The 71923-nt window shown below is 47.3% G+C and overlaps 2 protein-coding genes and 1 pseudogene across 2 annotated transcripts; 1 reads left to right on the plus strand and 2 right to left on the minus strand.

Moving 5' to 3' along the window:
- Positions 1-3241: 3241 nt before the first annotated feature.
- On the minus strand, positions 3242-5320 carry LOC149341705 (endothelin-converting enzyme 1-like). Its single transcript, XM_089542013.1, has one exon. The coding sequence runs from the start codon at positions 5318-5320 to the stop codon at positions 3242-3244; it is 2079 nt and encodes a 692-aa protein (XP_089398139.1).
- Positions 5321-10375: 5055 nt separating this feature from the next.
- Positions 10376-58225, plus strand: LOC149341706 (integrin alpha-9-like). The gene is made up of 28 exons (XM_089546691.1): positions 10376-10396; positions 12860-13239; positions 18507-18640; positions 18893-18999; positions 22916-23051; positions 24675-24745; positions 25946-25991; positions 26129-26212; positions 27319-27407; positions 29994-30068; positions 33324-33473; positions 34915-35017; positions 35672-35766; positions 38003-38105; positions 39023-39068; positions 39185-39345; positions 40557-40696; positions 42498-42629; positions 46748-46827; positions 47580-47802; positions 48424-48578; positions 50186-50255; positions 52043-52150; positions 53389-53619; positions 54397-54519; positions 55055-55153; positions 55713-55835; positions 56333-58225. The coding sequence occupies exons 1-28, from the start codon at positions 10376-10378 to the stop codon at positions 56537-56539; spliced, it is 3492 nt and encodes a 1163-aa protein (XP_089402817.1). The 3' UTR covers positions 56540-58225.
- Positions 58226-60993: 2768 nt separating this feature from the next.
- Positions 60994-71923, minus strand: part of LOC149341707 (endothelin-converting enzyme 1-like) — an 11285-nt pseudogene continuing 355 nt past the window's right edge.

The raw sequence follows: 71923 nt of genomic DNA on the forward strand, positions 1-71923 counted from the left end.
AATATAAGCATTTACGCTAAATTCCCGTCAATATTCACCACTCGCCATTCAGTGTCACTGTGCATTTCATATTGCAGTGCTATTACGCTGTTAATTCTCCACATGGACGTCAATGGAGCTACACTGGGTATTTATCACACTAAATTATGTAACAGGACGCCATGCACGGTCTAAGTTCACGAAAGGCAAACCTTCAACATGCTGTACGCGATTAAATTGCTTCCGAATCAAGGTTTTCTGCAGTGTTCAGCTATTGTTTGGATTGTTTCAGCCGCAGTGGCTCAATAGTTAGAACGCTTAATTGGTTACTACCACGGATGACTCGGGTTCAATCCCGGCCGCGCAGCCGCGTTTCGATGAAGACAAAACATAAAAGGCGCTATGGGATACGTAGGCGCACATTAAAGAACTCCACTGGACCAACTCCGAACTGCACACATGGCACCTCGCACCTCCTCTTTTCTCCCGCCCTACACTGTGTCCCCGAAAGAGATCCTGGGCGCCGATCGACATCACGGAGCACAAGTTGCGCATGGCCTTCCAAAACCTCCGTCCAAGTTCCGCACTCCTCACGCGCCCCCGGCCGATTCGCCTTCTTTGGGCTCATAGCGGAGGTGGCGCGGGACGGGCAGCTCTTGGTTTGGTTTGTGGGGTTTAACGTCCCAAAGCGACTAAGGCTATGAGAGACGCCGTAGTGGAGGGCTCCGGAAATTTCGACCACCTGGGGTTCTTTAACGTGCACTGACATCGCACAGTACACGGGCCTCTAGAATTTCTCCTCCAAAGAAATTCTAGCCGCTGCGGCCGGGATCGAACCCGCGTCTTTCGGGTCAGCAGTCGAGCACCATAACCGCTGAGCCACCGCGGCGGCCTGGGCAGCTCTTCCGTCATTGCAGACGCGGGAACGGCGGATCAGACGCAGTCGTCAGCCGAGATCCGCCGTGCTCACCAGCATGAGAAGAGGCGCCGGCAAGGCAAAATTCAGCCTCGCGTGAGGCCAACACTGTGCTGACGGATGAACGGTGTGCTCGCAAAGTCGAACAGCAGCGGGAACGCCGCCGCGGGAACAGCTTTTGGCTGAATTTTTCATGCCAAGCCGTAGCTTTGCATAAGTAGAACGTTTATGTGTGTTAGTTGGTGCTCTATTTCGAAAAATTAATGCGGCGCGAAATAAGTGAACTGATACCGTGAGAGACACACATACGAAATACATAGTTCCATAGCCCATAATATGCATTGCTCTTCGGCCATGGTAGCGAGGTTGGCTGCGGCCGCTTCAAGCTACCAGCTCGAAAAAGAGCGGGCTTTCTGCGCTGCTGTTCAGTCACGTCAGATGCCGATTCCGTTTTAACCAACACGCTTTTAATACACATCACTTGTCTTCCTGCGCGCCTTCGCCTTAATATTGCAGTACGCTTCCCAACGAGGAGGCCGAACAAAATGGCCCAGACTGCTTCTTTACTGATACCTCACAACTGCAAATGGCAAACGTGAATGACCGATCATTATCAGTTCCTCGGATGTTCTTGGCTTCAGAAGCACGCGATAATCTACATAGACACTGGAAAGCCTTCTCCGGCGAGGAAGTCTCATGCCACTCCCAGGAAGTGAATGAGGACATACTGGCGGCGTAAGCAAAGTGCGTGCACGGCGGATGCAAGGGCCCAACGCCTAGAGAGGTGGAAACGCACTGCTCTGACCGGAAGAGGAGCAGCGCCGATGAGGGTGGTAGCTGAGGAAAATACGAGAAAGAACCCAATGCCATCCGTGAGTCAACAAGCATCCGCTTTCAGTGCGGCCACAACGCTTGCTCGCCAACAATATCCGGACACAGCATTTCCGCTCAATGCAACTGCAATCAGACGCCGTCGATTCCGGAACCGTGAGCTGGCAGAAGCGCTGAAACGTTTCAATCGTGCAATAGTGATAGTGTAGTCACGGCCATTCAGTGGTGCGCCTCCATTGAGCGGCCGCGGTATAGTAGTAGCAGCTGCATTAATAGTAATAGTACTAGTATTAGGAGCGCTGCAGTCGTAGTATAAATGGTATATTTGAAAACTAGAGGAGAAAGGGGTAAATAAATTGGTTACGAGAAAAGGTAAAGCGCATGAACTGTCTCCCTTCTCAATGAACGCCTCAACCGGGCTTTGGAGGAGCAGATGGGTGAAGTTCAATGAGGAAGAAAGAAAGAGGCGCCGTAATGGAGGGCACGGAAAATTTTGACCAAATGAGGTTCTTTAATATGCAATGGCATATCACAACACACGGGTCCGACACATACAACAAGGTAGAGCACAGAATTGGTCCTTGTTCTTCGCCATTGGTGCATATTTTTCCGCCCAAAGACATTGTTTTCAGCTGAACTGACGTCGAGGTCTTTGAGCATAGGTGTTCGTTCAACAGATAGTTAACACTATAGTTAACCGATAGTTAACCGTTAGCACTATATATATACCGGCACGAACAGGTATATCCATAAAGCGGGGTGAAAAATTTCATGGTACGGCCTCTGTTCAAGTCTTCTGGGTAGCAAGAAATATGAAAAAAATTAGCGCCTCCTCTTCAATGCCTATTAGGAGGCCCATTGGTAATCTTGCCCCTCTCCCCTGTGCGAACATATGGGGTTTAAACACCCTCGACTAACGATAATGCAGAAATTTGTGGCATCGTATACCTGAGCACGATGGTGCAGCCTCCGACTGTGCGATGAGCTAACACAACACCTCGATTTTATGGATAGCATACTACCGTGCAATTTAACATGTATTAATTTAACTTAAGTATAGGTATTTGGCATGTTGTTCTTCCAGCAACGCTTAGTCGTACAAACCAGCCGGTTCTATCTGCACAAATAGCCGTAGTGATTTCATCTATAATATCAACACTCCCGTGAGCGAAAGAATATGGGACGAAAATGAGAGGGGGGCGATGGGAACAGAACGACTTCCGAAGAGTGTCTGAGCGTGTTTACTGTAACCCAAAGTCATGTGGACGCGCTAACGTAGACGTAACGCTTGTGAAACAGAATGTGGTTCAAAACGCATCAAAAAGTTTTCGAAACCAACAGTTTGCCTAGGCGTCCTTCTTATTATACCGAGCTAATTAGCAAATAACTCAAGAAATTAGAACACAGTTTAGAAACGGGGTGCAGTACCAAGTTATGAAGAACAATGTTCCGTACCGTACACTATCCTTGCCTCGGAAAGTGGTTGGATAGCCGAAACATAGGAGGCTCAGTAAGTTAATCGAAGTAAGTGCACTTTCGCGGCGGGTTCATCTTCGAGTACACCGGGCAGTCGAAGGCCTTCGCGAAAGGCACAGAGTTCATCATGGCCTTGTTGCACGACAAGCGAAAGCGGCTCAGCGTGGTCGGCATGCTGCACATGGTGAAGCAGGCGGAGATGAAGAACACGCGGTCAGGGCTCCATCCCTTGGCGATGGGCAGCGAACGCAGTCCGCCCCTTTCCGAGGCCAGGTACACCGCGTGCGCGATCTCCAGAGCGGGAATCTCCGGGAAGAACGTGTCGAATTCTGGGCGCAGACACGCCGCCTTGTCCTCCGAGGCCTCCTTCCAGGCAGCCGAGGGCCACGTCTTCAGGTGCTTGCCCATCCGGTCGAACGCCAGCGTGAATCCGTCGAAAGAACTGACCATCTTACGAGCGAAGGTAAAACCGAAACCGCCGTAGAACGTGGCTTTGCTTTCCTCAAAGTGGTACCAGGGCAGAAAAAGTGCGGCCGCCGATATTCGAACTGCATTGGAGACGGGATCGTAGTTGAGGAACGGTAACTCGAAGGACGGTGGCGAGTCGGCCGTACTTTTGTACGCAGGACTCATGCGAAAGCGCTGCCAATTTCTTAATGCCAGAATGAAGTGTTGCGTGAATGTAAAGTTTTTGCGGAACCATGAACCGAACGTCTCAAGGAGCCCTGTGTTGGTAAGCAGAGAGTCAGGCGGCCAGATGGCGATCCTCATACTCTGCAGCCTGTCGACAACAGACTCTGCAGAAGCGTTGTCCGCCCATGAAAGGCTGGCCACCTTGGCGATGGCAGTGTTGGTGATGTTCTCCAACTCTTCGTCCATGGCTGCCCTGGCACTGGCATCGAAATGCGGGAGCAGTAACGCCGCACTGACGAGCCAGCGGTACGCCCTGTCGATCTCGGTGGCGCAGAAGTTGCTCACCTGCGTTTTGGCCCGCATCTCGTCGCCGAACTTGGCCACCAGGAAGTCTGAGCTGGCAAGTGGAGCGAGCAGCTGCACAAATTCCCACGAAATGTGGTCCAGCAGCTGTTCTCGGCTGAAGTTGGCGAATAGGTTGTCGACAGCCCGCAGGAGGTCCACGTCCGCGACCGTTACGCCGTCTGATGCGAGAAACTCTCCTTGTCGGACCAAGTAGTAATTCAGAGCGTCCATCCACTGACGAGTGGGTATGTGGGGCGTGTAGTCTCCGATGGCTTCGAGTTGGATGTAGGCTGGATTCTTCAGCGAGCTGTTTTCTGCGCGTATGAAGTCTCTGTAGATGTTCTCTTCCATGGTCGCCATTTTCGAGATTTCCACCTGAGATCGCACTGTCTCTCCGGGAGCGAACATTAGATGAAAACCAGTCCAGTACTTCACGTACGCGTTAATATGAAAGATGTCTTGAGCGAAGGCCCAGCGTGCACTAAATAACGTACCCGGCTCTAAGACGAGGTTTTTGCTGTCGCCTTTGTCGGTGGTTTCTAGGTAGCCCCGGAACCAGATGTTGATGTCCCAGTTGAACACCAAATTGAAGATGACACCGAGTGGTTCGACGCCTGGCAGTGGTGGCTGAGGCCAACGTAACTTCAGTTCCCGCATAAATTCCTTAATCTGCGATATCTCTGTAATGGCGTGTTCCGCAGGCCTACGCTTCACACAGGATTCGAAGAGCATCTCCAGTTGCCTAGCGAGGTAGATGCTACCCGTGGCTTCCTCCAGCCGCGGTCGAAAATCCTCAATCCAAGAATTATCGGCCACTACCATCATGGCAGTGCCGTGCGGTCTGTCTCGAGTCTTGGGCGCCCAACGTGAGCAGGCGTATGCCTCGAAGTCATCGCAGGGGTCCATGCTTGTGTTCACCCAGGCAGCGATGACCTCTGCATGATAACGGCAGCCCGGCGTGGTGCACAGGGAGGTGCGCTTAAACATCTTGGAGATCGCAGAGCGCGGCATCAGGTACAGCAGCAGCGCGCACGTCACTGCCATGATGGCCGCGGCTTGCGCTGCGACGCGCCCGCGTTTCGCCCGCCTCCAGCTCCGAGTCCTTGGCCGCACGTCCGATGGTGACGAACTCTGCGACATAGAGCACATTATCGGAGACGTTATGAAATATGTATTTACGGCTAAACAGCCGCTTTGTCCACTGTTTCGTTTAGGGCGCAGTTGGCTCGCTGCCATAGCACGCCCCATACAGAACTCTGAAAAAACACTGTTGCTTGGCGACTTACAGTGGTGAGGTGATCTTTAGCTACCTAGTTTACAGTTATAGGTATTGTATGAAGACCAGTAGGTCGGTTCATGGCATGCTTCGTAGGTCACATGTCTAATTCTGGTATAACTATAGCTGTTAAGCGGCAGAGTGCATCCTCTACCCTGGCACCAACGTAGGGGGAAAATCTACTAGCCAGCCAGGAATTGAACTAACGACTGCATGCTCTATCAGGATCGGAACACTTTGGTTTCAACGCGATGCATGACGGATGCGGTTGGTTGGTTGGTTTATGGGGTTTAACGTCCCAAAGCGACTCAGGCTATGAGAGACGCCGTAGTGGAGGGCTCCGGAAATTTCGACCACCTGGGGTTCTTTAACGTGCACGGATGCGTTTTGCGCTGAATGCATGCGAAATGAATTGAGACTGCGAGCTCGTGTATGACCAACTGCCGCACGATTTGCTGCAAAACAAGCTCAAGACCCCGCGATTGTGAACGCGCAGAAGCGTCCGGCACAAAGAGTGGTAGCGAAACGTCTTGCGGTAGTCGTACTCGTACGCGAATGAGGGCGCGCCACCCGACTGCTGCACGGGCTGTTAGCAACACCGCGCAACTCGTATAGAACGGCAATCTTCTCGACCTCGCCGCTATATTCAGCGAGGCGACCGAAATTAACAATAACATAATTAGTAATAATTATATTTAAACTGCTTCGATTATATTCTCTTAGCCGTTCGAAGAACCTGGCAATAAGAATGGCAGACATGCCAGGCACTGCTGTTCAGGTAATTTGCAAAGCACGGCGTAGGTTGCATTTTTCTTTTCCTTAGCCGTGTCTTGGCTTTCGGGTTCCTTCAAGAGACAGGACCCCATGCAGAGGTGCGGCTATCCAGCGATGCGGAGGTCCTCACCTTGGAGTCGGGCACCGGTGTCCGGAGATTAGACGACGCGAATGACGAAACGAGGGGTACCGATCCGGCGGGAGACGGCGTTACCGAGCCGCTGCGCTGCGACACCGAACGCGGGCTCAACCTCTTCGACTCCCTTCCCAGAGGAGCGATGCCCTCAGCGGAGGTCGGTCGGCCAGCAGGAGACCGCGGCTTGGTCGGCGGCGGGACACTCGCCGTCGTTCCAGCCTTCGCGTCCACGGCGACGTCCGTGCGATCGCTTGTTGGACTTGCGCCTGCTCCGGCTGCTGCGCCAGAAGCAGGTGGCTGGCCTTTGCTAGAGCCAACAGCTTCCGCTGCTTGCTTTGATCCTGTGCGGACAGGGGCGAAAGGTATGTTTCTGCAGCTAAATATCAACTTAAATTCCCGCACAAGCCTTGTGCGTGTGTGGGCGAAAGGGCTGGTTATTGCTGGGGCGGGTACCGAAGTGGGGATAAGTTAACAGACCTGGCCTAACCACAAACTTGGCAAATGGAATCTTAGACTGATCGTGCCAAAAAAATTCCCGCATAATTGAGACGTACAGTCCTTGCCAAAAGTAACTCAGCACCGGTGGTTTGTTTCTTAGCCGCGTAACGAAGTTCTTATGGCAGCCCTTTAGCTCCGATTCTGTGTAGAGTAAGGTGAGCCCTTGTCCTCACGTTTTGACAACTTTCCGTCTTTAATGGTGCTGTAAAGGCTACGTTATGCACTTTAGAAACAAAAAACTGTTGCTCGGTTACTTTTGGCAAAGGGGGCACATACGTTGCCAGAAGCGGCACTTTCCGTGAAGGAATAAGAAGCATATGTGAAGAGAAGAGAGCGCCATTCGGAAATGATAAAACGATCACACCGTGACGTTGGCGGGATTAAACAGAAAAACGAACTCCGAGTTCTAAACTCAAGACAGGAGCTCCCGCCATAAACGTGAAACCCAGCTCACTTCTTGCAGCGGCCTGGGCACCTACATGCAGAGCCGAGCGGAAAAAAAAAGCTGTTAAAACTTTCGCTCTCCCCGTATTGGAGAAAAGGTGACATGGATACCGCGCTTCCTTCAAGTTTCACACAACCGGGCCACTTGGGTGACGTCATCGCAGGTGGTATATTTTCGAATAAGCCTAATGTGCCGGCAGCCGGAAAAATAGCCTGCAGGGAACTTTGCCGGCAGTGTGACCCCATTGGCTGATACCGGTCACTTAACGGCACACTGCCAATGAAAAGACTGCCGGAATTCTTTTTTCAGCTGTTTTGCAGGCAGAATACCCTGCACAAAAAGCTGCCGGCAGCCGGCAATTGAACCTAACCCAACAATCTCAGAATGCTACCTAAAGGCAACACACTCCCAGGGGAAACACCACTAATTTCTTGTTTTCTTTTTCCATTTATAAGAACAAAAACAAGATTTCTTCTCAAGAGAGGGGTGGAGGGGGGGGGGATGTGCACGTCACGTGACTACTGCGAGCCAATCACCTAACACTACAGGCATGCTAACCTAACAGCTATTCTGCCGTCTATCGGCTGGGTATACCCCCTCCCTATATTTTCCCTGCCCAGCATTTCAAGCCGGAAACACTCCAAAGTGCCGCTCACTCGAACAACCAGAGGCTTTGGTGCGCGCTTTAGTCAGCTTCCTGGGCGATGACTGCTTCTCTCCGTGCGACAGGCGCGACGCCTTTTTCTCGACGCCGGTTCCGGGTTGCGGCGGTCCGGACTCGATTGCCCCACGCCTCCTCTTGCCGGCCCGCGGCGCAGCCGAAGCTCCTCGGGATTTCGGAGGCGAGCGCGACGTCCTCTTCTTGCGCCGCGGCGACGACTTTGGACCAGCGGCCGGCGGCTCCATCGCCCTTCGTCTTCTTGCTCTTCTTCAACAGCGCCACGCCTCAAACGGCGCGTGCCTCCAGAAATGGTGCGTGCCGTCTTCTTCTCTAGGCGCTGTGCGCTACTTTGCATTGTATACACACGGCTCATACCAGGTGTTTCAGGGAAGACTAATTTTTTAGAAGTAAGGTATTTCGGGGAAAAAAAAAATCTCTGCCTCTCCCGTAAACGAGAGTAGAGTAAGCATGAAATGTTTACGGGCCTAATGTCATCTCGGTGGACACCCGAGCCGCACCGTACAGGAAGGGAGGAACGCCACCACCCGTTCAGCGCAATGCCTTGCCATTTGAACGCAAGGTTTTTTGAGGAAAGGAAATGGCGCAGTAATTCTCTGCCATCTCGGTGGACACCCGAACCGCACTGTAAAGGAAGGGAGGAACGCCACCACCCGTTCGGCGCGATGCCTTGCCCTTTGAACGCAGCGCTTCTCCCCCGGATCACGTATGACAACGAAGTGTAACGTGGCATTTATATGCTTTTTGCACGCGTTATTAGAAATCGGAAATTATAATTCCGTGCATTATCAAACCCACAGCTCCACTGATATCTTGATGAACATTGAGAAGGCACTGGCAGCAGTTATTTTTTGTCTCATTTGGAGACCAACCGGCGCTTGCATGCCGGTCGCGTAGGAGGGCTTAGAGAGAGAGTCGTTAAATCTCGTTAAGTCTCGTACGGTGCCCGGATGTTCTCGTTTCAGAGCCCGGATGAGTGGATTTCAGTGCCCGGATGGTGGCTCTCGGTCTCGGCGTGACGTCACCACACTGCCGACAACGGGAGCTAAAAGCAGTTCATGCTTAAAAAAATATGGCTTTCGCGACATAGTATTACCAGTGCTAACCGACATCGGAAAGCCGGTGGTTTGTCTTAAGTAGTAAGCTGGTTAACTACTTTGTGATAATTAACTTTTCCACTATGACAGCTAGGCAACTGGTTGAAATTAGAGATTTGTAGCCTGTCGTTAGTTACAGCCATGTCAGTTTTTAGAATTTCGAAAACGTGATTATTGTCTTAATCGTTTTAAGTAGAAGGCTGGTTAACTAATTTTTAATATTAACTTCCTAACTATTCTTTAGGCTCCTAGTTGCAGTTAGAGATTTGTAGCCGGTCGTTAGTAATAGCCATATCAGTTATTAGAATTTCGAAAACACGATTACCCTCGGTGCTGCGGCTCGCCAAACTTTGGCTTTTATGACTAGTTACGTGCACTGGAAAGGTTGCTTCGCTGGCATGCCTGTCGGAAGCCCATGTATTTTAGCAGAATGTAGCAAAAATTTGTCGCTCATGAGTACCGACGATAATCGCGTTTTCGAAATTCTAAAAACTAATATAGCTATTACTTACGACCGGCTACAAATCTCTATCTGCAACTAGTAGCCTAACTCTAATCATTAAAAAGTTCATTATTAAAAATTAGTTTTCTGCTGTCCGCTAACACTGGTGATACGATGCTGAAAAAGCCGTATTTTTACTTTTACCCAGAAAACCTATTTGAGAATTACTTCGTCTTCCCTGAAACACCTGGTATATTTTTCTTGCACGTGGTTCATATACCGAGTGATAATTTTTAACCTTTTTAACCTAACCATTTTTAACCTTCACAGATTTTTATTTTATGAACTCGGAGGGGTACGCCGATGTGGTCTGTGCACATGGTTTTTACAGCAAGGCAGACCCATACGGCGGACCATATGTATTCAAAGAGGCCTAGTTAGTTAAAATTAAATAATCAACGTTTCAATTTTTTTTCTCTTAGGGCGCAAGGTTATATTGTTAAATTGAAGGCCGTCAACATCGAGGACGAGCGCGGTTCGTAAATTTCATGAAGCGTCATTGTGGCGTGAAAGTCTAAAGCACGCTTTTGAAAGCTGTTTGAGTTCGCTTTCCCACATTGCATATTTCCAAAATGGCGTCGCTACGCGTAGTACTGTCGCCGAAATCACGTTAACCTCTCGTTAACATCATCAAACAACTTAACGAGGCTTCGAAAGCGCGATTTTCACCTTCGGTATCACAAAGCACAATACCGACTCATAAAATTCAAATTCTGGGCTCATGTTCGATGTTGATCGCGCTCAATTTCGCACTTTAATAATGCACCTTAAAAAAAAAAAAAGAGGGTATGTTAATCGAGCTCAATCAGGTATACATACGAGGGGGTACCCAAAAGAAACTGGACTAAATTTTTTGGTCGGCAAAGCTTCTGTGGTACCACGTTTTGCCACTAGGAGCGCATAGAACGAACATTCCAGAGTCAGTAAGCCGAGTGCCGTCGTTGAAGGAGGTCAGACTAGTTTAGGCAGAGCTTTAGAGTGACGACTGTTTTGTGTGAATGTCGTTTTTGCAATGGCTGATTTTCGTGAACAGCGTGCGCCGGTGAAATTCTGATTTTTGCTCGGAAAAAGTTGAATGGAAACTCTTGAAATATTAAGAAAGACGTACAAGGACGATGCTATGGGGACAACTCAAGTGTTCCTGAATCGAATCCTGAATCAAAGCAACAATCATGCCAATGGAAAACTTCAAATTCACCTCGCCTCAAGAAAGCTCGTCAGGTGAAACCAAACCTCAAAACAATGCTGATTTGTTTTTTCGACGTGAGAGGAGTCGTCCATTGAGAATTTGTTCCGCAGGGTCAGACAGTTAGGCGTATTCGCCAACTGCAGCCTGTACAGCCACATGGCTTGAAACCACGGTGAATTGATCACGGTGACTGAAGATTGTCACAACGGCTTACCTAAAAGGTATAATGAATCCTCTTAAACGGCGTTATATGCCACTAAGCATCACGATTTGCGACCTAAAAGGTAAAGAATGGAAAAAAAATGAAATTAAAAAAACATTAAAATTACAGTACAGAGAGCGGAGTCGAACGGCCGACCTTCCATACGAAACACGTGCCTCTAATCCACTGCGCCATAGCGGCGATGTCGAGCCGTCGTTCTGAATGAATATTTATAACCAGCCTTAATGTGGCTGCTACCTGCCGGTGGGCGGCGCTGTCATCGCTGGCTGTACCGGCTGCATTTGGCGAACACGCGACAGTTAGCCAGGTTTTCTACTTGGATGTTTTGAAAAGATTGGGCAACAGTGTGCGGTAGAAGCGGCCAGATTTGTGGCTGTCGGGTGACTGGTTTTTCCATCATGGCAATGCCCCTGCTCACACAGCCCTGCCTCTATGACAATTTTGGACCAAAAATGGCATGACCCCTATTCCTCAAATCTCATACTCTCCCGACCTTGCCCCGTGCTACTTTCTTTGTTTCCTAGAATGAAAAAATAGGTGAATGGAAAGCGTTTCGCTGATGTTGCTGAGGTGAAGAAAAAAACGACGGAGGCACTGTCAAGCATAACAAAAGATGAATTTAAACAATGTTATGAAAAATAGAATGAAAGATTTGACAAGCGTATCATTGCAAGTGGGGAATACTTTGAAGCAGATTGAAGGTCTGTGCTTAAAATGTGAACAAATAAGTTCGAACAAAAATAAGCCCGGTTTCTTTTGGGTACCCCCTCGTAATGTCCGACTTATGCAATCCATACGCACATACTGCAGCAACGACTTTGTCATTCTTTTTATTCTGTACAGCACTAAAGAAAGCCACAGGAAAGCAAAGACCGTGTAACGCGAATTAAGCTGGGGTGCGACAGCGCAGAATTTTTCGCAGGCATGTTTCATTTTTGTTTCTCTCGCAAAGTCACACAGCTGGAGGTGAACCTGGACCAGGACTGCAGTGGTGCAGTGAAGTGAACTGCTTCCCAACCATTTTAAGTTTGGTTTTAAGGGGTTAACGCCCCAAAGAAACTCAGGCTCTTGGAGGGCTCCGGATATTTTCGACCACTTGGGGTTCTTTAACGTGTACTGGCATTCCACAGTACACGGGCCTCTAGCCTTTTTCCTCCATCGAAATGCCACCGCCGCGTCCGGGATCGAACCCACGTCTTCCGGGTCAGCAGCCGCACACCACAACCACTCAACCACCGTGGCGCCTGTGAATCCAATTTTCTCGCTTCGCTCAACTTATCGATAATTTGTAATTGATCGAATTATTCTTGCACAGTGCTGTTGTTACAACTTGTAAAACATGCTCTTAACTTGCGAACGCTTCACTTTATAGTCACCGTGTCTTCAATTTTTGTTTCTTTGTTTGCTTGTCTACAGTTTTATTATTTTAAAACACACTCCTGCTGTAATGCTTCGGCGCTGCGGGATACGCTGTAAATAAAATAAATAGAACATAGCGGGCCCGCGAGTTCTTTCAGCGCATCCGCGGAGTGGCGTGGCGTTCGCCGCGCAGTGAACGGCCGCACTGGACGCAGCGCTTCCCTTCCCTGCACACGGCCGGACTGGAAGCAGCGGCGGTGAGCGCTGCACTCAGTCCGGCCGTGTGCAGTCAAGGGAAGCTCCTCAGCCCCCACGGAGGAGGAATTTCCCGCCGTGGCCTCCGCCGCCACCAACCAACTCGCCGGATGCCGGCGGGCGGCGGATGTGTGCCACGCGAATGCACGCTAAGATAATGCATCGAGCCCTTTGGTTCCTTATTGATGAAAGTGCGATATTGTGCAATAAATCTTTATAAAGTATCATCGTCAACCACGGATCCAGTCACGATCGGGAAGCACAGCGGGGTTGCCACTGCCGTCCCTACACGTCGCTGAGATGGTCCTGCTCCGTGGCAGTCGGAGGGAGAGCTGCGCCATATCTGGCTATGCAGCCATGATTCCACCGCCAGGACTGGCAATTAGGGAACGCCGCAGTCCCCAGAACCACCGCCCGGAGCCAACGCTATGTGGCGCCACCATGGCTGGTCTTTTCGCCGCGGCGCAGGCACTGATCGTCCTCGTGCTGCTCATCTGGACGACAGCAGCACCGGGGGTCTCCGCTTACAATCTGGACACTCAGTTTCCCGTGCTACTGAGAGGCCCCTCTGGAAGCCACTTTGGATACTCCGTTGCGCTGCATACGAGCGGAAGGCATGGCATACAGTGAGTACACGCGCTGACGCGGAGCTGTCAGTTTGCTCCATTGTTCTAAGCCTCATGCTACGCAGCAACACCCCCGCCCGCGCCAGAAATACTTTACTGTCAGGTTTATACAACCGCTAACAGAGGAAAGCCGCCCAACACGTGGGACGAGCTCGTGAAAAAGCTCCCTGAAAATTTATTTTGTGGAACAGTTTAACCTCGTTATAACGAAGTTTAAGGGGCTCGGCGATTTTTTTCGTATAATCGTAGGATTACACTGCAACAATCAATATACCCGCTGTTCTGCCCCTGGAAGGCTTGCATATTTTGGTTTTGAAGTTTTTTATATCGTCGAAAATATTCCCCGTTGGTCTTCCATGGCTGCCTTTAACTACGCAATGAGATCAATGCAGAAACTTTAAAAGAAAGAATTTGCTATACATCGGAATGACGGACCATTACCTTCAACATCTCCTTAACAATACGTTACAATACTACACAGTTGCAACACAGTTAAAGCTGATGTCCAAGACTCCTGTACTTGTGTACCCTCGTTGTGTTTCACAGAAGTGGCCACCACAACCAGCATCATTGATTGGAGAAATACATTTACGCACCCTTCGGGAAAATCTGGATCTCGGCAAAGGTGCCTGATTAAAAGCATAAATGCTTTTTCGAGCTCCAAGGTTATATGAAAGGATTAGTACTAGGATAATGGTTGGTCAAGTCAAGTGACCATCAGATTGTCTGCGGGATCGCTATGGGCCTCCTAATTGTGATAAAAAATTTGCTTCAACTGATTACAAAGAACAACATACTTTTCAACGGTACGAGTTGTTGACGCCAGTTAGTGTTGGTAAGAGGGGAGTGAGCAAACAGATGAGTGCACAAAAACAATACTTTTGTTCGACTAGTCTGCTTGCGTGAAGCTTTCTGCCATAACTACTGCACAAAAAAGAAGGCTCCTTCCGCAGCGTTTAGATAAAACGTTAATCTCGGTAAATGATTAGCGAACTTTGACTCCAGTCGACTGTTATTTAAAACTGGCGTTGTAAAAAATATACAAATGACTCATATTAGAGGCTCAATAGCTTCAGGAAAAACTGACAAAACGCACGCATATTTGGAGACGTTAGAAATGAAAAAAAAAAACTTGCGAATTGAAAACAGGCAACTATTTCTACATAAGAACCTCTCTCAGCAAACTATTGACTCCGCCTCCAACTTAGCCTCTAATTTTGTTTCGTTTATTCTGGCTAACTATAATAGAACTGCAACCATAACTTCTATGAACGCCAGCCTTGGTTTACCATCATTTTAATATCTTCGCCGAAAACTTCGTATTTGCCTTCATCATAAAATATTCACAAACATATACCTGCGTAAAGAATTCATTTCTGTCCACAGTACGCCTAACACCGGTATATAATGCTCACAATGCTGGAAATAATTATCTAATTCCGATTTACCTCTGTCACCCATTAAACGTCAGTTGGAAGTCAGCGCTTGTGTGTCCTTGTTCTTCGTCGTGTGTCCTGCTGTTTTGCGCTGGTATTTATACGAGGGTCATCCCAAAAGTAAGGTCTCCAGTTCTTTTATATATCGAAAGAAATATTTATTTTAAGTAATTTACAAATCACTTAAAAGGCAGCCCACTCTTCTACTTTTGCGCATAATCGCCGTTGCAGTCTATGCATTTTTGTAGACGCTGGGGCAGTTTATGTATGCCCATATCATACCAGCTCGCCGCCATGCCGTTGAGGAAGCGTTTGACCGCATCTTTCACTTCGTCACCATTGGTGAAGCGCCTTCCAGCGAGATGTTCTTTTAGCTTTGGAAACCAGTGGTAGTCACTTGATGCCAAGTCCGGACTGTAGGGTGGGAGGCTGATGACGTCCCATCCAAACTGATGCAGGAGAGCGACGGTTTGGCAGGCAACGTGGTGGCGAGCGTGTTCGTGGAGAAGACTCACGCCCTTGCTCAGCATACCCCTTCTGCGATTTCGAATCGCCCGTCTGACTTTCTTAAGGGCCTCACAATATCTGTCCACGTTTACTGTGGTGCCAGGAGCCATGAAGTCTACCAACAATACCCCATTTTGATCCCAAAACACAGTTGCCATGACATTGCCGGCAGACTGTGTTCGGTTGAATTTTCGCGGCATGGGGGAAGAGAAGTACCGCCACTCACGTGATTCTTGTTAGGTCTAAGGTGTGATGTGGAATGTCCAGGTTTCGTCACCCGTGAAAACGGAATCCAAAAAGGTCGCCTTTTTATCTCCATAACGCCGAAGAAATTCGCGGGAGGAGTCAAGGTGTTCCCGTTTATGGTCGTCTGTGAACATTCGCGGAACCCTTCTTGCGCAGACCTTCCGATATTTCAACTTTGCTGTCAAAATTCCATGAATAGTACTTCTAGAAACGCCAGGGACCAAAATGCAGAGTTCGTCGAGTGTGATCCTCTGATCTTGCCGCATCATTTCTTCGGCCTTCGGGACTGTCTCATCAGAAATTGACGGTCTCCCGCTTCTTCCTTCGTCGTGAATTCCAGTGCGACCAGCTGCGAACTCCCTACACTACTTGCGGACGTTTTTGACATCCATGCACGACCCTCCGTACACTTCCCTCAACTGGTGATGAATTTCGATATGTTGAACGCCTTTTGCGTTCAAAAATTGAATAACTGCGCGAATTTCGCACCTGGCGGTAGCGGCAAACGGGATCTTCATTTAAAATGGCTGCCGTGCCAAGACTGACTGTCTCTTTTGCGGTGAGTCATGGCTTGTTTAGAAGACGGGGAACAATGAACACAGTAGCCTGGCGAGCAGCCGCGCAAATAGTTTCCCTGCGGCCGCAGCCATTTGGAGACCTTACTTTTGGGATTACCCTCGTATGTTATGGATCACTAACTAGCCCGCACCCTTACCCTACTGTATTTACCTCTGACATTCGAAGAGTGGAATCACCTTTTTGCACTTCTGGCGGATCGATGACTACCGCTTATTTAAGAATGCATTACCTAACGTTGTATAAATAGTAAATGTTTTTTCTACCATTACACTTATTTTCGTTAGCTACCTGTCGATTTTTGTGTCGTCACATGCCTTCGGCGGCTGGGTATTTTTCAAATAAATGAATAAAAGTGGTGTTGCGTTTCTATTTTTTTCTCTTCTGCAGTTTTTATTTCAACTACAGGAGCTCTTTTCCTGCGTGCATCACTGCTGTAAACTGTATTTTGCCGTTGTTGTTGTTTTTCATGATGACATGCACCATGAAACATGATATGGACGACGAAACACCGATTAGCGACATCTGGATGTCAGCGACTGTCTTTTGTGAATGTTTCTCTTTCTGCCCCTATTTCATTTGCTGCCATGCTTATAGATTAGAGATCCGATTAGGCTTATGAGGCATGCCGTAGTGGAGGCCTACACGGGTAAATTTCAAACTTCTGGTGTTCTTTTTACTGTATCGAAATGTCCGCGCACGGACGTTTTCGGATTTTAGACGCTCTGGCTGTGAATCTGGGTGGAATCGACCTCGCAGACACCGTATTCATCAGCCCAAAGCTGTATGCACTGAGCCACTGACTTTTTCCCGGATCATTCCACCCACTTCCCTTGAGGCACACAGGTTATAGGCACCCAGTGGCGCCGATCAATGCGTTTTTTTTTCTGCGTTTCATAATACGAGGGGGTACCCAAAAGAAACCGGACTTAATTTTTTGGTCGGCAAAGCTTCTGTGGTACCGCGTTTTGCCACTAGGAGCGCATAGAACGAACATTCCAGAGTCAGTAAGCCGAGTGCCATTGTTGAAGGAGGTCAGACTAGTTTAGGCAGAGTTTTATAGTGACGACTGTTTTGTGTGAATGTCGTTTTTGCAATGGCTGATTTTCGTGAACAGCGTGCGCCGGTGAAATTCTGATTTTTGCTCGGGAAAAGTTGAATGGAAACTCTTGAAATATTAAGAAAGACGTACAAGGACGATGCTATGGGGAAAACTCAAGTGTTCCTGAATCGAATCCTGAATCAAAGCAACAATCATGCCAATGGAAAACTTCAAATTCACCTCGCCTCAAGAAAGCTCGTCAGGTGGAACCAAACCTCAAAACAATGCTGATTTGTTTTTTCGACGTGAGAGGAGTCGTCCATTGAGAATTTGTTCCGCAGGGTCAGACAGCTAGCCAGGCTTTCTACTTGGATGTTTTGAAAAGATTGGGCAACACTGTGCAGTGGAAGCGGCCAGATTTGTGGCGGTCGGGTGACTGGTTTTTCCATCATGGCAATGCCCCTGCTCACACAGCCCTGTCTCTAGGACAATTTTGGACCAAAAATGGCATGACCCCTATTCCTCAACCCTCATACTCTCCCGACCTTGCCCCGTGCTACTTTCTTTGTTTCCTAGAATGAAAAAATAGGTGAATGGAAAGCGTTTCGCTGATGTTGATGAGGTGGAGAAAAAAACGACGGAGGCACTGTGAAGCACCACAAAAGATCAATTTAAACAATGTTTTGAAAAATGGAATGAAAGATTCGACAAGCGTATCATTGCAAGTGGGGAATACTTCGAAGGAGATTGAAGGTCGGTGCTTAAAATGTGAACAAATAAGTTCAAACAAAAATAAGTCCGGTTTCTTTTGGGTACCCCCTCGTATAATAGCTTTCCTTTGTAGCGTATGGCTGCGATCGGGTGGATGTCAGTGAGTAATTAGTCCCTTATTACAAATCTACTCCACCTTGGGGGATTCCCCTAAACATTTGACCTATCAGTGCGTTAGCATCATATGCCCTCAAGATATGCCCTCAAGATCTTGAGCAAAAAAAGCGCACAGTTTATGATGTAAACGCGAATTAAACTTTATTTTTCAGGTCTTGGCGCTGCCCCAAGCGCAGCCAAAAACTTTTACAGCCGCAGTTTCTCATAATATTTTTCACGTTTTTTTCCTCCGATCTGTGATAAAGAACACTATGCTTCCAAAAACATGCGGCCTCGCCTTATGATGCGTATTGAGGTGAATACGAATGCCGAAAGGTATTTATTCAAATCCCTATTACAAAATGATGTCATAGTCAAGCGTACAAAGCTTGAATTTTTGGGCGCCTTGGGCGGAATGCTGATTTCGGCAATGGCTGCTCAGAGCGCTCCTTTTCCTGCTCATTTCTTGAAAAGCTATTTCAGTGGAGCATGTAAGTACTCCACGGGCGGCACGTTTTCAAAACCGCGGGAGATGACATCTGTGCGTTTTAATGTACCATTATTTTGTTTTCCTTTTTCCCGACCGTCGCCAGGGCTCTGGTGGGTGCTATCCGGGCAAACTCGACCCTGGCCAAATGGCGAGGCATCTACGAGCCTGGCGTGCTGTTCAGGTGCCCGCTGCTCAAGGAAAACCGGCCCTGCTCCGAGTTGCTTGTGGACGCCACGGGTGAGTGGGCGGCGCTTGCGTAGCAATGCGAATGACAAGAATTTTTTAGAGGGGGAACACAAGTTATCAGTGCCAGTGAGGTTGTTTTGTGCATGTATTTCGGACGGGTTCCTTTGGATTGCGCGCTTATTTTGTTCATGGTTCCTTATTCTGTAGCGACAAATGTCATTTTTCACCGATTAGAAGCATAGCGGCTGCTTTTCGACAGTCCGATTTAGTGCCTAACAACGGACGCATGGCAACTCATTTCAGGCAATGACTACCACGAGGATCCGGTAGCAGATAGGCGCTACGAAGACCTGAAGGACAACATGACATTGGGCCTGTCTCTTGACGTGTCGTACGACGGCAGTGTTGTGGCAAGTATTTGATAAGCGACGTTTTCACCGCCAACAGCGTTCACGAACTATTATTCGCCTCAGTCCATATGTACATAAACGCGGTGAATTGAAACCGGTAGCCGGTACTGGCCGTTGGAAAGCAACGAAGCACTGAACAATCGCTTAAATTTCGGAGCGAAAATCTGTTACATAAGGAGCTCTTCCAGGCCGAAGCGTCATTGAAAGCCGTCCGCCGCACACATGAAAATGAAATATCTGTTGAAGAAACCTTTTTCCACATGATGTAGTTAGCACCAAAAACGAAGACCAAAGTGGAAGATAGACACAACACGAGCGCTTTTCGCAACTAAAACTTTAATGGAAAAACACATGATATATACCCATCCCATGAAACTAAATCAAGAGAAGCACACATGATAACATCAAGAAAATCTTGGGGCGCAATACTTCCGAAGACTGCTCAGTAACATAATAAATGGAACAAAAGCAGGAAACTTCATAGTCACAATCACGAAGAGGAAAAACAAAAAACACAAAATTAAAAAAAATTGGAGCGAAGGGATGGAAATTAGTTCCACGTCTGGTCCAGGTATGCCAATTCTTTTCCTGTGAAAGAAATAAACGGTGCGCTTACGCGTGTATTTCCCTGTCTCGAAATATAAAAAGCCTCCGTGAAGACTCGTTCTTTATGAATTGATTAAATTTCAGCTTGCGCATAAAGGGGATTACATTTTTTCTTACACTTCTTATGTGGCCTACATTCCGGCACACAATCCGGTTTACATTCTTTACATCCCCGGCAATGGTCCATCAAATACGAGGACTTCGACCCAGAGAGCGATTTCTGGTGTTCTTTTAGCCGTACGTTTACACAACGTCCTGTCTGACCTATGTAGGTCTTGCCGCAGGAAACAAGCTGCTCATACATGTATATCACACCAGTTTTGCACGAGATGAACCCCGAAGTATTCTTATGGTATATATGGCATGTCTTGGACTTTTTCTTATTTTTATTTTGTCCTCTCCGGTTCTCTATTATTCTGCTTACTAGGCCGCACACTTTCTTGAGCTTGTTTGGAGCTGAAAAGGTCACCTGTATGCCATAGCGCCTGGCCACGTTGCCAAGATTGGCCACTCGAATGTTGTAACAAATGGCATTGTATTTTCATGTCTACGTTCAGCCCTGGCGAAGTCCTCCACGCACGACATGGCTAATAGCTCTCATGAACAAGTAAATAGAATAAAATCATCAGGCTATCCGGACAGCGCCATTAGTTTTGCAAGTGAAAAACTTATCCGCTGGGTAAAAGGCATTACACCAAAGAAGGCAATGGACGAGAAGGTAAAGAAAAAAAATTACCGACGATTACGTTACTTCCTAATGCGAAATTTGAGCGCAGCAAATAAGCTGTTTCACCTTTTCGATAGATTGAGGCAAAGAAATCGAGCAACACATGTATGCGCTATCACAGAATTTGTTTTTATTTTTCACACGTATTCCTTTAACAAAGACTCCACTAACAGTTCTTGACAGTCATGAAGGAAGCTTTGTGGTCGGAGAAATAGACTGATATATGTTCGACTTGGTACACCAATGCTTGATTCTGAAAGACGAGATCTATACAAGTGCCTCGCGAGGTTGTCACAGCCGTGGGACGCGTTACGAGCGAGAGGAACGGGATGTTCTCCCGCATAAGTGTTAGGAAATTGCTGTTTGTCTTTATGTCAACATTAAAGTCCCCCACTACTAACATCGGTGTGGATCGATGGACGGTTAATGCGAGTTGCAGGAAGTGCACGACGTCTTTCGTGAGTGCGGTAGGGGCGAAGTAGGCAGCTACTACCAGCAAGCCGTTGGGCAACTTTGCGGCGCACAGTTCGCCAACTTCATGTGACGTGCCAAACATTTCGACTGGTATTGCAGAGAGACCTGTGCGCAAGTAGATAGCGACTCCCGCCGCTCTGTTGTGGTCTCTGCGAGCACCACAGCAGTATAGGAAATCTATGATTTCGAGAGGCTCTTCGGGATCCATCCAGGTTTCAGCAAAGCAAAGCACAGAGGAATGGCGCAGAATGTGATCGTGGTGTACGTCCTTGGCATGTGCGGCAAGGGAACGTACGTTAAGAATGTGGTTGTGAATGATGAATCAAGTGCTGCCAGCGAATGACGCGTCCATTGGCTGTCTGCGTGTGTTACTGATGTGTGGTTAACATGTTAAGCTTCGCCTGTAAGAGTGGAACGCGACAGCGTCTTGCAACGCTGCCAGGGAGTCCACAGAACGCCATCGCCAATTCGGCTGTACGCCTTGCTGGACGGTAAATTTATTTTTTGAGGAAAGGAAATGTATCTCTCTCTCTCGCATATCTGGGTGGACACCTGCACCTCGCCGTAAGGGAAAGGGGGAAGATGGGAGCGAACGAAGACGCCGTATTAGCTAGACGCGCCTTTGTTCATTCCAAACCATTCAGCTGGCATTACGGAGTGGCTAGCGTGCTCGTATCGCACTCCGGAGACCCTGGTTCGATTCCCCAACTCGACCAATTTTGTTCTCGGTTTTATTGATTTATGCGGTCTAACTAGAAAGGTTAATTAGGCTATTTCATATTTATATTATTGTATTTCTATCCATCGTGTTCTGTCATTAACCTGTCAATTGTTGGAACTGTCTAGGATGTTCGACACAACGTATATGAAACGAGCAACGTCTTACTGAGTGGGGGTGGGAGAATCTGTCCTCGCTTCGGCGAGCGCGGCTTCGGCCGCTTCTTTTTGAGCAGCGTCCGCTCCGGCGGACGCAGTTGTTGCTGCGACGCGCGTCTTTTCTTTCCTTTTTCTCTTTCCTCTGATCTTTTAACTCTCCTCTATCTGCACGTGGCAGCGGTGGTGGCTTGGCTCGAGCCAGTAGCAGGCCCGTGCAATTTCCTCTTCATCCTTCTCTCAGTCACAACAACAACAACAACACTTACTGAGTGGGGAAGTGCGTGGTGGTGGAGGGAACGCGGCTTCGTACTTATCTGTTTTTTTCAGCAGCGTCTCCTTCCGCGGACGCTGTTGTCGCTGCGGCGCGCGTCTTTCTTTTCTTTTCTTCTGACCTCTTCATTCTCCTCTATATTAATTAGGCTAATTGATTAATTAAGCAACTAACTAAACTCAGTCCAACTTAGTTGCAGAATCACTATACGATCCCTTTGATTGGTTGCATGGTTACTAGCCAAAGTACAATTGGCCCCATTTGAAATTCGCGCACTGTGACGTCACGAGCATTTCGACCAATTGAAAAGCGTGACATTGGGGGCGGAGCTGGTTACGAGGCCGACGCCGACGCCGACGCCGACGACGACGCGAAACCCAGGAACGGACGCCAAAGAGCTGCGCTCTAAAAAAAGGTGGTAATACCTTACAAGCATCACCTTTCGCACATTCTTGGCAACGTGTTTTTTTTGTTTGTGTTTTTGGTTTTTGCTCTTCGTGATTATGACCATGAATTTTCCTGCTTTTTCTATATTTTTACGTTACTCAGGACTCTGCAGATATATCGTGAACTAATATTTTCTTGATGTTATCATGTATGTTTCTTTTGATTTACTTTTACGAGATAGGTATATATCATGCGTTTTTCCATTAAAGTTTTAGTTGCGAAAAAGCGCTCGTGTTGTGTCTTTCTTCAACCTTAAGCCTCGTTTCTGGCGTTAACTACGTAATGAGTAAGACTCAACTCGCCCAACTTTTCACCTTACTACCTCTTTTTTTCTCCTTCTTGATACATGCATATTAAATGAGCAGCTCGATACTTTTGATCGATCTTACATCAGGCGCAGTTTGTCGTTTGCTTCCGGTTACGCTTGCTGCCATGACACATATCGAAGGTGAGAGAAGCGTTAACGTGGGGCCATGCGCACGAAACACGCCCGTTCTTTTTTTCTTCTTTTGCAGGTCTGTGCACCTTTGTGGAAAAACCAACTATGGTACAACCAGGGAGGGTACCGCGGTTACCTGTCTAACGGTGCTTGCTATGTGCTTGACCAGAGCCTGAAGCGACCCAAGAAGCTCGTTCCTCTAGTCAATGCAGGTGCGTATACATTTTCCGTTGTGCAAACTACAATGATCCCAAATTGTATTTCCTGCTAGAAGGCAGCGCCGTTCGAGCTACCAGGTTCGTAGATGTCCAACGAAGGATCACTTCATAAATTCAAAAAAAAAAAAACCCGAACCAGCCTGCTTGGTGAGAAAGTCGTGCAGATACCTGAAATCATGCGCGAAACGTCGCTTCGTTCTCAATACGGAGCCTTGAGACATTCCCTTCATATAAACTCTGTGTTTAGAAGTTAGAGGTGTTGAAACCGCCGCTTGTCGGCATAGCACTGAATATGAAAAGAAGTAAGAATGAAAAGGGAACTTGTTGAGTGATGATGCTCGCGTGATAATTGGCCCTTCCTACGTTGGCAGATATCTGTACAGATAAGAACAAGTAAACAAAGGTGCAGCCTTAAGTTGCACTTAGCCAGCAGTGCTGCTAAGTATGCTTAGTGCTTCAACGTAGAATTATCCTGTTTAGCTCGCGGGAAAACTATTTTTTTTTTTTTTGGTGCCAGTAACAACCATAGTGTCCATAGCATGGTTGTCATATGGCTGCTTTACTTACTACGAGCCAGCGCCCCTGTTTTTCCATGCTTCTTCGACATCAATACGATGGCTTCTTTGTACAAGTATGCATACTTTCCGCAGCAACATTTGGTGCCTTGGTCTCACTAATGACCGCCGTTTGAATGCCCATGATGGCTTGAATTTTGCGTGAGCAAGTCACGCCGACGCTTCGCGCCTTGTTCCAGTAACCTTGGACCCTTGAACGAGCCCGTCGCCCCTTTGGCGAGGCGTAGCTTCTTTGTAGCCAGGTGACGTCTGGGCGTCCGGTGCCTTATAGCTTTAGTACGCCTGCTTTCTGCGCCGAATGCACATGCCAGCATTCTGTATACACTATGGTGAGTCACGTATTCCTCCATTCTGAGAACTCTCCCGTCCACTGGCTGCACCAGTGCACGATTGCGTGCTGGCTGCGAATGCATATGGCCCAAATCGCGCATATTTGTGTATGTGCGTGCGTGCCAACGACAGTTGTTTTTCGGTTTTAACCTATTCGTCATGCCTTCCGACCTCAATAATGTTAACACCCGTTGCCAGGCGCACTGTACTTGTTGAGTCAGCATGGAGCAATCCTAAAATAACCAATAACAGTTCAAATAATAAAATAATAACTAAAATAATTGCATTTGAAAAGAAAGGCATCTTGATGAAGCACTTTGGGAACATTAGAACAAAATGGAGAGAAAATATCACTTGATTTGAATGGTTCTTTGTCATCTGTTATTCTCTCATATCTTCGCCATTTTCCTGTTTTCGACATGCCATTAGTTTCTTAGTTAACAGACAAAATTGAGGAAGAGCTCAACAGTTTGGTTTGCATATTCTTGAAGAGATGAACTATCGGCTCACTATGCAAGGGCGCAGCAGTGTGAGTGAATAAAGGATAAGGAAATACGCCGTAAGTGCACTCAGCTGTGTACTTGTAATAGTGCACACGGTGCAGCGCATGCGTAAGCGTTCGGATATTACTGCGAACGGAGTGGTGTATAGCGTCGGCGTGACTTGTGTCTCAGACGACCAGGCAAACAAAAACCAAAGTGTACGTCCACAGGCCACCAGATCGCGAACAACAGTTACCACTACGCCACGGCAGAGATGGGGTTCTCGGCAGCCTTCACTGAGGTGAGCGGACGGGGCACGTTCCTCACTCATCCCGCTTCTATTCTGCAATTCACTATACTCCGTTTTCACTACAGAGCTTGTGTGCCTCTGTCTCACCATGTACAACGCACGTCGCTCTCTGTGTCTGTTTAATTTTCGCCAACTCGCTACAGTACCTGACTGCTCAATAGACTATTGCTGTATGTATTCTAATCCGTCAGCTTACCATACATTGGTCGCAGAGCACTTCTTAAAACCCGCTGCGCGTTACATACCTGCTTGTAGAGGAAATGTGGCGAATGTCCCAATCTTCCTGCCTCCTTTGTAAAGCTAGTACACCTCATGTACATTGCTGTTCGTCTTTAAATGGAAATATTTTTTCTGTGTCGCTGTTTCTGCTGCTGCCGTCTTTACTGACAACGTTCTGTCTAAATCTCAGCCATTACAGAGACGCAGATAGAGGTTTATTTGGAAAGAAATTCAGAGAGGTCGTACTGGTACGCACTAGTACAGTTACTAGTGCTTGTTGGTCAGCCGCGTATTTATTTTTCTGAATTTCCCGAGCGCGCTAGCAGCTGGTCCCGTATGTGGTGTTTTCCACGTTTGTAGTTGCTTTTGAATCTTGTTTCTTTATCTCTGGGTACCAAGCATCCGCACCAGCTACCCGTCTTGCGCTTTATATCCGTGCTCTTCTCTTGTGTGGGAAAGCTGACAGCAGTTAATTAATTGTAATAGACTCTTGGTCTGTTACAATTAAAGGGTCAGTTGTAACAACTGACTCTCCAGGCCCAGGTGCCTCGAGAGTCAGTTTAGCGTTGGGAGCCAACACACATGGACTACCTGTGTCCGTCCATGGTGCTCTAGCACTCACGAGCTATACGCTCGTATTACGCACGTAACTTCTTCGAAGTATTTCTTCGGACTGAGTTCAAAATCAGATATCCACATACAGACGTTCGACAGTTAGCACTCATGAGACATTCGCCCAGCTTTATTCATAGTATCCTTTCTTAACACAATGGGGCGCAGTCAGGGAGTGTCGACGTGAAGAAAAATGCAGATGAGACACATTAACAAAAGGATGCTATATGACGTATGAACATTCAGGCTGCTTTGCGAATACACGCGTAACTGTAAGGGGGAAGAGCTATTGAGATTATAAGCCCGTCCTGCAGCATCATTCTATTTTTACAATTTACAACATATATTCTCTTTTCACAGGATGGCAGGCTGGTTCTTGGGGTACCTGGCTTTAACGACTGGGAAGGTGCGTCACTCCGTTGATTCTGGAACTTCTGAAAAAAAAAAAGAAGCAGGAAGAAAAGCGCTACACGACACATTTACTTTCGCCATGAGAATTTGATGTGTGTCTCTCTTGCGGCGGGCTCTTATTTTTTCCGGCAGGTTCCGTAACACGCTACAACCAGAGACAGAAACTTGCGAGCCACCGCATGCTTCTGGGCAGGGAGGAGCAAGATGCGTACAAAGGTATGTCCGGTTAAGAAAAAATCTTGTTTCCGCACAACACAGGCCCCTGATTCCACTGCTGACCAACTGCTCGTGTATCGTACTGGTGGGTCTGCTTCGCGTTAAAAGACAAGCTTTCGAGACATGATTTCGAACAATTCGTATACATATACAGCTACATATACAACTACATATACAACTACAACTACATACAACTACATATACAACAACTACATACAACTACTACAACAACATACAACAACTACATATACATATACATATACATATACATATACATATACATATACATATACATATACATATACAACGAAGCACAGCCCAAGTGAAGAACCGCAACGCCGGAGACCCGTGGCAATGCCATACTTCCACCAGATCTCCCACCGCCTTAAAAAAGTGGCCATGAAATGTGATGTCCCGGTGGTCTTCACGGCGCCCAAAAAGCTTTCGGGCATGTGCAATATGGTACAGGGAAGTGGCAAAAAGAATGAGTGCCGCACTAAGCACGTAGACAGGTTCGTTCCCTGCAAAACTGGGGTGGTGTACAAAATACCCCTCACACGTGGGAATTGTTACATAGGGCAAACAGCACGTTGCCTGAATGTCAGACTTCAAGAGCATCGCGCCGCTGTTCAATCATTGGCGGGGGGCGGGGAACTGGCAAAACATTGTCGCCATTGTAGTAACTGCACGCCTAGGTTCCGCGACACAATTGTCTTGAAAAAATTGACGACCCAGCTTAGCAGGGAAATTTTCGAAGCCTACTGCATAAAAAAAGAAAATGACCGTTGCATCAGGTCCACTTCCGTATCTTTATCCAAGAAAGAATTTAACTATCTAGATGCTAACTTATGCCACGCGCGCCCACGTGCCTGTGTTATTTGATGGTATCGGCTGTTCATCAGGTGTGATTACGATTCCTGTATAAATGTGGTTTTCCTGTAGTAAACTTTAGTTGAAGTTCCGCGTCTTGTCCTGTGCTTTCCTCTCTTCATCCCTCGTCGTTTTGCGCGGTTGCAATATGCACTCCATTGTATACATATACGCCTGCTTTTCGTCAAGTGACACGCGCAGCGTCGCAAATGCAGCTGTTGTCTTTCCTTACACAGGCTACTCAGTCACGACAGGAAGATTATTGCGTGGGCGCGAGCTGATCATCGCTGCTGGTTCGCCGCGAGGAAACGACTACAAGGGTCAGGTGAGCGGAAACGGCACGGGCTGAGAAGGGGCAGCCATGCACGCATGAATGTGTGTTGGTTGTTTACAGTGAGGGAGAAGACTCGTGCCATTTTCGATTGGTTTAGAGACTCTACCCGTCTTCCTTCCCCGGCTTTCGCGTAGACGCCCGTGCCGCGTAAAGCCGTCCGTCTACCTTGGGCCTTGTGCTACCTTCGCCGTCGTCGGGTAGAATGCGCGCTCAATCATGATAACGTTCACACAGCCATTGTCTCGCGCTAATTTTGTCATCATCAAATAGTCCGGCAGTCGTGACAAGAGCAATGCGATGGACGGGAAAGAACAGCGTTTTGCTGAAGCCCACCCTTTTGAAGCGGCGTGTCAGCGCGAAGCCCGGGTGCAGAAACGCCTTGCAGCCGTTTCATACAACCGTTCCAAAGAGAGCAAAACGCGAAGTGAAACACCGGTCTCGTGGCGCAGCGCGAACACGCGAGAGAAGTCAGCACCCCGAGGTGTTGGCTCGGGAAGTGGCTCGGAGACGCGGGACTGGGCAGGACCCGCAGGAACCTCTGCCGAGTGTGCCGCGATTTACAGCCAAAGTGGTTTCCCCGTGACCCCCATTCAAATCTTCTGAATAAAGCATGCAGGACGTGGTAGAGGTTTGAGCAGCCAAACTGGAAAGCCGCTTTGTCTTTGTGGCTATGGACAGTACCAGCCACAATTACACGGAGTACGCTTCGGCGATCAAACTTTTCTCGAGCATTAGGTAGGGAAAAGTGAGAGGTACTTATTCCATATATGTTAACATCAAAATGAAAATTGGAAAGTACTTAGTACATATATGCTAGCATATGCCTCTGGTGCGCTCGTGTACGAACCCATGAAACCAGGACATCTTTTTTACGCAATGAAAAAGAAAATTCGAAACGCCGAAGTGGGCTCCGTAATATTTCGGCCGTACATAAACACATCTACATAAACATAAACACGGGTCACAAAAAAGAAGAATCCCTTCCAGTTTACATACACACTGAACCATGAAAACCTACTGCAAGTTGACAACTACAAGTACCTCGGCGTAACATTAAATAAGCGCCTTAGTTGGACTAGTCACGTCGACAAAATTTGCGCTGCTGCTGCAAGGAAACTTGGCTTTCTCCGCCACAAACTAAAGTCTTCCCCACAGTCCGTGAAGCTATTAGCATACAACACGTACATTCGACCTAAACTTGAATATGCTAGTGTGTCATGGGATCCATTTCTCAAAAAAGATATACATTCACTAGAGATGATACAAAGAAAAGCAATCCGGTTCATTTTCAACAGTTATCATCGGAATGCTTCACCGTCCGCCATCATGTCTGTAAATAATATTCCATCCTTGGAAAAAAGAAGAGCACTCGCTAGGTTAAAATTTCTTTTTTCACTTTATCACCAACAGTTCAATTTCTCTTCCAAGGACTACCTGCGCCCACGCTTAACCCGGCATACTAGGAACGTTCATGACCACAGCCTTACGCCGTTCTTTGCCCGTACAAACCTTTTTAAAAACTCTTTTTTTGTTCGCACTATCGCTCAGTGGAACCGCTTGCCAGCTCTCGTCTTTTCTGCGCGTAATGTTCATGATTTTGAAGAACGCTTGTCCCCTATCATCTGAGTTCTGTTTCTAATCCTACGTCTGGTGTTTTATAATATTTCTTCCTGTTTTTTTTTTCTTTTTGACAATGTTGTTCATACAGCAACCTTTTACTTTTGACTGCCTTTATGTTGATCATTCAGGTGTTTTGTAGTGTTTGTCTGTTTTCTTTCTTTCTTTTTTGTAGTTTGGTGTGATCTTTGGCTGTTGTTAAATTGCCCACTCTGCTTGGCCCTCGGGCTGCAGTATTTTGTAAATAAATAAATAAAAATAAACATCTCATATGCTTCACATGGAAACAATGCGACGTATACATCAAGGCCTCCCTCACAAATCTCGACCTCTGATCATCAGTCGTGTTCGCTGGTGATTTGAACGTCGATGTGAAGAGGCACATTAATTTTTCAGTTACCTCGCTCCAGAATACCAAGTGTTCGAGACAAATCCTGAACACACACGCACACACACAAAAACAAGTTCCCGCAGCTCATGCATCGAGCTTTCTTGTTCATCAGGCGGTGCAATGTCAAGACAGTTGCCAGTATTTCGACGCATTTCTTAGACCATTAAGCAGTATAGATACGCTGACGTGCAAAAGCGAAATGAAACCTGAATAAATTGAAGCACTGCGCGAACCATCTAGCTGGAATCATTTGTCTTCCCATAATCCTTAAACATCGCCTGCTGTGAGCGGTGGCGCACATTTTAGGTCATACAAGCACAGAAGCTATAGTGGTGTGCGTTGTATGGCCGGTGTAGTTCGAGAAAGCTGGATACGGAGGGAAGATGAATAGCAGACCAACTGTAACTGAGGTTAATATTGATTGTTTCCGAACTTGCCAATTGATTGCACTAGAAGACTGAATAACAATGCACATCGTTTAAAGCCGTAGACCTAAGCCGGATTATTTCGCGCGTCCTTTCGATGTGCTGTGCGCGTTCAAAGATGGCGGGATATGTTTGTCTCGACAGGTGTTCCTCTTCAGCATTGAAGGCCCGGAAAATCACAGGAGCGTGATAACCAAAATTCGCCTGTCCGGATCGCAGGTAAGATCCGGCCACGCATCTTCCGCTCACCTGCGCAGCATTTTTCGTTCATTTGCCACCGACATTTTGCGTCACTTTCACTGTGTTCTTCTGATTGCATCCGATCGGACTTGGTTTTTCATTTAAGATATCTCTCCTCGCGTTCGCTGCACTGCTGGAATTGCGGAGCAAACGATCTGCCTGAATTATTGAAATGAACTCGGGACAAAAATTAGCGGTCGCGTTTAGAAGTGGTACTGACGTATAAAAGGCTTAAGCGTGCGCAAGTGGTGATGGGGGTGAAAAACTTCTATATTTAGGAAGGGTGACTAGGGGACTTGTCCTCGTGGGCGAGATCATCAATCCGGGGCTCCGATAGCTTCTGCTATCTTCTGGGGACTCACGCGATAGGTCTTTGCTTATCGCACAGGATAGAGCTGAACAAAGTAGTTTCTCGTAAGGATGTAGTGGTTAGGGTACAGGGACGCATGCAAAGAACAACATTTTCCAAAAAAAATTTGGGGGGCCTTAGCTTTGTTTAAGCCTGGTAGGTTGCGAAAGCAGGTGTTTTATACTGCATATATGCAGTGCCTCTAGTGGGAAGAGGGCGGCGCGCCGTGCCAAGCGGCCGCCGTTACCTGACGAGCCGAGTTGGTAGCCCGTCTCTCGCTCCTCGTATGACTTGGTTTGGTTTGGTTTATTGGGGTCTACGTCCCAAACCAACTCAGGCTATGAGGGACGCCGTAGTGGAGGGCTCCGGAAATTTCTACCACCTGGGGTTCTTTAACGTGCACTGACATCGCACAGTACATGGCTCCTGGTATGACGTCACGCTGTGACGTCACTAGGCATGGTATCGCGTCAGGGGTCATTCTAAAGGTCAAACGGGCCAAGTGGCCGCCGCTACGCGAAAGGCCGTTCTTGGGAGTAGTATTGCTTTCGCAATAAAACCCTTAGTATCAGCCTTCAAAAACTGTCTAGAAGCTTGAGCAGCACACGTAGGGTGATGAACGCTGGCATGCGACCAGCGTTGTCCTGTTTGGTGACACATCGGACCATCGGACCGGCTATCGTGCTGGTCTGTCACACTCTGTGTGAACGCGCCCCACATGTTCTCTCACTCACGCACTTGTTCCCTGTTCTTGAAGGTGGTGGATGTGCAAGTGAGCTGCTATGGATAATCACCCGCCGCGGTGGCTCAGTCGTTAGAGCGCTCAGCTATACTGAGCCGGAGCACCCAGGTTTGAACCTGACCGCGGGGGCCGCGTTTCCATGTAGGCGAAAAGGTAAAGGCGCCCATGGGTTGTGCGATGTCAGTGCACATCAAAGAATACAGCAAACAAAGGAAGGGGATGAGGGGCTCGTTATAAATATGAATGAAGCCAACAGCCACAGAAACCAAGGGGCACAGGGGATTTTTTTTTATGAATTTATTTATTTTGTGGTGTTGATCAATTTAGAATATTACTGAACATGTTATCGCTTAAAGCTAATTGATTAGAAAAGCAGAAGAAAAAACAACCACTGCCACCGGTGGGATCCGAACCCACGACCTCCGAATTACGCGTCCGGTGCTCTACCTCTGAGCTACGGCGACGGCTGTCAAATCTTCTGCTTTCGGGGGTATTTATGCTTACAAGTAACCTAACCTTGAGAGTGTTCATCAGCGCCACCCGCGTTCATAAGCGGCGGACGTAGAACGTCCTGAGTTACCGCAGGTAGTGACGTGGAACGTCATCGAACGGAGAGGGTGGAAGCTGCGTGAGAACCCTCTTATGCTTCCTATGGAGTCAAGGCTGCCAGAACCGAGGCCCTCGCTAAGCAATTAAGCAAACAAGGGAAGGGGATGAGGGGCTCGTTATAAATATGAATGAAGCCAACAGCCACAGAAACCAAGGGGCACAGGGGATTTTTTTTATGAATTTATTTATTTTGTGGTGTTGATCAATTTAGAATATTACTGAACATGTTATCGCTTAAAGCTAATTGATTAGAAAAGCAGAAGAAAAAACAACCACTGCCGCCGGTGGGATCCGAACCCACGACCTCCGAATTACGCGTCCGGTGCTCTACCTCTGAGCTACGGCGACGGCTGTCAAATCTTCTGCTTTCGGGGGTATTTATGTTTACAAGTAACCTAACCTTGAGAGTGTTCATCAGCGCCACCCGCGTTCATAAGCGGCGGACGTAGAACGTCCTTAGTTACCGCAGGTAGTGACGTGAACGTCATCGAACGGAGAGGGTGGAAGCTGCGTGAGAACCCTCTTATGCTTCCTATGGAGTCAAGGCTGCCAGAACCGAGGCCCTCGCTAAGCAATTAAGCAAACAAGGGAAGGGGATGAGGGGCTCGTTATAAATATGAATGAAGCCAACAGCCACAGAAACCAAGGGGCACAGGGGATTTTTTTTATGTTTTTTCTTCTGCTTTTCTAATCAATTAGCTTTAAGCGATAACATGTTCAGTAATATTCTAAATTGATCAACACCACAAAATAAATAAATTCATAAAAAAAATCCCCTGTGCCCCTTGGTTTCTGTGGCTGTTGGCTTCATTCATATTTATTTATTTATTTATTTATTTATTTATTTATTTATTTATTTATTTAGAACATACTGCAGGCCCAGTGAAGGGCCCTGCCAGGAGGGGCACAATAAACACAATACAAAAAAGCACAAAACAAAAAGTACAAGGCAAGTAAAAAAAAAAATCAATGAACGGCCTGTTCAATGGCATCAATGTCAACTGTTGATGATGGTGGCAACTGATTCCACTCGTTAATAGTGCGTTAATATCAAAGAATACAGGCGGTCATAATTATTACGGAGCCCTCCACTACGGCACCTTCCTTTCTTCTTTCATCACACCTTCCTTCCTTCCATTACGGCGCAACTCAGGTGTCCGCCGAGAAATGAGACAGTTACTGCGCCATTTACTCTCCTCAAAAGCCACTAATTATTATCACGCCGTCATCAGCCCGGCGGCGTCCATTGCACGAAAAAGGCCTTACAATTCCTGTTCAATATTTAGCCTACTCATGCGCCAGCTGCGGCTACCCTATCACGGAGAATTTCTTAAAGAGCCTTAGGACAACTCCTTGCAATTTTCGTTATTAGTAAAAATCGATTCCATGCCTCTTTCTGCATTAAGGTTATGATAAGAAATTCAACTTCTTATCACAGATTAAACAGATTAAATCTGTGATAAGAAGTTGAATTTCTTATCATAACCTTAATTACGACGGCTGGTGTGCATGTGTCCGAACTCCTCTACCGCAGTCGCAGATGTGCGAGTACTTCGGAGCGTCCCTGATGGCCACCGACCTGGATGGCGACGGCATAGACGACCTGCTCGTGGGCGCGCCCATGCACGCCATTCCGCACGGACAGGACGAAGGGCGCGTCTACGTCTTCCGCAGCAACGGCGTCGTGAGTGCATACCTGTATAGGCCTGACATACGGATACAAGCGACCCTGCTAGAGAACTCTATAGAAAGCTGAACCAGTCAGGAGCCGAGGTTCACAAAACTCTTCAGTCTTAGGAAGTCTGCGACTCGCAGGAGCCTTCGGTACGGAATTATTGGCCGCAGTCGTCGGCTAGCCCACGGTCGGCAACCACTTATGATGCGCTCTGTACTGCCTGTGAAATTGTAGATTCTTCGGTTGCCTAAAGTTAGCCGAATGACTTCAGCGAAGTCGCATGCTTTCAGCTGGACGCGTCTTGCATTACACTTTGGCGTGGCATGACGGAGTTAAATTAAAATTTAAGTGTAGTAATGGACTTGTGTTAAATTTAATATAACGACCTTGAGTCCCTTTTCATTGAGTTTTCGGCTTCGGTTCAATTACTGCTTAGGATTGTGGGAAACGTTGAGTACTGAGCGTGGTTGTGTATTATAATCATTTGATTTCGAAATTGAGGAAGTGTACGAAAAAGAGGAAAATGTTGACAACTGCCACCAGGACAACAATAGCGTTTTCGTGTTGCAGGTTGGAGAGGATAAAGAAACAATAGAGGAAAAATATGAAAGATATTGTCATGTGCTGGTGTTATCGGACCGCTCCCAATTGCTCCACTTCATTTTCAACTTAGGTCTGACGTCTTTGAACATCTTTCCTTACCAGGGCAACAGTACAGACTGGAATCAGTACGCGTAGTAACTTAGCGTGATATCGAAGTTCTGCTTAAAATGTAAGCGTTCAAAATGATCTTCACTCGAATTTGTTTCACTTATGTTCATTATTCTCTTTCATTTTCTATAAGTTTTTCAGATTTACTTTAAACACGTATACTCAGAGGGATTCTGTGTCCTACTTGACTGTTTCTCTTGTCATGCCGGAATGTTCAATATACTACCAGCAGGTGTACAATTCACGGATGTGCACTGCGCTTTCGTTTTTATTGCTTTCATTTTTTTTTTTGTTTTTGCCCGCCGTGCTTTCTGTCACTTCTTTCTTGTCTTTTTTTTTTGTCTTGGGAATAGCGCTGTGTAGAATGAGTAGATTAGGAGTATTATAAGAAGAAATAAATGAATAAAAATCAAAGTGCGCAGGGCTTGCAGTTAAAAGAAAAAAATCTGCCCAAGTACTCCAGGTTATTCTTCCGACCTTTATTATCATTCAAAGAAATACGTTCTCAAAGCCTGTATTCGAGGCCAGCGCTATGCAAAGCGTCTTTCTTCTTGTTGGCTCTATGACGGCTGTCTCCAGAGCCAGCGATAATTCTCGAACACAGTACTCACACTTCGCTGAATTACGGAAACCGCTTTGTATGTCGCACGTCGCAGAAGGAACACACGTGGTGCTTCATATTATAGACAGGCTGCTCTCTGTGTGACGCGCACGTCAACTCTTTCGTTCATCCTCGAAGGGGTTGTACACTTCCGGACACCTGGAGGGACGACGAGCAACCGCGGCTCGTTTCGGGACTACTATCGCCAAGGTTGGCGACCTGAATTTGGACGGAATTCCAGGTGGGTCACAGAGAAAGTGGAGCCCGACAATCAGTAATTATATCGAATAAAGAGGTGGACCAGATGCGAAGGGGGCGACTGCTGCGCAGGGAAATGATGGGTACATTCTCTTGCAGCGCAAATATCCACCTTCCTGTGAACACATGCCACTCCCGTGAGCAAAGCGAAGAGAAATATTTGCTGCAGCGGTGACTGGATGCTGCGTACTGGTTTTAGTGTTCTATGTCTATGAGCGCGAAGTTTGTTTCACCATAACTTTTTCTCGAGATGAAGGTAGTATTGTTTTTTCTTCTTTTAATCCAGTCTAACTTATAGGAAACGGTGAGTGGTGGAAAAAAGTTTGATCCCGCTAACAAGTTCAGGATTGAACAAAAGGGGACTCTTGATCAACTATATGTCACATTTCGTTCGCCAAGGGAAGCTTGTTCCAGCAATATGTGCTGCACTCGACTTTATTAAGAATGCAGATGAACTCGCGTGAGCACCGGTGACGACAGGAGAGCCGATCAAAATTAAGCGGTTTCGAGTGTGTGATGCCACCTGTCGCACACTGCTATAGATGAGAATCTGAGAGTCTCTTCAAATGCCTCATGTTTCACGGTGTGACGTGCTTGTGTCACCGGAGGTGCTGGCCTCACCGTGTCGTCCCTGCAGACGTGGCGATCGGCGCGCCGTACGAGAACGACGTGGGAGCGGTGTATATCTACCACGGGTCACCCACGCTCGGTGAAAGGACCGCCTATGCGCAGGTGAGATCAGTGGTCAAAGTGCGCTCTTTCTTTTGTGCTCTCCGGTAAAGGAATTGGTTTGTTCCGGCGCACCGTATCACTTAACAAAACAAGGGTTGAACCGTGTTTCACGCTTACATACAAGGCGGAGGGAAAAATGACTGATGATTTAGCGTGGTTAGGCTAAATTCAAATCAGATGCACTAGCAGTTCGGTTTTCACTTCGGTTTCGAGTCGAGGCTCGATTTTAAAGGTCAACCAGGCGTCAAAAATCGGAGAAATAGTAGAGTGGGCGCCTAGCTTAGTCCTAGCGCACTAAAACTGGAGGGGACGCCCACAGGTGCGCTGAAGAGGAATCTGAACTCGCCTTTTTACCGCGGGAACTCGATCTACACGTTGCGAGCATTCTTAGAAGCTTCGCATTATTGTCTTGTGCGATCGATTTCCATAATTTAAATCGGATTAAACGTCTCGGCTCCCGCCTTTTCTTGAACTCGCCGCAGACGGTTGAAGCGGAGCGCGGCTGAAGCAACGCTGTTCAAGGTCATCCGTCCCTACCAACCCGGGCTACGCGACGAGTCGAAACCTACAGTAGTATTGCTAACGCAATAAAGAAAACAGGCGGGAGCCGGGACGTTTCATCCGATTTAAATTAGGGAAATTGGCCACACAGGACAATAATTCGAAGATTCTAAGAATGCTCGGAACGTGTAGATTGTTTCCCGCTGTAAAAAGACTAGTTCAGATTCCTCTTTAGTGCACCCATAAGCTCCGCCTTAAGAGTATGACGCTGTAGATTTAATAGGTTAATGTCCGTATATGCGGAATTGGTCATTCTCTACTAAACATTTATAGATCCCTGGGAGTCCTCATGCCACTCCTGGCGCAGTGGTGCAGCGATGGTGCTCCTTTCTTCACTGTTCGTACATTATGTGAGGCAAAGAGTTACGATTTATCGCGATTTTCCTTCACCACGCACGCTCAACTGCGAATAAAAGCGAGGGTAGCGGGCGTTGGCAGCCCCGACGGCGTTTAACATCGCCTACGACAGGCGGTAGAACCACCGCAATGCTCGGGACATACACTGCTGCTCGATCTAGCAGACCCTGTGACCTGGTGACATTTGACTGAGGCTGTACCTTTGGGTCACTTTTGTATCAAAACTAGGGCCCGGAACTTCAGACATTTGCCTAAACAAGCCTATAGATGCCTAAACGGGGGATTTTTGTATTTGCCTGCCTTTGTGTCATTTTTTAAAGAAATGCTGCCTATTTAACCGCACATTTTGCCTATACATGCCTAAATCCGGTATTTCGGTCCTTGGTGCCATTTTTAAATTTTGAGACATCTGTCTAAGTATGGTGAAAGGCGCGTGCCGATGCACGCGCAAAATGCGGTGGTTTCGCCAAACGTTTTTCTATAAGTGTAACTTGACAGAAGTGTTTTTCTCGAAGTGTAGTAAGAGGCGAGTTTGGAAAGAGACCTGACATACATAGTGCAAACTTCTCAACACTGACGGCAAGGATGACAAAGTTGGAAATGGCTGAATTCTCAATAAATGAATCACTGACGGCAGTCGCAGGAGTACTAGAAGCACTTCAGGTACTGGAAGGAAAGGGCGCTACTGCTTCTACGGAGATAGAATAATTGGTAGAAAAAAATAGAGGCCTGTAAACAATGTCCCAAATCAGACTTTCAACGCGGAGACGATACGGCAACATTACCGAAGGCCTGAGCCACTATTAACTGTCATGTTTTAGGTTCAAGCCACTAACTTCATGTGGCGTCGAAAGAAGCTTTCCAAAGTACAAAGCTCTGCTTAGCGAAAACCGAAGGAGCTTCAAGTTCGAAAACCTGAGAATGTGCTTTATTGCTTCATTTGAGGACTGCGTGCGCTCCGTGCTTGACTGAAAAATCTTTTACTAATAAATGAAGAGTATTATTCAAGGAGCCTGTGTTTGCTTTATAGCGCCTATTTCAATACTTTTTGGAGCCTAGATGCCTGCCTATTTCGGGGTTCTTTAGTGCCTAAATTTCCGGGCCCTAATCGAAACTGCGTTACGGTGATGCTTGAACTTCCGCGGCAATGCCATGACTGTTGAACGTATTCGAACGGCGAATGCCCCGACATCATTATTTGAGGATACTCTGCGCCAAGTGTTCCTGTCGTCCCGGCATGATGGAATAGTTCGTCCTCCACTGCCCAAAGAACGCGCAATATTTTCTTTGTTCTTTTGTTTCACCACTGCGTGCGCAGAGGATAGACGCGAGCGTTGTGTCGTCACGCATAGGATATCCGCTGAAGGGATTCGGCATCAGCATCTCCAAGGGAGTCGATGTCGACAGGAACAATTACGAAGGTGGGCATTCTTACGCGCTTCTGTGCGCGTTTTAAAACGCTATCTTGAGCACCTTTCAGCTGCTTTAGCATCACATTGATGAATTTCGTGAAAAGAATCTATTATCATAACATATGCGAGGTACTGAATATTGTTGGCAGGTGAAAAGAAACAATCACAGCTGACAACCACCTAATGCAGCCACGAGGACGCAGACAGCTTCCTCAGTATTGAAGTGATTTCGTTAACTTCCTCATGTGAAAAACCTGCCGAAAAGTTTTTCACCGCTATATTTTTTATTTTTTTATTTATGTGCGGACTTACTATGAATCATGGTTAGGTCTAAGCAGGAAGGGCACTTTACACACTAGTGAAAAAATCAAGTGAAGTTATCAAAATACAGATCAATTCACATGGCAATTCACAACATAAATGGCATTTACAACATAGAAAATTTGAAAAGTAATAAAACCTTAATACGTATGAGTAGCTCTGAGGTGTAATACAAAATATATACAAAATTTGCAAGGAACCAGTCAGCATAGAAGGCACTTGAAACAATCGAAGAGCATGCAGCTAAAAAGAAATGGCTGCGATCAGGCAAGCAGATTAACCATCTTTCCGAGTTTCTTTACGAATTTATCTTACTGGGCGAGTATTTTGTTTTTCATGGACTGAGCTGAAGTTGAGGCTTCGTGATTGGGCCGATAATGAGAAGATCTGGCTGACTCTAATTTTGAGCGCGTTTTAACATCCGTGTGTCAACGGACAAAATTATCTCTGTAATTGTCTTCGCAACGCACAAAAACAATTTACCTGTACGGTACGGTAGCATCACGCGAAAGAAATACAGCAAAACAATGCATTTATTTTGTTGGAATGTCCTGTGCATACTGAGTCTTTTACACTAACATTCTATTTTGATTTTTCCATTACAGATATTCTTGTCGGGTCATATATGACGGACACCGCAGTGCTTTTTAGGTGAGTGGAGAGCTCACCTTGGCTGAAGATTCTACTGGCATAATTGTAAACGCGCAATTTGAAGCCTGTCATTTAAGCAGCACAACAATAAATTTTACTGCGTGTCTTTTTGTCAGATCTCGCCCGATTGCCCAGCTGAACGGTTCCATCATTCCTGATATTGAAATGATCACAGAAGGCATGGTTAAATGCAAAGATTCCAGAGGAGTGACCTTTTCGTGCTTCAATCTCACTGCCTGCATCTACTACTCGGGAAAATTTGTCACCGACATGGCCGGTGAGCATGCCATTTTCATTGGCTCATCCATGTCGTTTCCTGGACAATTTTTTTAATTGTGCGGTATTCCTCTAGCTTTGCAGTGTTATATTATTTTTGTGCTTTTTTTGCGCTACAATGCACAGCCGATGCTCTGCAAGGGAACCGTAGTCAGAATGTTATCTCTCCGAAGGATAGCATTGCTGTTTTCCACGTTGAGCCTTGTACTTTCAGGGATCAGGAAAACTTGTCAGCGGTGACTTTAAGACAGATTTTAGACTAACTCTTGTTAACTGCTGCGAGAGCGAAGAATAGAAATAAAATCAAACAACTCTACCTATCAACGAGAAGAACACACACAAATATTGAATCTTCAATGGCTAGACCTAAATGGCAACAACCCCTGCGCGTTCACATTGACAAGGAACTGATGTCAGTAGTTTTTAAGGCGCAAGGGCAGCTCTGGCCAGAGAGAGAGAGAGAAAACTTTTATATAAAATGAGGAAGGTTGCTCGAGCAACTTGGGTGGCACCCCTAGTCCAAGGCGCCACTGGCTTTAGCCAGAGAGCGCCGAACGACAGAAAGATATTTCAATTTATGCTGGTAACATGCACTAAAGGTTCCGTGAAATTTATGGGCTGTATAAAAGAAGAAGGCGGTCAGCGAGAACGTGCAAGCCGGAGCAATGTTCTTTATTGTGGCAGTACACTGCTGCACTCATAAACGACGAAATTAAGAAGAATTTACTTTCAGGTAAACACGTGACTGAAGAACATCCAGAAAAATCAGCACGATTAGACACCCGTTGTCATGGGGACCTTTGAGCTTTTTGTTTACTTAAAAAATCCCAAATACGCTATTTTCGATTTTCTTTATTTTCCAAGTTCTGCACTCTTTGCACTTTACTGACCATCGTTCCTCTTCTTCTTCAAGCACCCGCGCGAAAGACGTAGACAAAGAGAGAGGGGGGGGGGAGAAGGTGACTAGAAATGCAGTTCAACACTATGGCTACAACCCGACAGTCTCACTGCTCTGTACCTCTCATTGTCTGAAGTTCTGGAAAGGTATAAACTGACAGACCTTTTCCTTCGATTCCCTCCCATTCTTATCATCCGCTGAGCTGACCGGGGGACCCCGGAGATAAACGGGGTGTGCTGTAGTTGCACGGTGAAATTGCTCGTTGCAAATTCTCTTTCTCTATTCATTCTTAACGTGCGCGCTCGTTCTTGCAGAGGTGGAAACAAGCCTGACGCTGGACGTGAACCGCGGGATAGAGAACCGCAATGTGCGGGGTTTCATGGACAAGTACAGTTGGCTAGTAGAAGCGAAGAAAGGACACACGATATGCGAGAAGCGGCTCGTGTACCTCAATGTAAGTTTGCTGCCTCTATATACGTGTCGTTCAACAGCGCGATACATAGGGATGAAAGAAAGCACGAGGATGGTACTACTTTTCTGCGCTCTGCGATGACTCTGCCATAGCTACCGACCCAATGGGTTTTTTACCCGTTGTACACCTCCTGGTGCCTGTTTCTCTTCTGCTCATAGTACTCTCGGTGTGAATGAAAAAAGACAGCCGGTAGACCCCTTTGTGTAACTTTTCGTACCTGTAAAGCGGAAGACTGGCCGACAGCTTGCGCAATATATATAACGATGCAGCAGGCACTGGGAGGGAATAAGAGGAGACACTAGAGTTCTTGCAGCCCTCATACTCGACGCAGGCCTTTTTGTTGCCGTTCAGAAGGCGTTCAGGTTTCTTAAGTAAATTTTGTACACAATAACTCGTCACCAGGCGTCGTCTCGCGCTGACGTAAGCCAGTAGCTTTCGAGCGTCGCTTTAGAACATGCGCAGCTTTCTCGGACAAAAATTTTGAAAATTACAAAATTGTGAGGCACTGTTATAGAAATATTGAAGGTTATGATAGGTAGCAAAGCCTTTCTTTTAAAGTGTTTCCATCGATCGCGTCGAACGGTTAAGACTGCCGTGGAAAACCAATGGGGAACGCTTTTGACGATAGCAAAAACGCGAATAGAAAAAAATAAACAAGACTGCCATCGGCTGCTCCGCAGATATAATGATTGTTATAGTGAAATCTTACATTATGTAAAAAAAAATTGCATTCTTAAAAGGTTTTCCGCTCAAAAATACTTTCGTCCAGCATTGCCGGGTATGAAATGGCGTTTATTCGTGTCTATAAGCACTATAGAACCTGTGACTCAAGCTGACAATAAGGTTCCTGCCCTGCACAATCCCTAGTTTACCCCAACAGTTTCATGCAGGAGAAGCGTATTTGTTGGTAGGTGGCGCCATCATGTTCTGTGATAGGTTGTATTGATGCTAGCGCCTCGCATCGAGGCACACTATTCGCTGTAACGCTGCGCATGAAGGTGGCACAAACGATGAATCACCTATATCAATTGCACTTCTTGTAGAATGCATCTTAGCCAGAGCTCATTTTGTTGGCAATGAAAGTAACACTTATGAAAACTGCAAGAAATAAAATCGCAGCTAGAATTGCCAGCCGATTAGATGGGCTTCGAGAATGCGCCAACGACGGTTTTGGCCTGGGGTGTTCAGAACGTCAGAAAATTGTTTAGAACTTGCAGTTCCTAAACGTCACAAGTTCAGCATGAAATGGAGATGAGGCAGCAGCAGTGTAACGTGTGGCGCAGATAATGCGTCAAAAGCGAGGTGATCTATATACGTCCGCTGTTGCTGTAGGTGACGTCGGAAATGTGGTGTAACAAAACAGATTCGAATTTGTGTGTCTGTGTTAGTGTACCGTCCCTCGTGTAATGTAACACTTAGCTTATACATGTCCGAATAACTAAAATATTCCTCACTAGCAGAGGGACAAAACAGATGGAATAATTGGTATGCCATGGCAGCTTAATGCTTTCTCTCTGGTCGTTTGCGCTCATTAAATTACAAGACAGCGTCATTTGGTTGCAAGAAAAAAACTTTCACATTGTTCAGACATCACTTCTACGCACAAGCCTTAAAGTAACAACATGCTGGTCAGAACAACACCACTCACAGCCTCAGTGCACACCAAGGAATCAGCCATTATGAAGAGCAGTCGCATGAAAACGTAGGGTAGCTGAGGCAGGATCGCTCACGTACCCTCGCGACAAAAAGACTGGTCCCCATTCCTGCCTCTGGGTTTCGGCAGGAAAGCTTTGTCGACCCGCTCACTCCGTTCGTCGTGCGGCTGGAGTACCGCCTGCGGAACATCAGCGACCACAGCTGGTGTCCCACCTGCCCGGTTCCCGATAGGGGCTTCCCGCTGGCTGTCAACAAGACGGTAAGCCGTTCTTTCGCCGATTTCACTGGTTTCTGCCGCCGATGATTCTAGGGGAAAAAAAACGGACAGATAGATAACGATAGTCAGTAATGCCAAATTTGAGCGCGGCTCCTCACGTATTTTCACGCCACGTGCCAGTGTTGTCAGGTGGCGTGTTACGCTGCTAGCCACCCTTCGGGGTCTTCTCGTGGCAGCCACCTTCCGGTTTTCCATTCCTCCACTCTCGCCGTGGCAGGTGACGTTTCACTCAGCTACCACCTGCCACCGCGCCGTCTGTCACACGCCGACACGCGCCATCTGTCAGGTGGCGTGTTACGTTCAGCCTGAGGTGGCTGTTAGCAACAGGTGGGGAGAGACTTGCAGTTGTTCTCCCGGCAACTACTTCACCGTAACGACGCTGAATTGTCAATTTACTACCAGGGTTTGAGGCACAGTTCTGCGACCTATCAGATATCTGCCACCATGCATACAAGCGCCCACGATAGTCGCCAACTGTCACGGTCGCCACATGCAGTACAAATCAGTGTCCTTAAGGATTTGTAGATTAAGCCGGGAATCCTCCCTCCTAACTGTCCGGCTTCCATGTTAGTAAGCAGTTCACTGCGGAGAGCCGTACGTGTGGCACCCCTGCACTCCTGAGGGAAGCGAGCAGGACCCGCCTCTTCGCGTTGGGATCTGCGCACCACGTAAGACAATGGCATACACTACTGCACACCCTACATTAATAATGCAGCGGAAATGATTCCAGACTTGTGCATACACGCTGGGGGACAAGCAGAACCCATTCAAATGCGATGTAGTGGAGTGGCTTCCCTCGGTCATACGCGTTTAAATGGGCGTACACCAAAGGAATGTGAGATAGATGAGCACCATTTTTTAAAGAATCACTCGGTATCTTGAAGCACTTTTCTTAAATGTTTCAGCAGACAGCGCTGCATGGGCGAGGCTGTCAGCCACCTCGTTTCCCAAGACGCCTATGTGCGAAGGCACCCACTGAAAATGTGCACAAAATTTCTTGTCCTGCAGTTGTTGGTCCCGGTGCAAAGAACTACGGTAGAACCTTTCAGAGGGAAGCCACGCTCTAATTTTGGAGGTAGACGATTTCGCATCCATCATGGTTAGTACAGGTTGAGCTGCGAAGCACCCAAGTTTTCTCAAGGCCGCCTCAATGGCAAAGCTTTTAGACGCCATGGAGAACAAAACTAAAGTAAAGCAGGCAGACAAGGCATCAGTCAAAGATAGTATATAAAATTCTACTACCCTAGCTCCACTAACCTTGACTACAGAACAATCATTGAAAACTTTCAGTTTGTGTTCAGTTTCTCTTTTGTTGGTATGTTGCTGGGCGAGTTGGTTGGTTACAATCATTCTGACAAGAGTAGCGCTGGCAAACGACGGACGAGGACAAGGAGTAGGCACAACTGCGCTCAGCAATCAATTCTACTTCCGAAGGCGACCGATCCGCACTTTTTTTTTTACTGTTCTTGACAGGCAAAAAGATAGAGGTACGCATGGTCAAGGTAATCCAAATATTAAAGGAGGTAACAACAAAACGCACGCAAGTCAAATGCGTGAAAAAGAATAAATAAAAAAGGGAGGGGGGGAGGGAATAAGCGAGAAAAATACAACATACAAAAAAAGCAGGTACAAAATTTCAAGACTATCAAACTGTGATGCGATAGGGGAAATTGAAGGTAGCTGCGGCTCACTAACAGGGCTTTGTGGTGTTTGACCATTGAGGAAGGCTTACTTCCCTGTTGATCGCTTGCGTCTCTGCGGAGTCTACAGCTCGTCGCTAGAAACCAAGAATGACGTTAAGAAAGCGTATGTGTATAAATTAGCCAATAGACAAGCTCTCAAGCTCTACATTCAGCCGCGCATAGCGTCTCCCATATAGCCAATAGACAAGCTCTCAAGCTCTATATTCATGAAGGAATCATATTCTTAGCGGTAAGAAACAGACACAACACCAAGATACACACACACAGGACACCCGCTAGTGGGAACCGACAAAAAAGAAAGGGAAGTTATCGAAGCCTTTCGTATTCAAGAGGCGGGCGACATGTGTGTAAGCACTCCCTCCCTGGCGTTGGCAGAAAAAGAGATTGTTTATCTGCGCAACCGTATGCCTTGCAGGAGAGGGGAGGGCGTAGTTAGACCTGATGCGGATGACGAGGCACCTGCGTGTGCTCAGTGATACATATTTATGTCGTACAAGTGTCCAGTAAAGATAGTTGAAGTCTAGCGGGTGTCCTGTGTGTGTGTATCTTGGTGTTGTGTCTGTTTCTTACCGCTAAGAATATGATTCCATCAAGCCGTTACCAACTAGCCCAACTTAATGTTTTAACGAAGTTTTAACGAAGTCTCTATATTCAGCCGCGCATAGCGTCTTCCAATACCAGGGATCAGGACGGCGCCTGACTTTTCGGCCGATATAGACAACCTCACAGATCGAAGATGATCTTGTATATTATAATAAGAGGCTGCAGAGCTATCAGAGTCAGTCGCTTGTGCTCATAGGCGATGAAGCAAATGCAAATGTCGTTTGCATATTGGTATGCGGAATGGCCCGCTATTTTTCTTCAAGGCCCCCAGAATACCAGTCATTGCTGCATTAAAAAGCATAGCGTAAAGAACACTTCCCATACGCAAAACTCGCAAAATAGACCTTTCAGTGCTTAAAGTGCTTGCCAGCGGTACAGCCAGAGCCATTGCTTATTTGGTAGACAGCTGCACGAGACATACGGTGCTCGTGGGTTCAGATTCTATTAGAGTCATGGGGTTGCTTTTTATTGCGAAAGCAATACTATTTGCACTTTCAGCCCGTCGCGTAGCGAGGCCGGTACCTACCATAATAGCATATTGGATTGGATTGGATTGGATTCGATTGGATTGGATTGTATAACCGATGCATCACCACAAGTCTAACCACAAGCACCACCACCAGCTACACAACCAGCTGAACCATGGCGTAGCTACGAATATTGCTGCCAATTTTTTTCTTCTACTTTATAGTAAATTACCTTCCAGGTAAAAATAATTAGGCTGCTAATTTCCCATTGACAAATACCACGAATTAAAAACATGCACATGCCCCTAAGAATTCTTTGGCTTCATTGACTGTTAGTTTCATTCAAATATATCTCATAACAAGCCTCTCATTTCCCTATCCTTTTATACTCGGTAGTGTCTATGAGAAGCCTATATTTACACGTTTTCCCTAGCGGACAGTAATCAACTCGCCGGAGGCCGCGTTTCGATGGAGGCGAAACGAAAGGCGCCAGTGTACGGTACGATGATTGTGCACGTTAAAGAACCCCTGGTGCCGCGATTAATCCGGAGCACTTGCCTACGGCGTCCCTTAAAGCCCACGTCGCTTTGGGGCGTAAAACCTTAGGCACTATATAAAATATACTACAGTAAAAGAGTTACAATAACATTAAGCATCACTCAGGAGATACATGCTCTCAATAAAAAAATCATGGAATGCATACATATACACTACACGCAAGAAGGGGCTCGAAATGTTGACCAGAGGAAAACAGGCGTCGATCCTCACACACTACACCCCAAATACGAATGCCCCCGCCAGCCTCCCTTTTGATCTCCGCTTTGCCCATCTTTTCATCCGCTTTATGGAGAAGTACACTTGCCCTCGATACCCCGGGCACTTTTCCCATTTCTCTTAGCTTAACGAGATTGGATGAGGTGTCCCGTAGAAGGATGTGTATGGGCTGGTGCGGCCTTTACTCGTCAGAGACATTCCGACGGGGCTTTCGAGAAGGTGGAGTAGCGAGCACATTCCCTAAATATTCCACGCCGGTCGCTGATGTTCGCCCACTGTGGAAATGTCGAGGAACGCAGGCTACAAGAACCAGACGATTTCAGGAAATATAGTACTTCCAACTAGAAGGAAGGAAAACTTCTCTTTTCGACTAACGGACATTATTAAGCGCTGGAGCGGCTTGTGGAAAAGATTTGCCTACATGACCTGCTCCAGCACATCGGCAACCTCGCCTGCGTCGCCAATCCTCTAAATATAAACAAAATAGCAAACTAAAGAGCTCCTTTTTCATATTGTTTATATGACGCGCATTGTATCGTGTATTTGTGTGCAGATTCCGTATCAGCACGGCTGTGGACCGGACGACATGTGCCGGGCGGATCTGAAGCTGCACGCTGATATAATCGGCTACAAGTGAGTATACCGTACCTTCATAGACTGTATGAGAGCAAAAGAGTGCCGGCCTGGTTATCACAGGAAAGTAAGAAAGACACTTTATTTCTATCCATACTGGAGCCTCTAGGACATCGACAAAACAAAAACTCTAACTGCAAAGCAATTGCTGTCTCGTACTACAAACGACAACCTGTTCATTTATATAGCTTTATTCATGGAAGTACTAATGCAATAAGTAAAGGCATTGCGCGGACGAGCAGACGGTTATCAAGAAATCGAATGCGTGGCAACCGTCTTACTCTAGGTGGGCAGCTGGTCCAACATCAAGTTTGTCTTTGTGGCATAAGCTTAACTGCGGCAGTTAAAGTGGGGAAGAGCGAGAAAAGTACAGCCACAGCCTTGGCCAAAAATTTTCAGGTCACGTGGTTTGATTTTCAGCTGTGATTTTGAGCCACTTATGGCCGCCCTCAATCTCTAAATCTCTGCCAGTTGGAGCAACTCTAGTCCTCACCTTTCAAGACCCTGTGTTACTTTAGGGTACAGTTTGTGCTCCACTATGCGGTCTAAAGACTGGAGACTCAGCAAGGTTGTACAGTCAGCTACTACATACTGCGCACAGGGCGTGCGTTGATGAGTCCAACGGTTCAACCCACCGTGGTGTCTATACCCTGGCCATGTGTCTGCGCACTGCAAGCATACAGCTGCCGTTGCAAGAACTGTACCTAACCGGGAGCGCTACATATTTCCACCATCAAACATGTCCTTTGCAGAGGGGACCCGCTGGTGGTCGGCGAGAAGCGCGACCTGTCGCTGTCTCTAAACGTGGAGAACGACGGCGCCGCGGACCCGGCGTACATGGCCCGCGTTATGGTGACGCTGCCCAACCGCGTGCGGCTGGTGAACAAGGACCGCTGCAGCGTCCAGCAGGACCCGTCACACCATTTTTTCGTCATCCTCTGCGACGCCGGCAACCCCCTCCGACCCTCGAAAAAGGTATGTATATGTATGTATACTAAACCTTGTGAACGCTGCAGGAGAAGTAGTCGATAAAGCCTAGCTCGTCCGCTACCGTAAGAGGAGGTTTTGATGTTTATTTTTCGCAAGAATATGTTCATTCTGTCTCTGCCTCGATGCTTGGATAAAAGTATCACTGCCGATGCCCGTTTTTCTTACAGCAAATCGCGTCAAACGTTTCCAGTCGTAACAATAATTAAACAACGTTTAGTGACATTCTATTGTGTGCCTTCGTATGCAAGGTTGCTAGCCATGGTCACGTGGCCGGTGACGTCACCGGAAGCGAGAAGGCGCCCGATGAGCTCTGCACAGGTGTCAATGGAGTCTCTCCCTTTCAGTGCAAGTAGCAAAAGCACAAATCGCAAAAGTAGAAACGGCTGTCTTGTTCAAATGTGCGACTGACAATGCATACTCGCAGAGGTGGTTCCTTTTCCTTCGCAAAAAGTACCGGCGCCACAAATCGGGTGCGTTAAATGCCTCGGCAGGTGTCACCTCTTCATTTCACTGTTGTGAGATTAACTCTCAGCTCGCGAAATTTGCTAATCGTAGGGCGAAAATAAATTTTTACAAAGAACTATGTCCCGTGTTCGGCTTCTGCAGGCGTCCTTCCTTCTGAAGCTGGACGTGAGTCAGGTCGAGGCAACGTTCGACCTGACCGCCGAAGCGACGACGACCAGCGATGAGGCCTCGCCGAGCGACAACAAGGTCGTGCTCACATTGCCTTTCATACACAAGGCGGACATCTCCATGTTTGGGTGAGCTGAATATCTTCGACTGTCACACGCACCATTTTTCTTTTTTTTTTTTTTACTTTCTAACAAGGCAGCTCAAATCGAAGAAATTACTTTGAAGCGCTTCACTCCGGGCACCTATCTGGGACGGGAAAAAAATTAAAGGTTGCGTAGGGAGACTTCATTATTCATCAAGATATAAAACCATGGCCACAGTGTCCTAACATTTCAGTGAATCTTACTTCAAAGCCCATGTACTGCGAATACAGCGTTTATAGATGCTACCGTAAGGCCCTTACGGCACAACGTTTTTTATCCTTGTCAATAGTATGTAGATCACTGATCGTCATAAGCGCAAGCGTAAGGAGTTCTAGTTGAGTTGCTCCTCTACTTCTGCCAATACACGCTTACGTACGCAACAAATCCGTACCTGCATCTACTAGTGAAAAAATTAACTAAATAAGGTATTTTAACGTCTCGGTGACAGCCCGCAGACGGACGAGACGCAGCGAGCCCGAAAAGGAAGCTGTTCATGAGGCGAGTTTTCGCGCGTAACGTAGCGAAGAAAAATAATAATAAGCAACTTTTCAGCGCCGATATTATAGTAAACGGCATGGATGGAAGGTATGGACAATATGATGCGCGGCAGACCTTTTAAATGCGCAGTCGTACATTTCAACACGGTCGCACACAAGCGCGCGCGCGCGCGCGCGCGCGCGTGTGTGTGTGTGTGTGTGTGTGTGTGTGCGTGCGTGTGTGCGTGCGTGCGTGCGTGTGTGTGCGTGCGTGCGTGCGTGTGCATGTGTGTGTGCGCGTGTGTGCGTGTGCATGTGTGCGTGTGTGCGTGTGTGCGTGCGTGCGTGCGTGTGCGTGTGCGTGTGCGTGCGTGCGTGCGTGCGTGTGTGTGCGTGCGTGCGTGCGTGCGCGTGCGTGCGTGTGCGTGCGTGTGCGTGCGTGTGTGTGTGTGTGTGTGTGCGTGCGTTGCATGTTTGTGTGTGTGTGTGTGTGGTAGTTTATAATTAGTAATTGATTAGCACATAGCATGAGTAGTTAGCATATCTAAGTACATATAATAGGTAGTAATGGAGTAAGGTACGTATAGGAAGTAGTTGTAGCAGTTAGGACCCCTAATTAGTTAATAATGCAAATAAGAATAGAATAGAATGGAGTTAGAATAAGAAAATCAAAAATAATCAGAATAGAATAGAATAAAAAAAGAATAACAGAAGCGACTGCGGACAGAAATGAAATAAGGATATAATCAGAGTTGGAATTGATTGGTGAATGGAAGACAACTGTTATCGCATTTCCTCCGCATGAATCCAATTAGTTGCCCCTAGATATTTTTAAAAAGCTATGCGTGTAGTAATCGGCCTCCAGCGTACTGTCTTTGTTTCTGGGTGAAACGCGCCCGTATCCATTAAACAAATCTAAGACATGCGCAGCTAATACACGTAATGCCGCTGTTGCCGTACCGCTCCGACAGAAGGCATGCATCGCGAGGCGCATTCATGCTAATATAATATGGGTGAGACTCATGTTAACACACAATGGCTTCGGGTAAATTTGAATACGATGTGCAGGAACCGCTGACGTGCATACGTTGACATTTACCGCTCCAACTCTTCCAGGAGAGCCACGCCAGACGTGGTCACTTTCAATGCAGAGACTAAGACGATTCAACTGGAACACAGCTTCGTCGTGAGTCCATTTTTGCCGCTTCGATTTCCTATTTTTATGACCCAGTACATTTCACGCCTGCGGATGATGCTAAAAAACGCAACACTGAGGAATTTCTGACAAAAAAAAAAAACGCGTTAACTTTTTGCTCGAATCTGTTTTCCTGCACAGAGGTTCGCTGAATCGTCACTTCAATTTTGGTTTTGTGCTCAATAAAGATAAATTACCCTGCTGATGACTAACTAAAACTTGGAAAGGGAGTTACGAAATTTTAGACAGTTAACAAAATTTATCCACAGCAGAGCACCCCCGGCATTTTTATTCACCTCGTATAACGAGTCTGTCATGAACTGAGTTCTAAATGGTTTGGTATTCTGCATGTGGAACAAATTTATTATTTTTGTTCGCTGCATCATAATGTGACATATTCTATGCAAACCTACCAGAGATACCAGCCGTATAAAAGCACCTGAGAACACGAAGAAATTTCTTCACAGTACGAGTTATACTTACAGGGAACACGCCAACGCATGGCCGCTGCACTTCGCGAAACGCTTCCCGCGACAGCCGGCGAGAACAGGCGGCATCAGGCGTTACCATACGCAGGTGTTAGCATACGCGGCAAAGGAGCATGCGCAGTAAGAACGGCCGGCTGCTCCTTCTTAAGCCGTTCTTACTGCGCATGAGCACGGCTGTAGGCGGAAGAGAAGCGCGGCAGCCACGCGTTGCCGTGTTTACTTTAAGTATGACACATACTGCACCTCTCATTCAGACTGATTACAGGAAGCACAAATTAACTTTTTTCAGGTACCCTTTGTTATCAACGAAAATTTCAGCTGATGGGGACTTCTCGACATTAGCAAGTGTATTTAAAACCAATATAAAACAATATTTAACTGATAGTTTCCTTGCGTGTGCTCTCTGTAGTTCAGTTTTTCTGAATTTATGATCTTGTCTCTATATGCAGTTCTTGTAGCATGGAATGTGCATTATTCATGCATGCGAATTGTTTCATTTGTGTGCGCAAATAAGTGTACACGTATTGCTGTTTCCTTAAAATGGTCCGAAGGCTTCCATAGATATTGCGTTATGTATTGCATGTAAGCTTGTTTTGTGTTCTGTGTACGTTAAAGACGTGTGCTGCTATTTTTATCAGGGAGCCAAGCCCCCTTCAGGCTTACTTCCTTTTGCTTAAGGCCGCCGCGGTGGCTCAGTGCTCATGGTGCTCGGCTGCTGACCAGAAAGAAGCGGGTTTGATCCCAGACCCGGAGGTCGCATTTCGAAAGAGGCAAAACACCAGAGGCCCGTATACTGTGCGATGTCAGAGCACGTTAAAGTGTCCCAGGAAGTTTAAATTATCCGGAGCCCTCCACTACGACGTCCCTCAAAGCCTGAGTCACTGGGGACATTAAACCCTGTAAAACCGAACCTGCCGCTTTGCTTTGGCTTGCGCTATCCTTTGAAAGAAAGCTGACACCACACCAAACCAAACTGTGGATGTTTTGATCGCATGTATACATGTATATAACTAAATCGAACGACATGGGCCCGACACAAGCAATCGCTGACATTACACCCCAGTTGGTAATGACAATAACAGTCATTAAATAATGGGGCTTATGAAATAGCTAGTCCACGTTTCCTCAGTTTAGCTACCATGTAGCGAGAAAATTAGGAGGATGTGCAGTCGCTTCTTTCGCTTCCAGCCCCAATAGGTTTTGTTCCCTGTCTGTCGCAGAAACAAAAACGAACTGTTCGGACAAAGTTTACTTGACCGGCATGCTATTTTTTTTTTTTTTCACTTTCAGCTTGCCAAGCAGTACGCAAGTCCAATACAGCAAGTTCAGCTGTCTATTCGAGTCCCACACGTATTCAAAGAATCGCAGAATCCCATCGCCAACGTGACGAAGATCAGGGTATTTACGACGACTATTCTTTTTGTACATATTTAACTGGAACTGAAAGCTCCCTTCATCGTATTAAATCGGCCCACTTCATCATCATGATGAATGCCCTAACTACGCCCACTGCAGGGCAAAGACGTCTTCCGTATCTCTCCAATGTTGTTCTTTTTATAAGTTTTTTGTGAGTATGCTGTAGTAAAATGAAATAAAAAGGAAGCACCGCCAGAGTTCTAATTTAGTTTCTTTATGTTCGAAACAGAAATTACCACGCAATCAAGGCTGGACCTTATCGCTCCATGAAATCTAAATTCGAACATACACTTGAAGTAATTTGAGCTAATATTAGCACCCTGGCTGAACTGAAGTTGAATACTCTGCTGTAAGTGATTGATATTCCTGCAGTGTGGATACCACCACTAGCTTCGCGCTCCTTTTTTTGTTTGTTTGTTTGTTTGTTTCTTTGTTTGTTTGTCACTAGCACTCTTAGCATAGTTTCACCTGCTAAAAATTCCTAGCATCGAACTGAGTGTAAAGCACATGCTGCAAAAATTAAAGAAATGGAATAACTCAGATTCTTTTTATTCTCTCCGGAACAAAGTGCCAACGATAATTGTGTAGCGTTCTGTTCCGAGAGGTCTTTCCACTCGGACAAGAAATACTCAGAAGATTCCAAGCTTGCCAACCAAAGTCAGATTACCAAAAATATTCCTTCGCCATTATCATTATCTTCCTGAGTCACGCTAAGTCCATCGCAGGGCAAAGATCTCTCACAACAGTTTCCGATGGCCCCTTTCCAGCGCCAACTGCACTCAGCCACGCTCAACCTTCCTAACCTCATCATTCCACCCAAGCTCCTCAGATGTTCCTGGAACCACGTTCTGCGCGCATGGTTCTGCCCGCCACGTTTATACCACGCGTCCCGCCCAGATCTATTATCGTATCTTACTGTCGGGTAGAATATGTCACAAGCTCGCGTTTGATTTCCTTCCAGCTTTTTCTTTCCATCGTTCACTGCAACCTCGACGTCGATCTATTTAGTAACCTTGAAGTTCCGTCCCTGACTCAGTGTGCATCGGTTACGTATTTTCCTTCCGAGACATTTAATATAACGGCCCGTGCATGCGCAAAAGATCCCTTGGGGTCAGTACACTGTCGACGACTTCTTGAAACCTAATCCTGAAGTGCTAGTTCTTTTGAAAAAGAAAAAAAAACGAGAGAGCACTTTCCGATTTTCCGCTCTTGTCCTGAAGGTGTTGCAGGACGGGACGTTTGTGCCCGGAACCTGTCGCGACGTGGAAGGGTTCGTCACGCCCGACGAGGACGACCAGGCAACGCAGAACAGAGAAAACGATTCGAACTTCGATGTTCTTGCCGCGCGTGACGGAAGCCTGGGCGGCCGCGTTCAGCGGTCGCTGCCCGAAGACGACTCTCCCCGCGAAGAGAGGCTCACCGCTCTGCTGCACCAGAACATACAGCCCCTGGTAAGGTTTAGCTGTGGTCGCATGCATCGGAACCGTATACCGAATTTGAGCGACTTCGAGATGCTGACTTCTTCGCATTTGGTTTATGGAACCATGTAAATGCTCATTTCCGTGGCTCACTTAATCTCTTTGCCGTTGCAGCCACCGATACCGAGACAATTCGCTGTGGTTGCAGCAGCTAAACGACTAGGAAATCTGTGAACGAAGTTGAGAGGAACAACCACAGTACGCTGAATACCTAATTTCCACGCTTGAAGTGCCCTAACCAACGCTGGATGCCGGAGCGGTCTCGACACGCTCCTGTCGAGTTCACATAAACTTGTTGTGTCGAGTAGGGATTGCCTTGGTTGCCCTACTCCTGACAGAGCGCGCACTTGCCATATCTTTAGGTTATTGTATTCTAAAGGCAGGTACGTATGCTGCAAAAAGAATCGACAATCATCTGTCCTACTTATATATATATCAGCCGCATTAGAAGAGGATGCTGAGCGAAACGCACTGTCTTCGCTTCGCTGGTTCGATCCCGGCCGCCGCGGCCGTATTTCGTTTAAAAAAACGTCCGAGTGCTGCGCATATCAGCGCAAGCTAAGGAGCCCCAGGTGGTGGATATTAATTCAGCGCCTTTCGCTACGGCGTTCGTCGTAGCCAATGCACCCCATAATTTACAATTTACTACCCTTGATGTCGACCCATGAGACTGATTCGTTCCGCTGGCACGCTTACGCCGTTAGCTTTAGTGTGTGCACACCAATAACACAAGAAACCTTCTTGCCGCAGAACTGCAAAACGGCTCTGTGCCGCGAAGTGAGGTGCAACTTAGGGCCATTTTTGAAAAGACAAAAATTGGCGCACATCATGCTGACCGTCGTCGTCAACATGGAGGAGTTCATCAGGGAAGCTGTGAGTACCAAAGCGCAACATCTCGCTGGGTGGATGCGTTTACTAAATACTGCAACATTCTTTCCTTTCTGGAGATGCACATATGAATTTGTCAGCTGGAAATACACACTATTTGTGCAACATCTCTCCGCTTCCTGTCCTGTAACTTCCTGTAAAGGAAACTGAGCTATTTCAATTTCCTCGAAAGGAAATTACAGGAAATTGAAATACCTCAGTTCATCAGCTCATGACGACACTCAAGCAACCAGACTGAGGCGTGTACAGGAGAATTACAAGTAAACGGTATTTATAAGAGGAAGCTTGAGCAAGACAAGCACGTAATCAGCGACAGACTGCTGACAGGAGCTAAGCTCACTACGTACACGTTGTTCAATCTTCACTTTTTGTCGCAAAGTCAGTTATAAACTGTGCTCTCTGTGCACCATGCTTAAGTGATACCCGTTGATGGAGCGCAGAAAACACGGGCAAGAAGCAGAGAGGTGCACACCGCCCGCGCTGTTCTTCCTAAATACATACGGGCTCGTCTTCCTTTTAGGGTTCATGGTCGGCGTTCAGCTTTGGGTCTGAAGGCTACCTGGAGATTCTGGACAACACCACCTTCGTCACTAATCCTAACTCCACGAGGGAGATACGCGTAAGAAGTCCTCTTGCCATCCTGCTCTTTCTGTAGCTTTCCGAAAGTTCGCCAGGAAACGAGGAAGTTTATTTGTTTCTTTTTCGGAAGCGAATAAACGGTGGGGAAAGCTCGCTAAAGAGGAACTTTTTTGGCAGAAATTTTTGTAATGTTTTCCGTGGGTGTAATCGCAATAATTCATTGCTTACCTCGCTCTATGTAAAAGTTTTCTTATCATATGAAGTACGGAGTGCCAATTATGCCCACTAAGTGTTTAGCACCCAAATGAAACGAAGAAATCTAGCCTTGTAAGCACGAGGAAACTTTGGAATGGACATATCTTGCTCTCCGTATACAGATAACAAGAGTCACAAAAGAAACGAAGTCAGAACGCTTGAGAAAAGCGGGCAGTAAACGCTGCTTTTCATCTTCACCACGCTGTATTCTGCTCTTCATCTATTCTTTTTTGGGTTTTTTTTCTTCGTTATTCTCTTACATAGTTAGAATTTGATGTGAGTTGAGGGCGCAAAGAACATATATCCCACCTAGCACAGCAAACAACAGTCGTCTCTCACCGCAGGTGGCGACCGTCTTTCAGAAGGAGCGTCCTTCGCCCGCGCAGAAGGCGCCTGCTTGGATCGTCGCAGTGAGCGTCTTCTCGGGCCTCACGCTCTTCTCGCTGATCAGCGCCGGTCTTATTAACGTATGTACATTACTACCCACCTTGTAACCTACGAGGCAGCATCAATGGCGCATGTAACTTGCGCCTGGACGAATTTACACGAAACCTTAATAAGTCCATATCTTCCACTTGCTCCAAATGCTCACACGAACACGGTCAAGCTTGCCTGAAAAGCCGTGTTGGCAAGTGGGGACTATTATTCAGAAACCGGTGAGAGGTTCCGCATCGAGTAACGCATGGAAAAAGCTAAATCTTCCGATGTTTCAGTGGGTCGTTTCCGTAGATGCGCAGCGTGCTTTTCAGTAGAGACAACTGCGCCTTTTGGGAAATCGCGGATGTTCCCTCCTTTAATTCCAATGAAACAGCAGCAGTTCAGTACCAATATCTGCTATGGTAAAATTTGCGGCTCCTAACCAAATGGACCTGCACAGAATACTTATTTATTGCGATTAAGTATTGTTCCGCATGCTCGGGTCAGTTATGCTGTGTAGTCTGCAGTACATTTCATTACCCTGCAGAAAGGCTTCTTCCGCCGGCGGGAACGCGAGGCCCTGCAGAAGCTTCTGAAAGAGGAGGACGACAACGAGTGGAACGAGTTCGCCGTCACCAACGCTGACGTGGAGGCGGAGAAGGAGCTCTTCCGCAAGAGTATGACTATGGGCGCCACCGACATGAGCGCGCTCCAGGATCTGGAAGGCAGCGCTCAAGACGTCGAGAACCTCTGATGAGCACGGTTTCACGAACGGCTGCTGTATTAACACCGACATTTCGACGCCTATCGACATTGAGGGTGCGGCTGAGATCAGTGGAGTGCACTGTGTGTCATCTGAACTTGTTTCGTACATCGACCTCGGTTTATCGCTCTGCCTAGGTTTTCTTGTGACACTATTCCGTGCAAGGCTTGGCGGAGGAACGTGATATTGTTCGTCGGTCAGCCCGCAGCACCACAAGGGCATTATTGCAGGGGGGACATTCTGCAAAAACACATGCCTGAAAATGAGCTGGTAACAACGAAGGATGCAGCAAACCACGAAAAAAAGGGAAAAAAAAAGAGAAAACGCGGCACTGAAAAGTCAGCGCAAAACAGCAGGCCTTCAGGCGCCAAAGTAAAAAATTCACCATACAGTAGGAAATTGGTACCCTATCGCTTGAAAGTGCGATGCGGCATAAAAGAGCAAAAGTGAAAGGGATGACATGTTTCTACGACAAATACGACAATATGAGAGTCTGAAACTCGGCACACGTATTATATTGGGCAATATCCTTGGGAAGCTTGAGCGGAAGTACGCTGAAAAAATTAATTGTGGAAAACATCAGTGCGACAAGAATTTTCAAGAATTTTAAGCTCCTGATCACATCGTTTAGAGGTGGTGGGAAGGCGAAATATACAAGTGTTTGTTTATTTCTGTGAGACCACAGTAAATTGAGAGAAAAAAGGTCTGATCTTGCGGCTAATCGCTGGTGAGCTAGCATTTTCCATCCGAGGTTTTCTTTGATTAATGTAATAATGTAGCGGAAGTTATAGTTTCCGAAATTAAATCTGGTGGCGCGGTTTTGGATGCGTTCAAGTTTTTTCTGTAAGATAAGAAGTTTTAGGGTCCCATGCCGCGCAAGCGTACTCGAGTATTAGGCGAACATTTGCTATGTAAAGCAAACTGTTTGGGGTGCATTATAAAAATTGCGTCGAATGAGGTGAACAGAAAGTTAGGTGGGCGGATGAGATTAAGAAATTTGCGGGAATACGGTGGCCGCAACTGGCGAAGGACAGGGTTAATTGGAGGGATATGGGCGAGGCCTTCGCCCTGCAATGGGCGTAGTCAGGCTGATGATGATGATGAGGTTAACCGCTCTAGATGATTTCAAGGTCAAACATTCAATATGTCTGTTCCATGTTGAGTATTCTGAGAAATAGACCCAAACTATATTGTAATGTTCAACCTTTTCAAGAGGTAGTCCGTTCAGATTATAGTCTGATCTCACCGGAAGGCGTTTTCGGCTAAATGATACGAATTGACATTTAGTACTGTTCAGTGACATGCCCCATTTTGTGCGCCAATTAACCCTGAATTGCATTTAAATCATTCTGTAGGCTGGTGACATCACAGTCATTTTCAATGTTCTTGTAAATGGCGCAGTCGTCTGCTTATAATCGCACTTTGCACTGACTTGCGGTTAAATGTAGGACTGGAGGAGATGGCGTTTGTCAATCCTGTTGAAGCACACACTTAATTCACTGCCGCCGCGCTCGAAGTACGCGCACCGAAAGCCATTCGCCCATTCCCGCACTCCCTAAGCAAACATTTCTGCATAAGAAACCATGCTGAATCCCTTTTTTTTCTTTGAAAGTGGTTCAATAGATAAATGGTTCAAATATTTTTAATAAATAAGTGTTTGGCGTCAGCTTCCGCTTCCGTTCTCACCCAAACGCTTGCAACACACATCACTCTAGTGTGTTTATGGCCACTTGTCTTCGTCGTAGATGTACCATATGCTTCTGTGGTGGTGCCAATTAAATCCCGCTATTGACAAACTTCCTGAGCCCCCTCTGAAGCAGTGGGAGTCCATTCTGCACAGCGAGGACCCCGACCAACAAGAAGGACCGGTTCGAAGGGTCCACGCTGCAGTGTAAGCCACTGTGCTGCCTGACTAGGCGGACCATCCAAGACTGGCAGTGGTTTTCACGTCAAGTGGGAAGCAAGGAAGAATACGGAACAAAAAAACAAAAACTAAATTTGCGCGCCCTTCTCCGATGCCTATATTGGGGGGGGGGGGGGGGGGCACTATCGCTCTTGGTCATCCCTTTGTGTGCACATCTATGGTTTACAGAGCATAGACGCACGATAATGCCGCAATTCGTAGCATCGCATACCTGAGCACGATGGTGCAGCCGCCTACTGTGCGACGAGCTGGCACATCGCCTAGATTTTATACACAACATATCAAGGCGGTCGCCCTTCTTATATCCTCTTCAATGTAACCTCAGTAGAGGTATTCAGATGCGTTTTTTTTTTCAGCAACGATTATTCCTATAAACCAACCGAATATAAACCGGGTGTTTCAGCGAACACTTTCAAAAATTATGAAAACCTTTTCGCGAAAAATATATATACGAAACTCTCAGCTGCGGCGGACGACAATAATCGTAAAAAACGAGAGAATTATCTAGCAGATTGACTCAACTATACTATTAATCTTCTTAACTTACGAAGTTTTGCGGTTATTGCCATTGGCGAATTTGCAGCCACGGAGAAGACGATACTGTATCCGCTTTTTAAAACAAATAAAAATTTGTTCTCTGGAGCCCTGCAAAGCGATAAAATGTCGGGGGTTTTATTCCCCCGCCAAACCAAAACTCATCGTACGAGGAGCGCCGCAAGTCTAGTGCAAACGCACTGTCCGCTCGTAACGTATTGGAGTGACCGCGGCAACCAATTTGTATTTTGGCCTCGACGCTCAACTTAGACCGCGGTCGCCGTTATCTTGACCGCGGTCGGCGAGGTGGCACTTCTGTACATTTAAGTAATTTGAGATTAGACACTGCACTCACCGGGTCGCACACGAGCCGAAAACAAGCACCTCAAAAGCAAATGTCGACGCTTAATAGAAACTGGCGCTACAAACCACAACATCAACTGCCTAATATTATACATCCACTTTCGCCTCAAGCCCTCCTTGCTTCTCGGACGAAACTTTAAGTGTCTGATACACTTACTAACACGCAACGATAATACACGAACAGCAGCTAAATCTCGTGACTATCACCAGATTTATCAGAATCCAAATTTATCACCAGGGAGCTATCAGAATCGACAGGTACGTACATAGTCGGCTACGACCATCATTTTCTTGCGCCGAGCGACGAAGCAAAAGATATTGTCGCCCACTGTCTAACCAGAGCGTCGAAGCTCCTTAGAGGGAAATTATTTTCTCCCGCTCCAGTGCTTTAGAGAACTTCTTCGTTTTAAAAACTGATACAGCATCGCCTAACAAAGAGGGCTCCAAAGCTATGGAAAGCGAGCTATGGAAAGCAAAATGAAAGGTGTAACGTTAAGAGATCGGAAGCGGGCGGAGTGGGTGAGGGAACAAACACGAGTTAATGACATCCTAGTCGAAATCAAGAGGAAGAAATGGGCTTGGACAGGGCATGCAATGCGAAGGCAAGATAACCGCTGGGAACGGAGTGGATTCCAAGAGAAGGCAAGCGTAGCAGGGGGCAGCAGAAATTTAGGTGGGGGTGGATGAGATTAAGAAGTTTGCGGGGATACAGTGGCCGCAAGTGGCAAAGGACACGGTTAATTGGAGAGACATGGGGGAGGCCATTGCCCTGCAGTGGGAGTAGTCAGGCTGATGATGATGGTGATAGCATCGCCTTCTGCGAGGCTACAAACTCATTGACAATCACCAGCAAACTTGATTACTTGAAAACCTCATTAGTAAACGTCAGCTAATTATATCGCTAATTGGCGCAACTTCTAATTATTGGCGTCCCCGCTAGCTGAGACTGTTCTCCTGTAGACGGGGCTTCTTCCTCGAAGTCTATTTTTCAGAATATTATAGTCTTTGCTGAAACACTCGGTCTACGACTATAATGATCTAACATCAACACGCCCGTGCGCTAAACAATATATATTACGTATGTCATTAACAAAAAAAGGGAGGGTGGGGGACGGGGGAGAGGGAACAACGTAAGACTTGTGAAGAGTTCATCTTGGTGCGTTTACTGACGCCCAAATTCATTAGAACGTGCTATGGTGGATGTCACACTTGTTAAGCAGTGTGTGGTTCACAACGCCACAAAATGCTTTCAAAACAAATAATAAAAATAATCATAATGAACTTTATTAAAGCAAGATTGCCACAGCAACAATACATGATAGGCCTGCCAAAGCCGCAGTGGGTTTGAAAGGCAGGCCGGCAGGCAGCAGCAACAAAGTAGAATACTGAGAACAACAGAGTTTTAGTTGAAGCAATTGAAATAGTAGCAATTGAAAAGTTGAAATAGTCTGTCTAAGTGCCTGACTAATATACCGCACGTATTGACAATCAGTTCACGATATTCGCAGGTAGTTTAGGAACAGGACAACGTGCCGAGTAATTTACGAAGCACAATATTTCATACCGGTCAACACCCTTGCCTCGGAGAGTGTTTTGATGCCCACTGTAAATCAGCCACAACGAGTTAATCGAAGTAAGCGCACTTTCGCGGCGGGTTCATCTTCGAGTACACAGGGCAGTCGAAGGCCTTCGCGAAAGGCGCAGAGTTCATCATGGCCTTGTTGCACGACAAGCGAAAGCGGCTCAGCGTGGTCGGCATGCTGCACATGGTGAAGCAGGCGGTGACGAAGAACACGCGGTCAGGGCTCCATCCCTTGGCGATGGGCAGCGACCGCAGTCCGCCCCTTTCCGAGGCCAGGTACACCGCGTGCGCTATCTCCAGAGCGGGAATCTCCGGGAAGAACGTGTGGAATTCTGGGCGCAGACACGCCGCCTTGTCCTCCGAGGCCTCCTTCCAGGCAGCCGAGGGCCACGTCTTCAGGTGCTTGCCCATCCGGTCGAACGCCAGCGTCAACCCGTCGAAAGAACTGACCACCTTGCGAGCGAATGTGAAACCGAAACCGCCGTAGAACGTGGCTTTGGTTCCCCCAGCATGGTAGATCGGCATAACAAGTGCGGCCGCCGATATTCGAACTGCATTCGATACAGGGTCATAGTTGAGCCACGGCAGCTCGAAGGACGGCGGCGAGTCGGCCGTACTTTTGTACGCAGGACTCAAGCGAAAGCGCTGCCATTTTCTTAATGCCAAAATGTAGTGCTGCGTGAACGTTAAGTCGTTGCGGAACCAGGAACCAAACGTTTCAAACAGCCCTGCGTCGGTAAGCAGAGAGTCAGGCGGCCACATGACGATCCTCATATTCCGCAGCCTGTCGACAACAGACTCCGCTGAAGCATTGTCCGCCCATGACAGGCTGGCCACCTTGGCGATGGCAGTGTTGGTGATGTTCTCCAACTCCTGGTCCATGGCTGCCCTGGCACTGGCATCGAAATGCGGGAGCAGTAACGCCGCACTGACGAGCCAGCGGTACGCCCTGTCGATCTCGGTGGCACAGAAGTTGCTCACCTGCGTTTTGGCCCGCATCTCGTCGCCAAACTTGGCCACCAGGAAGTCTGAGCTGGCAAGTGGAGCGAGCATCTGCACAAATTCCCACGAAATGTGGTCCAGCAGCTGTTCTCGGCTGAAGTTGGCGAATAGGTTGTCGACAGCCCGCAGGAGGTCCACGTCCGCGACCGTTATGCCATCTGAAGCGAGAAACCCTCCTTGTCGGACCAAGTAGTAATTCAGAGCGTCTATCCACTGACGAGTGGGTATGTGGGGCGTGTAGTCTCCGATGGCTTCGAGTTGGATGTAGGCTGGATTCTTCAGCGAGCTGTTCTCTGCGCGTATGAAGTCTCTGTAGATGTTCTCTTCCATGGTCGCCATTTTCGAGATTTCCGCCTGAGATCGAAATATTCGAACCAGTTTAAATATAATTATTACTAATTATGTTATTGTTAATTTCGGAGCCCTCAACTTCCTCTGCCACCTCGCTGAATATAGCGGCCAGGTCGAGAAGATTGCCGTTTTACGAGTGGCGCAGTGTTCCTCACAGCCCGTGCAGTAGTCGGATGGCGCGCCCTCATGCGGGGGGGGGGGGGGGGGGGGGGGATCTGACTGTGCAGCCTGCTCGTGCCCCCCCCCCCCCCGCCACCGGATATGGGCGGGTGTAGTTTCGGCTACTAGGCTTTGTTCCGGTGCAATGCCAGCAGTGGGGATGGGAGGGCCGGGACCCATCCTCTGGGGATGCAAAACCCCATGGGAGTGGCAGCGACTCCCAGGCGACTGTGAGGGCCAGTCGCGCGCGTGAGGTCCGATGCCTGAGAGGAGGCAGGCCTGGGTTTATACTCAGGTTGGACCCACCAAATCCGGCCCGGAAGGCATGTCAAAAGGAGCGAAAGTACTGAAACATGCTACCTTCCTCTGCACGCGGGGCGTGCAAGTCTGACTACCGACGCGTCGGTTTCTGGTTACGGAGAAACCAGGTCCGCGCGGGGGTTCATAGTGACCAGGCTCTGAGGACACGGCGCCTCGGGGAAGCGGCCTCACGGCCGGCCGCAGGCTTAACCGCCTTGCGGGACGCCGGGGGATGGGGGCCTAGTATGACCGCGGAAGTCTGGCAAAAACCGTCGATGTTGTGGAGTACCGGTGGAGTAGGCCCGGGTCATCTCACCTTAAGCCACGTTGTTGGTTAGTGGCCCGGTAGCCCGGCCTTGAACGCTCTCTCCTCAGTAGGAGAACAGCAAGCTAGGGGAGGAAATAAGTGCATGGATGGATGGTAGGAAGCACAGATGGGTCCCCACGGAGGGGTCAGTTCTGAGGCCGCGAGGCCGTTGACGTTCTGGGCCTCTACTGGCCGGACCTATCACACATACTTCCGGAGTCTGAAAAACCGCGAAAAGCACTCGATGGTGAGTAACCGGCAGGTTGGAAAAGCATCCAAGTGTTGTAGAGGAGCCCCAGGTAGCTACTGACCCCGTGTTAGGTTTTCCTGTCTCCGACGGTCGGAGCCCGTTGCGTATGGTGGGTGGTCGGGCATCCCGTGAGTGGGGCCGCACAATTGGGCAATATCGATGCTCTCCCTGCATTGGCCAGGCAGGCCAGCAATCGAGTCGAGACAATCGAAGGATCAGAGCAAAAAACTCGCTGTCCCCATGCCCCTCCCATTTCCCTTTCCGCTACTTCCCAGGGGAGGTCAGGGGAGCCTCCCCGGGCCCGCTCCCCCGGTTGTGGGTCGCTACAGCTTTTTCTTTTATTTTATTTTTCCACCCACGGGTGGCGAAATTACATTTTGCCTACGGGCCTATTCTTTTATTTTCGAATTGGGTTAAGCCTGTTGTACGTATGTGGTGCAGGCAGGGGATTTTTATTTTTATTTCCTTTTGGTTGCCCCAACCTATCGAATTTCTCTCCAGGGGCGATCGTCGGTGGGCACGAACGCCGCGAAAACCGTGAAAGGATAACTGTTGCGTGTGCGAGTACCACTGAAGTAAGAGCCGAAGCACCGAACGAGTGGCGTGAAAAATCCGTCATCTTAGTACTGTGGGACGGTCGGGGTGGCGGAACCTGGCTTGAAGGAGGGGATCCTAGTCGAGCCCCTGTAGGTTTTCCCTGCCTCAGACGGTCGAAGATTGCCCACAAAACGTTTTCTGTGGTGTGGGAGTACGCTCGGCGCCGAGGGCCCTCTATTGGTGGACTGAGTGCTCGCCCTTCAAGGAGGCCTGAAAAGGAACTCGGGATCAAATCAAATCAAATCTGGTCAAAATCCCTGCTGTCCCCAATCACACCTAATGCCCACAACCCAAACCAATTTCCAATTTCCCATCCATTTGCCCATCCCTTCCGCTACTTCCCAGGGGAGATCAGGGGAGTCTCCCCGGGCCCGCTCCCCCGGTTGTGGGTCGCTACAGTAGCTTTTTTCCTTTTTATTTTACTTTTCCACCCACGGGTGGTGAAATTAAAATTTGCCTACGGGCCTATTCTTTTATTTTCAAATTGGGTTAAGCCTGTTGTACGTATGTGGTGCAGGCAGGGCTTATTATTTTTATTACCTTTTGGTTGCCCAACCTATCGAATGTCTCTACGGGAGCGAACATTAGATGAAAACCAGACCAGTACTTCACGTACGCGTTAACATGAATGATGTCTTGAGCGAAGGTCCAGCGTGCACTAAATAACGTACCCGGCTCTAAGACGAGGTTTTTGCTGTCGCCCTTGTCGGTGGTTTCTAGGTAGCCCCGGAACCAGATGTTGATGGCCCAGTTGGACACCAAATTGAAGATGACACCGAGTGGTTCGACGCCTGGCAGAGGTGGCTGGGGCCAACGTAACTTCAGTTCCCGCATAAATTCCTTAATCTGCGATATCTCTGTAATGGCGTGTTCCGCAGGCCTACGCTTCACACAGGATTCGAAGAGCATCTTCAATTGCCTAGCGATGTACTATCCATGGCTTCCTCCAGCCGCGGTCGAAAATCCTCAATCCAAGAATTTTCGGCCACTACTATCATGGCAGTGCCGTGCGGTCTGTCTCGAGTCTTCCCTTATAAAAATTTCTATAGAAAGTCCATAGACTGTCTATATACAAATCCTTTAGACTGGTCTATAGACAGTCTATAGATTTATGGCCATACACTTTTAGTAGACTTTTGTCTATAGACAGTCTATAGACAAATGTCTACTGAAAGTCTATAGGTCTATAGGAAGTCTATAGACACATGTCTATAGACAGTCTATAGACGATCTATAGACTTATGGTCATACATCTCCTATAGAGTTGTCTATAGACCGTCTATAGACACTTGTCTATAGATGGACTATAGACGACCTATAGACTTATGGCCATAGACTTCCTGTAGATTACTGTCTATAGACAGTCTACAGACAAAAGTCTACTGGTCCAGTAGACATATGTCTATAGACAGTCTATAGACATTCCATAGATGTGTGGCCTGGCAGTGCTATAGACCATTGTCTATAGACAGTCTATAGACCTCTGTCTACTAAACTATTAGTAGACCATTATCTATAAACTGCCTATAGACAGTCTACAACCGTTGAAAAAAGTCACCAGACAGAGTTCACAAATGACACAATCAATATACTTACAAATTTAGTTTTATTTCCAAGCTATCCAGGCTGGAAATATGCAATACATGGACCATAAGAATGCACCACAATAACATAAATGTTGAAAGTAACAGTCCGGCTAGTTTCCTCAGAAGCATTCTTGCGGCCTGTTGTCTGCAGTCAATCATCCGGGCATGTTCACCTGTACAGCACAAAGGAAACAAATACCAGAGGAACTGAAAAAAAAATTCCCATTCCATCTCTACACATGTGCTTTACAATGCAAGGCATATCCTGGCTATGCCATTCTAGAAAGGTAATCTTGATCTTTTGGTTTGGTTTTATGGGGTTCAAGACCCAAGGCGACACAGGCTACGAGACGCTGAAGTGAAAGGCTGGGGAATAATTTCGGCCAACTGTGCAGAGTACACAGGCCTTTAGCATTTTGCCTCTATTAAAATGCGACCGCCTAGGCCGGAATCGAACCTGCATCTTTCAGGTCGCCAGACGAACATGATAGCCACTGAGCTATCACGCCGGCGCAATAATTCCAGTAAATACACGACAGGTTATAAGTGTCTTCATAAAACATTGTAACAAAGACCCATAATCCCTGGAGCACTCTACTCTGAATCCAGTAATGATACTGATGCTGATTTCTGTATGGCAATCCTTTTACATTATTTGTAACAGAAGACTTCGAACAATTGTGCCACATATCTGCATTGACTCGCAAGGAGCTGTTAAGAATGCCACCTCCATAAAATACAGATTCAGTGCACCTCACACACAGGGATCCAAAAAGGAGAATATTGCAGCATTTATTCTTATAACCGCTATTGAAGAAGCGCTTGAAAATACCCTGCATGAAGCCTGGTATACCCGGCCAAATTTTTAACTGGCTCTGGTGTTGCATCGCTAAATGTACCTTGTAAATAAGGTGCCTTTTAGCTACACTGCTGGCATATTCATGCTGTAATTTGACGAGTGAAATGTCATTTCGTGGTTCCTTTTTGTTCATATAATGTTTGAGTGCAGTACTTGCGTGTTTAGGTCAACGTTATCAGAAATATTCGTCTGCCACTACGAACAGCTGAAACAAGCGGCATATGCAGCAATGGATCTGGTCCACATGGCCTCATCCTCTGGGTAAAGTACCACTCCTTTCATGGCGGACAAGTCGTTTACCCAGAGTAAGTGCAAATGCGCCACCAGAACCATTGCTGCGTATTCCGCTTGTTTCGGCTCTTCGTAGCGGCAGACGATGAATATTTCTGATAACGTTGATCGAAACACGGAAGTACTCCACTCAAACGTTAAATTAACAAAAAGAAACTATGAAATCCCATCTCACGTGTCAAATTACAACATGAATATGCCAGCAGTGTAGCCAAAAGGCAATTTTTTACAAGGTTCATTTATCGATGCAACACCAGAGCCAGTTAAAGATTTGGCCGGGTGCACGTAAGCCGATACTCAAACAGGCACAAGCTATACAAAACCAGCAGGCAGAAGCAACCAGTTCACCACAGATTTGCGCCTATAAATTGAAGCGCAAAGATGGAACAGCATACTCATACATCTGCGCGCGCTCTTAGAAACAAGCGGTTTGCAGCGCTTCCATGCCGCGCTCATTATTCACAAACCTCATACAGCACACAGAGGCTGCAGCTGCGCCGTTTCAAAAGCAGTCGCGAGTTTGAGACAACAAATTACTGTCAAGATAAAATACCGTCTGAAATTCCCTCAGTTTTTCCTTAAGTGCAGCCCCAACAGCGCAGTAAAGAGGAGTGTTTCTTGCATGGAGGTAGCCTAACCCAACGCTGCTAGAAAAATCAACGAAAGCATTGAACGCGCTCAAAGTAGGAAGTATTTAAATGAAACAATTAACGCCTTCAACAGGCGCAGCTATAATAACACGAGAGCTTAATTTAATTTTAGGCGCAAATACGCGGCGAATTACATCGGCGCTTTCGTAACTTAGCAGTCTGAAATCAGAAACACATACTTTGCCTCTCGCGCAAATGGTATTAGAGAAATCTGTGCACGCGTGAGCGGGATTCATGAACGAACCACTCGGAACGAAATGTAAGCCACCTCTTGTCGATCCGACCTTTACCCAGCTTTCAAAATGAAGTGCCCGCAGGCCAGCGGGGGCGGCCAACGGCTCTGATGACAGACATGGAGGAATCCGTACGTGTGCAACGACGGGGAGACGGGATGGAGCTCGTGGGTTCTTCGCGGTGTTTGAGCACGCCGGCCATTTGCGTCGGCAATGAATCTTATACCATCACACTATAAGCATTCCTCCAGCGCCGCTTGACTACAACTTTGACAAACGCCTCGCGCTCCAGTCTGTAGCGTTACAAGACACTTTCGCTGAAACGTCGGCGTCCACGACGCGCACCGAGCGAGCGTCCATACGTAGCAAGGAAATGCACACCTCAAAAAGAACAGCACTCCAAGGTCCAGACAGGCGATAACACAAAGATTAGAAAATAAATGTAATCTACCACAGAACGAGAGTGTATGTAAGCAAGGGCGTCCGCAGAATTTTTTTCAGGGGGGGGCCCATTGGTTGTTGGCGCCGGAGGGGGGGGGGGTATATTCGTAGCGAAAAGGCACTATTTGCGGAGTAAATTTATTTATTTATATATAAATAAAAAATAAGTAAAATACACACATGAAAGAAAATTACAAGCAGCAAATTAAAGCGCGGATTGTAGAGATACATTGGAGTTTATCAACAAAGAAACAATTAAAATTAATAAAAATGCAAAAAGATACTATCAATACTCGAAGTGCTCAGTCTTACTGCATACGGGTTCTCGACTCACCCGAATTGATGACCAGCACACAGCGCAATATGTTCACAAACACGCAACTACAGTCAGTCAGTCTTCCTTGAACAGCAACTGTAGGCGCCTCGGATTTTTCTGGGCGAATTGCGTAGTTACACGGGTGATAAATTCATTTCTGTGCTTCATTACACGCTCTCAGTGCACAGTCATCATATATATTGATTGGAAAAATGGTTGAACGAGTACGTTGAAAACAAAAGATGACTATATACAACGAAAACTTATTTACAAGATAAATGCACGCTCGCAGCTTCATACACCTCGCTCCATCTTGCTCGCGCATCCGCACAGTCGAGCAACCGCACACACACTGCTCGCCGCTCGTCGTTTTCTCGTCCGCTGTCTTGGTTGTTCTCACCTTCGTTGACAACCCGCCACTAAAAACACCGAAGCACAAACACAGAGGCGCGCACATGTGCAAGGGCTTACTTGCCACAATATCCACGAATGCGCACTTTTGGGGTGTAAGGAACGCCGCGCGACTTCCGAGGGGAAGGGACACCCGCAACTAATTCGGTCGGAAAATTTGTTTTTGTGCTTTTATGGGGTTCAGAACCCCAAATCGACTCAGGCTATAAGGGACGGAGTAGTACAGAGTTTCGGATAATGTCGACCACCTGGGTCTCTTTACCATGCACTGACACGCACAGTACATGGGCGCTGTTGTGATTTGAGGCCCAGCCAGAGGTGACAGGCGAGCCAGGCAGGCGCCATCGGGCTGCGTTGACCAAAGGCGCTGGTTTTCGGAGAAGACGCAAGGAACGCTGGTGTGGGGGCGCCTCTGGAGACTGCGTCGCCGTGAACAAAAGCAGCTAATCCCCTTTGCCGAAGGTTCTGAAAGCGGCGCTTCTACCGCACTGAGCTCTCCCGTGGATCGGAGGAGACAGCGAGCGGCGGCGGCGCCAACTCGTCGCCCGCTTGCCCCTGAGCAGCCCGACAAAGCGGGGGTGGACACGGCTGATTTGTCCTTCCCCCCTCAAGAATTCATCGGTGGCCGGCGTACGAACGTATCCTGATTCTAGCGAGCGACCTGTGCCCTCTTAGCGCGCGAGCGGCGCGAACTTGATTACTTTTGTATTTTGTAAATAGTGTACAAAGCTCTCCCCTGTCCTTTCTCGCTGTCGCTCCCCTCTATACTTCTCCTCACTATCCTCTCCCTTTCCCTTTCGTTTCCGCCGGCTGCAGCTCGTTAAGATATTAGATAGCAATTGCCGCGGCCGGCAACACTCTTTTGCTTCACTTTTTATTTTTATTTTTTTTTAATAAACCACTACCACCACCACCACCTGTGCCCTGTGCACTGTCTGCCTCCGTGTCGCTATCTCTCTAGAGATCAAAGAAACAGACACCCATCTCAAGACGGCTCGAAACATATGCTCGCCGGTGCCGCTGCATGTCTGCAACAGGTCGTCCTTCAGCAGAGCTGGCGGTGGCGTGGTTTGAAAACGGCGGAACGACGCGCGCCCGGACGCGGCATTTCGCAGATGTGACCAAGCGTCGAAGCGGGGCTGCTTTTACCCTTTTGGCTGAGCGCACCACCGCCCCTGGCGTGCGGCCATCACTCACGGTTCGAGTGAGTGATTTTCCAGGGGGGTGCAGCCGCCCCCCCTTGCCCCCCCCTCCGGACGCCCATGTATGTAAGTACGCTTTCGGAGGTGCAAAGTAAATTGAGCTCACACGGCGCTAACTAACGCACAGTTCCATTTCGGCCGTCATTCACAGGCTAAACGACATTTCTGGCCGCTCATCTACCTTGAAACACGAAAACTCTAGTAGACAGCTCGCGAGGAGCGGCTTATCATCAAGGGCACTGCCTTTCCGCGCGTTAGTAAAGACAGCGGCCAGAGATAAGCGGCATTAGTCGAGAACCCGATGGCTTCCGCCTTAGAAACGAAGATAGGACGTTTGTCACTGCGCACAAAATCTGTTCTGCGCACACAGCTCTGCTTAGAGTGGTTCAGGAGACCAAATGAATAAAATATAAACGTATAGACTTACCGTAAGTGGACGATGAAGCTGGATTTTGAAGAAAACATAATCTGCGAAAAAAACGCCGACGCCACCGATGCAGCCACACACAGGGTTGTTTGCAGCCCGAATGATTTTCCGCCGTCTCGCGGTAAAACGGTAAAACGCGAAACAGAAACCCATTTCACGGTCGTATCTTTGTCGCTCGCACTCTTGCCGTGTGCAGCTTGATCTGTTATCCAAGACCACAGAAGGCAACTGGTTTATAAGCGTAAATTCTTCGCATACCCTCTAAAAACCTTATTGTTTTCGTGAAAACAGAACCGAAATCTAACTGCTTGACCGTATACGCGCCGCATCTCCCACCGAATAGTATGTGGTACAATTCTCAAATAATAATTATAATGTTGCATAGCATAACGTCTTTCTTGCGTGTGTTCGTGTTTAGAAAACTGATATGCTCGACATCAGCGTGTCATCGGCTCCGAAGCAACAGGTGCAAGGGTAGGAACGAAAAACTACTGGCTTTGTGATTGTTGCGTCGGTGCACTTTTTCACGTGAATACAAACTGCAAAGGTATAAATGGGAGATGTTAATCGCACAGAGGACTATTCTGAGGTGTTTCTAAGGGATGGGCGCTTCCTTGAATTCTCACACCAGTCTTTCCCCCTTTATTTTCAGGACGTTTTAAAGGGAAATGTAGAAGCGTTGATGAAATGTTTGTGATTTCAGCGCGTTGGACAGTAACGATCGAAAGATGGAATGGAATTGTGTCGAGCGATTACCTTAAGGGACAGCACATTCATTCGATGTAGTACAGTTTGCGGCGCCCTTACTTCAAGAACGGCTGCCTTTCCGCGGCTTACTTGTTAGCATTAAATATTTAATTGTATTGACAATATACGTCACGACATAGCGAAAAGGAGCTTGTCAAGGCTCCTGAAAATGTACAGGAGGGTGTTGTAATGTCCTCACGCAATACTTTTTTAATTTCCGTAATAGCGAAGGAGGTGGAGGACTCCCGACATAGTTGCGGTCACCAGATGCAGGTCCCCGCAGCATGCAGTGCAAAAAAATTGGCATTGTTCTATACTTAGTCGAAAGTCAGTCTATCGAACATTGTTAGATAAAATTAGGATTGTTATAGACTGGTCTATAGACAGCAGACTATCTATAGTGCACAGTGCATAGACAAAAGGAAATTGAGACAGCTATAGACTTTAGTCTATAGATTTTCTATAGACTGTCTATAGACAAAAGTAAAAGTCTATAGGATGTCTATAGAGTCTATAAAAAGTCTATAGAAAGTCTATAGACCATTTTTATAAGGGTTGGGCGCCCAACGTGAGCAGGCGTATGCCTCGAAGTCATCGCAGGGGTCCATGCTTGTGTTCACCCAGGCAGCGATGGCCTCTGCATGATAACGGCAGCAAGGCGTGGTGCACAGGGAGGTGCGCTTAAACATCTAGGACAGGGGTTCTCAAACTTTTTTGCTTGGAGGAACCCCAAAAGCTGTCAATAAGTTCCAGGGAACCCCCCCCCCCCCCCCCCCCCGCTTTCACTTACCAGCAATGTTGTCGAGTGCATTTTTGCAAAGAGAGTTGCAAAGGTTAAATGTT

Source organism: Amblyomma mixtum, chromosome 5 (assembly GCF_055824585.1).
Source record: "Amblyomma mixtum isolate Tamu chromosome 5, ASM5582458v1, whole genome shotgun sequence".
NCBI classification, from domain to species: domain Eukaryota; kingdom Metazoa; phylum Arthropoda; class Arachnida; order Ixodida; family Ixodidae; genus Amblyomma; species Amblyomma mixtum.

Excerpts from the sequence above, each read along its gene's own strand:
- LOC149341705 (XM_089542013.1), bottom strand. The coding sequence starts at position 5,320 with ATGTCGCAGAGTTCGTCACCATCGGACGTGCGGCCAAGGACTCGGAGC.
- LOC149341706 (XM_089546691.1), top strand. The coding sequence starts at position 10,376 with ATGTTAATCGAGCTCAATCAG. Across the intron at positions 13,240-18,506 it reads AGCGGAAGGCATGGCATACA|GGCTCTGGTGGGTGCTATCC; the intron begins GTGAGTACACGC and ends GACCGTCGCCAG. Across the intron at positions 39,069-39,184 it reads GACACCGCAGTGCTTTTTAG|ATCTCGCCCGATTGCCCAGC; the intron begins GTGAGTGGAGAG and ends TCTTTTTGTCAG.